This window comes from Ovis canadensis, chromosome 8, assembly GCF_042477335.2.
Source record: "Ovis canadensis isolate MfBH-ARS-UI-01 breed Bighorn chromosome 8, ARS-UI_OviCan_v2, whole genome shotgun sequence".
Lineage (NCBI taxonomy): Eukaryota > Metazoa > Chordata > Mammalia > Artiodactyla > Bovidae > Ovis > Ovis canadensis.
The window spans coordinates 27,100,025-27,172,113 of NC_091252.1; the positions used below are offsets into that span (position 1 = coordinate 27,100,025).

At 38.1% G+C, this 72,089-nt stretch overlaps 1 pseudogene; it reads left to right on the plus strand.

Annotated features, from left to right (window-relative positions):
* Positions 1-22,897: 22,897 nt before the first annotated feature.
* Positions 22,898-50,486, plus strand: LOC138445189 (craniofacial development protein 2-like; annotated as a pseudogene).
* The last annotated feature ends 21,603 nt before the right edge of the window (positions 50,487-72,089 follow it).

Consider the following 72,089-nt stretch of genomic DNA (forward strand, 5'->3'; position numbering starts at 1 on the left):
CTGAAGGCATTACAATATCTAACTACATAAAGATATCATAGGGTTTTAGATGAGATGTTCTTTTTAAAAGGTCTAACATAGAGAAAATTATCTGATCAGTAAATGGGAGGGTTGTGACCCTGATTTTTCATGTTACTAGAATATGGCTATTTGCTGAAAGATTTATGAGAGTGAACAAGATATCAAAGATTCCTTCTGAATGTTTGAGGTTTAGTAAACACCAAATTATTACTTTCCAAACAAATTTCTGTTTTAAAAAAAAGCCCTTATGATTAGAAAGTTTAATTTAATCTATGTTTGAATTATTGTCATTTGTGTCAGCAAAACATTATTTTACAAACTAATTCATGTTCTTGAAGCAATGTGAGTTGTGATATGGGGGAAGAAGAAAGAATGGGAGGAAAGTCCTAATGAAGATTTAAAATGTTTAATATTAGTGTAACAAATGAAAACCAAAAAGCAATAACTTGATACTATTCTTAATGTAATGTCTATTAAATAAATGCAAATAATGTTATTTACATTTCACACTATTTTTATTTCACAGAGTATATCACCTAGGTAGAAACTTTTAAATAAGTTCTCTTTCTTTCTGTAAATTAACATTAAAATGCTAAATATTCAGAATGATATAAAGGAATCAGTTTTTATGTGTTCCTTGATTACTGTTTAGATAAAGGCATATTGACTTGGAATAATAAATTTTAATTTTGGTAAATTTGAGATACACTGATGACTCTCACTCATCTTTATTTAGCAGATGAACAGTAATGCCTGTGTATCTAACCACTGCAGAGACATGATATTGGAATACTAACATGTAAGGTTATATTTTTATCCTGGTGCAAAATCAGGAACATCATTTTCACCATCCAGTTTTTCATAAACTTTATTGAACCTATACAAGATACTGCAATTAAAAGCATTCATGCTATTCAATGAATCAGAGCTTCATTTAAATCAGTAGTGATAATGGACAACTTCATCTACCATGCTCTGCTTTATAACTGTTCTCATTGCATACTGTAAATCTCAGACTTTGTCTAAAACCATGTTCTGAATATAATACTTTCAATTTAATACATAAATATTAGGAATTTAAAAAGTATTTAAATGTCCTAAGTTAGGATAAGTAGCATCTGGAATAAAGTATTATAGTCTGCTAATGAAATATTTATGTGTTAGGAAAACAGCATCTCATAGCAAGGAGGAAATAAGCAAATCATGGCATGATGAAGGTTTCCTCCATCTATCTATCAAGAGCTTGTTAATAATGCTGATACGTCAGTGTTAATAATAGCAGCTACCATTTGAGCATGCAGCAGGCACTATGTTATCCATATATTATTTTGTCTAATTCTGATAAAAGCATAGTGAGATATTTACTATTCCCATTTTGTAGCTGAGTAAACTTGAGAACTAAATGGGTTACATTATTTACCCAAGGCAAACACTTACTAACACTTGGATGCAAATTTGTTTAGACCAAAAGATGCTTTACCAAGACAGTTTAAGAACTCAGTTTTAGCAGCAGACTGGCTTCCTTGTTTAGGTGTTGAGTTCCTTGACCTCTCTGGGTTGTGTTCTTTTAACCAGCGGGAGTGTTGATAATGCCTACCTCACCAATTCAGTTCAGTTCAGTTCAGTCACTCAGTCATATCTGACTCTTTTTGACCTGATGAATCGCAGCACGCCAGGCCTCCCTGTCCATCACCAACTCCCGGAGTTCACTTAGACTCACGTCCATCGAGACAGTGATGCCATCCAGCCATCTCATACTCCGTCATCCCCTTTTCCTCCTGCCCTCAATCCCTCCCAGCATCAGAGTCTTTTCAAATGAGTCAAGTCTTCACATGAGGTGGCCAAAGTACTGGAGTTTCAGCTTTAGCATCATTCCTTCCAAAGAAATCCCAGGGCTGATCTCCTTCAGAATGGACTGTTTGGATCTCCTTGTAGTCCAAGGGACTCTCAAGAGTCTTCTCCAACACCACAGTTCAAAAGCATCAATACTTCGGCACTCAGCTTTCTTCACAGTCCAACTCTCACATCCATACATGACCACTGGAAAAACCATAGCCTTGACTAGACGGACCTTTGTTGGCAAAGTAATGTCTCTGCTTTTCAATATTCTATCTAGGTTGCTCATAACTTTTCTTCCAAGAAGTAAGTGTCTTTTACTTTCATGGCTGCAGTCACCATCTTCAGTGATTTTGGAGTCCCTCCCCAAAAAAGTCTGACACTGTTTCCACTGTTTCCCCATCTATTTGCCATGAAGTGATGGGACCAGATGCCATGATCTTTGTTTTCTGAATGTTGAGCTTTAAGCCAACTTTTTCACTCTCCACTTTCACTTTCACCAAGAGGCTTTTTAGTTCCTCTTCACTTTCTCCGGTAAGGGTGGTGTCATCTGCATATCTGAGGTTATTGATATTTCTCCCGGCAATCTTGATTCCAGCTTGTGCTTCTTTCAGTCCAGCGTTTCTCATGATGTACTCTGCATAGAAGTTAAATAAGCAGGGTGACAATATACAGCCTTGATGTACTCCTTTTCCTATTTGGAACCAGTCTGTTCCATGTTCAGTTCTAACTGTTGCTTCCTGACCTGCATATAGGTTTCTCAAGAGGCAGGTCAGGTGGTCTGGTATTCCCATCTCTTTCAGAATTTTTCACAGTTTATCATGATCCACACAGTCAAAGGCTTTGGCATAGTCAATAAAGCAGAAATAGATGTTTTTCTGGAACTCTCTTGCTTTTTTGATGATCCAGCGGATGTTGGCAACTTGATCTCTGGTTCCTCTGCGTTTCCTAAAACCAGCTTGAACATCTGGAAGTTCACGGTTCATGTATTGCTGAAGCCTGGCTTGGAGAATTTTGAGCATTACTTTACTAGCGTGTGAGATGAGTGCAATTGTGTGGTAGTTTGAGCATTCTTTGGCATTGCCTTTCTTTGGGATTGGAATGAAAACTGACTTTTTCCAGTCCTGTGGCCATTGCTGAGTTTTCCAAATGTGCTGGCATATTGAGTGCAGCACTTTCACAGCATCATCTTTCAGAATTTGAAATAGCTCAACTGGAATTCCATCACCTCCACTAGCTTTGTTTGTAGTGATGCTTCCTAATGCCCACTTGACTTTACATTCCAGGCTGTATGGTTCTACGTGATTGGTCACACCATTGTGATTATCTTGGTCGTGAAGATCTTTTTTGTACAGTTCTTCTGTGTATTCTTGCCACCTCTTCTTAATATCTTCTGCTTGTTAGGTCCATACCATTTCTGTCCTTTAATAAGCCCATCTTTGCATGAAATGTTCCCTTGGTATCTCTAATTTTTTTGAAGAGATCTCTAGTCTTTCCCATTCTGTTCTTTTCCTCTATTTCTTTGCGTTGATCGCTGAAGAAGGCTTTCTTATCTCTTCTTGCTATTCTCTGGAACTCTGCATTCAGATGGATATATCTTTCCTTTTCTCCTTTGCTTTTCACTTTCTTCTTTTCACAGCTATTTGTAAGGCCTCCCCAGACAGCTGCTTTTTTGCATTTCTTTTCCATGGGGATGGTCTTGATCCCTGTCTCCTGTACAATGTCACGAACCTCATTCCATAGTTCATCAGGCACTTTGTCTATCAGATCTAGTCCCTTAAATCTATTTCTCACTTCCACTGTATAATCATAAGGGATTTGATTTAGGTCATACCTGAATGGTCTAGTGGTTTTCCCTACTTTCTTCAATTTAAGTCTGAATTTGGCAATAAGGAGTTCATGATGTGAGCCACAGTCAGCTCCTGGTCTTGTTTTTGTTGACTGTAACCCTCAAATCAAGGTTGAAATTGAAAGGGAACTTTTAAACAAAAGTAACTCTTGGGGCCCATCCTTTTATTAATTGAATAAGAATAACTTGTTTAAAAATTCTTGTTTAAACTATATAATATTTGTTCTGTAACTGGCTTCTTTCACTCGATATCATTGGCAGTGCAGATGGAACTGCCTCGTTCCTTTTAACTTCTGCATAATATTTCATATGTGCATTAAACTATAGTGTATTTAATCACTGTCTTGATGAACATTTGTGCTGTTCCCATGGGTTGTAATTCTCAGGCAAAGGTAGCAATAAGGTTGGTCAAAATCTTAATGTGTTTTGCATGTAAAAACAGAAACAATGGAAAAAGTTAAAAACATCAAATTAGGTTAAACAATTTTTCTTAAAATAATATAAAGTAACTCTTCAAACAAAGTTATAGGAGTCCATTATTTTAACTGGCACGCAGCTAATAAAAACAGAACTTTTATAAGTTTCTGGGTCACAGTGGAGTGACTGATGGCACTTGAATTTACTAGTGGCTTTCAATGAAGAGCTCGTAAATGCATCCCATGTGTTGGTCTTTGTGAGGATAAGCCTTTGAGGAGAGCTGAAGATGGGTTCCCTGTTAATTAACACCATAGTAATGGGAAAAAGAATCACTAAATGACCTAGTCTTTATTTTTGCCATTAACTCAGTTTAAGTATTGTTTGAAACTGTAAAACATGTACAAGTGGAAAATAGGTAGAGACCTATAATGAAGCAGTGTTACCAGAATAAACTTCAAGAGAATTTTCCATGACACAAAGCCATACTCAAATGTTTATTTCAAAGAACCATAGATACAGCATTCTTTATTTTCTTTGTTTCAAATAGCTGTGTGTCAGGAATTTGCAGTAATTCTTTGAGTTGCATACCCAACATTTTTCTGAAATTCCTGATATTTCTAGTTATGCCTTTATTCTCCATCTCCCCCCCCCCACCTACCTTTTTCTGCTGCACGTCTTTTATTATGACAAAAAACATTAGCACTGTCAAGCCCCAAATTATAATGGGCCCATATGGTTTTGATCATCTCAGTATCCATTCTTTGGTTGTATGGCTGACCCTCTCCCATTCCATGTGGTTTGTCTAGAATGACAATCACAGGGCTGTCTTTATTCCCCACCCCTCGTCACATCTTCCAGTGGTTGGTACCCTATTAAAAGCGAGGACAATTACAGATATGTGTCCTGAGGGGAGACAAATGAGGAAAAATGTGATGGGTTCTGAGTGTCCCAATTACAGCACAATAAAGAGGTGGTCCATTCCCAAGGTCTTGATACTTGATCCAAAGGTTCAAGTTTAGATGTTTCCCAAAGTTTGTTCTCCTGTCCCTATGTTTCTGTCGTGTTCTCAGCATCATTCTAGTGATTTTCGTTCTTTACTTAATATAACCATTTCAGTTGTTTGCAAAGGACTCTTGAAGATTCATGACTTTTACATCTTATAGACCAGGCACTGAGAAAAGATTCTTGTTTATTTATTCTCTACTTCCATTTCAAGTGTTTAGCACGGGAACTCAGCTCATCTCAGAGCAGGAGGAGATGACTTATCGTTTGGCACTAAGGAGTGAAGTTACGTCGCTACCATGCTGAAAGGGAAGAATACACAGAGAAGGAGTACACAGACATATAAAGAATTATCATCCACACTAAGGCTCCTTGCTTCCACCGGGATCACCGACAACCTCCTTCCCTTTCACCATACCCTTACCACACACACATTTTCTCCAAACAAAAACTGTTTAGTTTGTACTGCATGCTCTGTTTTTTCCTTCTGATTGGCATATTCATTTCCTTGCCATCTATAAAATTCACTTCAACTTTGAGCCCTACATAGTTCTTCTTAACTTTCCAGGCCACATCCGTGTACTAACCCATCACCAGCTTCTCTAACAGAAGATTAGAGGCAAGAACAGATTTAGAAGTCAGAAAAAGAAGGGAATGCTTGGAATATGACAAAAATGAAAATTTAGTCTTTCTGAGACCTCCATTATACTGTTGTCTTAGTTACACACTGAAAGCTTTTAATTTGATTTGAGTGCCTTCCCTGGTGGCTCAGATGATAAAGAATCCGCCTGCAATGTGGGAGACCTGTGTTCAATTCCTGCACTGGAAAGATCCCTGGAGAAGGGAATGGCAACCCACTCTAGTATTCTTTCCTGGAGAATTCCATGAACAGAAGAGCCTGGTAGGCTGCAGTCCATGGGGTCTCAAAGAGTCGGACATGATTGAGTGACTAACACTTCCACTTACACATTTTCACACCGATTGCCTTAGAAAGCTCTTTTGACCCTAGTCTTTTCATTTCTTGGTTGTGGATGATGGAGGATCATTCTAATCTCTACATTCTTCTTCTTCATAGGAAAATGAAAATAAGATATTAAATGTCAGCAGCTAGCATGTCACTTGCAAGGCAGCTGCTGAAGACGTTACTGCTTGTACATGAACCCTGACTATTCTTCAGCTCCTGTCAGGACCCTCAAGTTATATCAAACAATGCTTACTCTGTCTTCACAGGAAGATGCAGATTTTCTGTCCTCTAGTGAAAGAAAGGTCTGAAGGGACCCGTAGTTGGAGCAGCTTCTTCAGCATCTGAGTTTATACCTGCATATTCCAGTTTCCCGATGGCTCCAGAAGTACAGTTCTGAGAGCGATGGTGACTCCTTCTCATGCTTTGCTAGAAGTCTCAGAATTAACAGCAGTGCCGATGGAAGTTTAGACTTTCATTTTACCAGAGATAAAGAAAGCAACAGAAAATGAGGGGAAATACTGTGTCAGACTGAACTGAATTAAAAGCTGGAGAATATTCTCTTACCAACCAATATAGTCTTCTCCCTGAAAGCAGGCGAAGGGTGAGCTGGTATATGGAAGTTGGCTTAGGTTTGTTCTTGTGCTGCTACGGTCATTGGGCACAAAGTGTTTGACTCTGCAATTCAGTGAATTAGTTTTCTTTGGGCCCTGAGGATACCTGATCCCACCCTTTCTTCTGTTCTTGATTCTCTTGGTTGGTACAAGTTGAAGATTACAACTTTGATCTTGTTTGCCTGTCTCCTTTGTGATACATAATGGCTTACACGTGTTAAAGTAGAATATTTATGATAAAACCAGCTGGTTTCTCTAAGAATACTCGAAAGACTCACTCCCTACCCCTACTCCTATTAGAGTACATAGCATGGTCTTTTTTGTTGAATTTTTATTTAGCAGTAGTTCTGCTAGCATGACAAATTTTATGAGGTACTGTGTACTAGACTAGATGTCACAATCGTCACAAATAACCATTACTAAGAATATAAAGGAAAGTATTTCTAAAAATAATTAAAAATAAAACCTCTTAAGAGAACAGAAATCCTCCAAGAAAAGAAAAATTAGTGTAAAATATTAATTTGGCAAACAGATACATCTAAAACCTCTCTCAGAAAAGTGGAAAACAGAGCAAACTTCTGGGAGTCTTTAACTGTGAAGTAAAATTACAATCATTAGTTACAGGAGACTGTTCTTGCCTCTTTTTGTAGACAAATAAGTCCACAAACAACATATAAATAGGAGGAATCTTCAGATATCAAACTAAATATCCCTTTTCAGGGTAAAAGAGTAAGTTGTGGGTAGAAATTCAGGAAGCTACTGAAAAAAAAATCTAAGTTTCTAAAATTTGAACTTTGGAATACAACTCAGAAAAGAGCTCCCACCTAACTCTGATCTCTTATCCTACAACCATACCAAGCGGTCTCTCCTGCTGTGTGAGCACAGGCGCTTCAGTGTCAGGGAGCCTTCTGCCTGGATGCTTTGTCCGAACATAGACATGGCTGCTTTCAGCTGCCACTTCTTCACCTTAATCCGAAGTATTTTTCTGCAGAACACTTATACGTTCCTGACTTAGTATTTGTTTATTGTTTGCCTTTCATTTTCTATAATGGTAGCTCCTTCAAGACAGGGACTTTTGTTTTGTTCACTGAAATTCCAGAACTTGAGAATGTGGCTAGCACATGGAAGACATGTATTAATATTTGTTGAATGAGGGAATGAAAAGTATAAAAGAAAGAAAGAAAGAAGAACACAGAATGAGTGGTGGAGGTGAAGACGCATCGCCCAGGTTCCCTCTTCAATCTTCAGCCGCTCCAGGGCCATCTCAGTTTGCAGACTCCCCCTTGTGGGTGGTCCACAGAAGCTCTATTACGCTGGCATTATCATCATCATTATACAGTTAATTCAAGATAACACCTAGATAATTCTCCCAAATCTCAGTTAGCAGGCAGAAAGGGCAGAAATTCAACCCCAAAAGTCCAATATAGATCTAACACTCTTGACTTTTTGTGTTACATGAAAACTGCTCCATACTGTGTTAGCAGATAATCATTCCTAATATGGAGTTCAGAGTATATGTTAAAAAATAACTGAATCTTATTTTGGAGAAATAAATATCTTATTTTTCTGTGCCAATATTCAGTTTTACTATTTCGCTAAATGGAAAGTAACATATTCTTCGTTAAAATAATTAGTGAGATCGTTGTGTGTTTTTACACATCGTTTCTATTAGTGATCTCAGAAACTTGAAATCATTATCAGTTATTCCTGAGGATACAATGGAAATTTTTCTAGATTTTTTCCAACACTAAAGCTTAGGAATGAAGCAAAATATTAATCAGTACTTGGTGAGATAAAGCTAAAGCACATGGCTTCATTTTTCTTAGTATATACCTAGGAATGGAATTGCTAGATTAGATGGCAACTATACATTTAGCTGTTTAAGGAATTGCCAGACTATTTTCCAAAGCATCTGTATCATTTTACTTTTCCACCAGCAATGTGTGAGGGTTCTTATTTCTCTACATTCTTGTCAATCCTTATTGTTATCTATCTTTGTGCTTTTATCCATCTTAATAGGTTTTTTGCCAGGAGATTGCTGGGAGAAATATCAATAACCTCAGATATGCAGATGGCACCACCCTTATGGCAGAAAGTGAAGAAGAACTAAAGAGGCTCTTGATAAAAGTGAAAGAAGAGAGTGAAAAAGTTGGCTTAAAGCTCAACATTCAGAAAACTAACAACTTGGCATCTGGTCCCATCACTTCATGGCAAATAGATGGGGAAGCAGTGGAACAACGACAGACTTTCTTTTCTCGGGCTCCAAAATCACTGCAGATGGTGACTGCAGCCATGAAACTCAGAGACGCTTGCTCCTTGGAAGAAAAGCTATGACCAACCTAGACAGTATGTTAAAAAGCAGACACATTACTTTGCCGACAAAGGTCCTTCTAGCCAAAGCTATGGTTTTTCCAGTAGTCATGTATGGATGTGAGAGCTGGACAATAAAGAAAGCTGAGTGCTGAAGAATTAATGCTTTCAACTGTGGTGTTGGAGAAGACTCTTGAGAGTCCCTTGGACTTCAAGGAGATCCAACCAGTCCATCCTAAAAGAGATCAGTCCTGGATATTCATTGGAAGGACTGATGCTGAAGCTGAAACTCCAATAATTTGGCCACCTGATGTGAAGAACTGACTCATTGGAAAAGACCCTGATGCTGGGAAATATTGAAGGCAGGAGGAGAAGGGGCTGACAGAGGATGAGATGGTTGGATGGCATCACCGACTCAATGGACATGAGTTTGAGCAAGCTCCAGGAGTTGGTGGCGGACAGGGAAGGCTGGCATGCTGTAGTCCATGGGGTTGCAAAGAGTTGCACATGACTGAGTGACTGAACTGAACCGAATGGGTGTGAAGCAGGATCTCATTGTGGTTCTGATTTTCATCTTTTTAAAAAACATAACTTCCTAAAAGTAGTAAAAGTACTTATTAAAAGAAGTTCAGAATGTTTACCAAGGGTATATGGCAACTAACCATTAGAAACTGAAAGGAGAAACCGCATGGTGGAAAATGCAATCATGTTTTCAAAACATACTTTTTAAAATTTAGAATGAAAAATACATAGTAGGAAATTTATATTTAAAAATATAGTAATATTACTTTGGCCACCTTATGCGAAGAGTTGACTCATTGGAAAAGACTCTGATGCTGGGAGAGATTGAGGGCAGGAGGAGAAGGGGATGACAGAGGATGAGGTGGCTGGATGGCATCACTGACTCGATGGACGTGAGTCTGAGTGAACTCCAGGAGTTGGTGATGGACAGGGAGGCTTGGCATGCTGCGATTCATGGGGTTGCAGAGTCAGACACGATTGAGTGACTGAATTGAACTGAATATATATAATTATATAATATAAAATATAACATAGGTATAATATAATATATAATAAATATATAAATATGCAACATATAATATAATATAATGTATATTGTATAATATAAAATATAAATACTCAAGCTAAAAGGAAAAAAATCTTAACAGGATAAACTGTGTGATAATGATGATGATTCTCTGAATAAACAATATTCTAGTATCCCATTGGTCTGTGTAAAGCCCTTTTCCAGAAAGAATTCAAGGGGCACTGTCAAGTGAATTGTGATAAGTAATTCCAAGCAAACTTTAGGTAATCTATTTCTAAATTCTTTGGTCAATGTTTTGAGCATCCATAATACTCTTGAAAATAACAGAATTGCTTGATTGTTCATTAGTCTTGTTATGTCTTCCTACTGTGTGTAAGACTGTATGTATCATGCACATGTGATAAATGTAAGGTAGATTAATTATAAAACTGAGAGCTGGATGTAGCAGATGATCTGTTTGCCAGGCAGCGTTTGAAATGAAAGACAGGAATCATGAAGGAGTGGGCTTTGGATAATGGGAAGGTATCCACCTTGCAGTATTCAACCCTACACAGTCTTTTCATTTCTCTCCTAAAACCCTAAAGGCTTGTAACGGGAACCCATGTATCCTGATTTTCTCTGCTCGTACAGCCCTGGATTATCTTAATTGTCCTGGTGTCATCATTAATGTCTTTCTCTTCCACTCTCCAAAGGCATCTGAAAAACTATTAAATTACATTTTCATCCTATTTATAAAAGACCACCTATTGCAGTGGGAAATATGTGAAGAAGATTCAGTGCCTGAGAAAGTGAAAATTTCAGGAATTAGGCACGTCTTCAAATGAAAACTCTGTATTACATGGATAGATTAAAGAACCAAGGAGAGATAAACTGATGCCCTAATCTGAATTGTGTCAGATTTCCCCTGAAAGGATTGCCTTTGTGTGCCTATGACTCTATCCCAGGTATACTCAGAAACACAGGTATATCCATCAGTGGAGGTGGTCCATTGGAGCGCAAGCGTCCTGATGGGACCACTGAATTCTGTGTATTAAAACTTACTTCCAAGCTTTATTTGACAGAAGTGAAGAGGTTAAAATCTATCTGGATCAAGATCTTTCTCAAAACTGTAAGGGACCTGGATATACGGATAGTTCCTTGTATTGGCCTCTAGTGAATTGGGGTGACTAGCAACTGACCTTGTTCTTTCCTCCTCAGGCCAGTTTAGAAAGTAATTAATTAGGAGGAGGTGCAGGTGGGCAGGACATGGATTTTCCTTCTTCTCAATCAGTGGAAATTTAGCACTAATCCAAGATCCTCAGGCCTGGCTTTTGATCATGGGTAATGGCACATTCTTGGTTATAATTTTCAACAACTTTCAAGATTTACTGTAAAAAATGGCAGTTGTGGGCCATGGATCAAGTAGAGAATTTACTGTTTTAGATATTTGCTGTCTGAGCTTAGATAATTAGCTGGATCCTATTATATGTCACACACTTAGTCACCTGGTATATAAGCTGGAAATAATTGTTGCACATATTTTAACTTCATTTTGAATTACTTTCATAAACTGCATTTGCTAATTTGAGGCATGCATGACCTTGGATGATTATAGAGTGTGTGTCTAGTCAAGAAGTTATTCCATAATAACAACAAAACAACTAACTTTTGTTGGTAGTGATGCTTCCTAAGGCCCAATTGACTTCACATTCCAGGATGTCTGGCTCTAGGTGAGCGATCACACCACTGTGGTTTTCTGGATCATGAAAATCTTTTTTGTACAGTTTTTCTGTGTATTCTTGCCACCTCTTCTTAATATCTTTGGCTTGTTAGGTCTATGCCATTTCTGTCCTTTATTGTGCCCATCTTTGCATGAAATGTTCCCTTGGTATCTCTAATTTTCTTGAAGAGATCTCTAGTCTTTCCCTTTCTATTGTTTTCCTCTATTTCTTTACATTGATCACTGAGGAAGGCTTTCTTATTTCTTCTTGCTATTCTTTGAAACTCTCCATTCAAATGGGTATATCTTTCCTTTTCTCCTTTGCCTTTAGCTTCTCTTCTTTTTCAGCTATTTTTAAGGCCTTTTCAGACAACCATTTTGCCTTTTTGCATTTCTTTTCCTTGGGGATGGTTTTGGTTGCTACCTCCCATACAATGTTATGAACCACCATCCATACTTCTTCAGGCACTCTATCAGATCTACTCCCTTGAATCTATTTGTTACTTACATTGTATAATCATAAGGGATTTGATTTAGGTCATAGCATAATGGTCTAGTGGTTTTCTCTATTTTCTTCAATTTCAGTCTGAATTTGGCAATAAGGAGTTCATGATCTGAGTCGCTGTCAGCTCCCACTCTTGTTTTTGCTAACTATATAGAGCTTCTCCAATCTGATTTCGGTGTTGACCATCTGGTGATGTCCATGTGTAGAGTCTTCTCTTGTTTTTGTTGGAAGAGGGTGTTTGCCATGACCAGTGCATTCTCTTGGCACAACTCTGTTAGCCTCTGAGCTACTTTGTTTTGTACCCCAAGGCCAAATTAGCCTGTTACTCCAGGTATCTCGACCCACTTGTGGAATAATAAAACAACAACAAAAAAAACAACGAAAATAGGGTAACTTCTCTGATGGTCCAGTGGTTAAGACTGTGCTTCCAGTGCAGGGGGCACGGGGAATGTAGATTCAATTCCTGATCAGGGAACTAAGATCCCATATGCTGTGCAGCATGGCCAAAAACAAACAACAAATACAAAACCGACAATGAAAATAAATGGAGCACCCTACTGCCTCAGAGTGAATATTCTGTGCTGTTACTGTTGTCTCTGTACACACACACACACACACACACACACACACACACTGCCTCCCTTAAATTTAGAATTGATCAAATCCAAAATCAGTTCCAGTTTCGGATGCCTGAGGATTGTAGTTCACTGTAATAGAGAGAAAGCAAGAAGTATGAGCGTGTTCATACTGGTTCATGCTATGTTACTCTGATTTCATCCATTGCTTGCAAATGAATATCATCCAAATGGGTCTAAAGCTTCTTTCAATACAGGGTTAAAAAGGGCAGAGAACACAAACACAGCAGATGGCAAATGGAGCATAAAACTTAATTCTGAGATAAATAGAAAAGTGAAGTAGAGTCAGATTTTCCATGTCTCCTGATCAAATAATGGAAAGAGAAGGGTTCATCAAATGAGATCCTGGAAACAGAAGATGCTGAGTGTGAACAATTTTGAAATCCTATCCAAACCCCAATATACATGTACAGAAAACAAGTATCTGTGTGTTCTGTTAAACAGTCGTGTGGTTTCAGGACTTACTCCAGTTGCTACAGTCAGCAGTTCTGGGTTCTATCCTCACCCTTGGCCAAGGACATCTTTGAGGAGACTTGCAATGTGCCGTCAGCCCGAGTCTCTGTCTTTAGTCCCCAGATCACTTTGAATGTTGTGTGTATCCTCAGGTCAGCACGCCCCTTCTGAAAGCACTTTTCTTCAGTGTTACGCTGTTACTGTTGTCATCTTAGATATGGTGAATTCTGGTTCTTTAGGAGACTTTAGTTTGACTCATGGAAAACTGTCTGGGTAAGGGTAACAGAGAAAGAAACCCACATTCTGAAACCTTACATGGTCACGTGGTTTCAAATTAAAGTGAAATTTCAGTGCTTTTAATTTTCTCTAAGTTTAAAAGATGGAAGATATCAGGATAAAAATTGACTAGTATAATTGGAGATATTTTCAAACATGATTGATTTTGTTGTTGGTTAACACTAAGTCCCTTAATTTGATGTATATTTTAAAAAATATTCTCACATGTTTTATATAAATTTGTATGAGCCTAAAAATAATAACAACAACAAAATATCTGGACCTATTGTAATTGGCCTGATAACTTATTACCTTAAGTGAGAAGGCAGACTATCCTTCCACCAGTGTCCGCTTCATAAATATTTAAGTTCTTTGCTTGAATTAGAACATTGCACTTAAAAGCTATGAAGGACAGAACTATGAGTCCATTTGAATTTAATGTTTAAAGGTGATCTAATAGAGAAATAATTTATGTCTTGGGCACAAATACAAACCAAACATGGCTTAATTCTTAATAATGAAAAATATGACAATATTCATTTGGAATGGTTCTATTTTACTCAGCCTAATTGCTGTAAATCTAAAGTTATGACTATAGTTATTTTTTAGTTCTTGCATTATAAGTGGGTATTGATGGGAAATGTCTTGAAGCAAAATGAGTTCATTTTATATATCATGTCTTTGTGAAGGCAAATCAAGTTTCCAAATCAAGTTGGAACCAAATAGTTCCAACTCTCTATTGTTAAGACAAAAGGAACAAAAAAAGCCTTAACTTAGTGTTTCCTCTTTCATTATTTTTGCTTAAGCCTACACGTGAGCATTTCCTTCTCCCAAACCTTTACATCAGCAGTTTCCCAACTTGCCTTGCTATATTGATTTCATGCTTATGTCATTAATCATATCTGTCAGATTTTTTTCCCAGTGGATAGACAACTTTGCAGATTGATTTCCATATCCAGAGTGTTAAATTTCCTTCCATTCCCAGGGTTCTGTTTATAACGGTCCTCACTGAAAAATGCTATGTCAAAATTTCAGGCAAGTTGATCGATCTTTTGAATCTCAATCTTCTCATCTGTTAAAAAAAACCCAAGAAGATCTACATTTCCCGTAGTTTTAAGTAAGTATGTATAACGTGTGACTAAAATAAATGAATATAACAAATCTCTCAGTAGGATTTACAATTCCTTGAATTTTTGCTACTTCTGGGAGGTAGTCAATAATATAATTTAGTCAGTAGATGGCACTGTTTATTATAGTATTAGGATTCAGAAAGAAGTCACAGAATTCCAATTAGCTACCTGATCAGGGTCTGAGTAGGAGAAGAGGAGGCTCTGTTCTTACAGAAGAAAAGACATATCTTTAGAGTGACCTTGAGAAGGAATCTAGTCCATCTTCCTGGCTCATTAGGCCTTTACAAGGAAAATTCTATTTCAGACATTTTTCAAAGTGGTGGATATTTTTAAGCATACTTCATTTATCCCTTTCAAATTTGAAACACTCGAGAAAACTTCTATCCTAATTGCACTTTTTTTTTTCATGTCTTCGTTTGGTCCTGAGTAAAATTAAGAACAATTCTTCCCACTCTTTTCCTGTAAGATCCTTCAAGGTATATAGGGAACACTTACCGTATGCATGTATTTTTTCTTTCTTGGGGTCTTCAGTCTGAAAAACACATCAAATTTGGGGGAATGAGTATCCATAGTCTAAAATGTGAATTTTAATATTAGAATAATATTGTCTTGAATTCTGACATACCATTATATAAGCCCACATGTACAATCCAGTATCTATACAAGCATTTAGATGTAAAATAATTAAAATATGTAAATGTTTACAGGACACAACATCAAATACATAGTATTTCCGTTAGCCATAACCATCACATCTTTTGAAGAAATTTATAGATCAAAACAAACAATATAATTCATGTTCTTTAAACTACCATCTCTTAATATTTCTCTCATTTTGCCATGAATTTAGAAGTTTCTAAATGAAAATAAATTAGTAATTAAAGTCCTATATAAGTGAACACTATTATCTAAATATTCAGAATAGTTTTATTAAAAATTCAGAGGGCTAACCATCTCGGATAATTATTACTTTTTTCTTTAAAAATGTCAAGAAAATATCAGAGCACTTCAGTTCAATTCAGTCGCTCAGTCGTGTCTGACTCTTTGCAACCCCATGAATTGCAGCACGCCAGGCCTCCCTGTCCATCACCAACTCCCAGAGTTCACCCAAACTCACATCCATCGAGTCAGTGATGCCATCCAGCCATCTCATCCTCTGTTGTCCCTTTCTCCTCCTGCCCCCAATCTGCCTCAGCATCAGAGTCTTTTCCAATGAGTCAACTCTTCGCATGAGGTAGCTAAAGTATTGGAGTTTCAGCCTCAGCATCAGTCCTTCCAATGTAGACCCAGGACTGATCTCCTTCGGAATGGGCTGGTTGGATCTCCTTGCAGTCCAGGGGACTCTCAGGAGTCTTCTCCAACACCACAGTTCAAAAGCATCAATTCTTCAGCGCTCAGCCTCCTTCATAGTCCAACTCTCACATCCATACATGACCACTGGAAAAACCATAGCCTTGACTAGACGGACCTTGGTTCGCAAAGTAATTAATGTCTCTGCCTTTCAATATGCTGTCTAGGTTGGTCATAACTTTCCTTCCAACGAGTAAGCGTCTTTTAATTTCATGGCTGCAATTACCATCTGCAGTGAGTTAGGAGCCCCAAAAAATAAAGTCTGACACATTTCTCTAAATAAAGTCTGAACTTCTTATAATTCTTTATCTCTCTATTGTATTTTAAGTCTATTAAAGTCAGGGAATGTTTCACTTATCCATGAATCCCAAGAGCCTTGAAGATACTAGCTTAATAAAGATATACAATAGTGCATAATAAATATTGGTTGAATGAATACTTTCACCAACCTAATTCAGTTATTCAAGAGAGTTAACTGTATTAAAAATATAGTTTCAATAACTATTATGTCAACATTTGATTTCCCTCTGATGTCTACGTATCATTGTGTGTTGACTTTTTAGTAACCAGCCTTCTGTTGTTAATAAAAAATAAAAACAAAGATAAAGAAAAGCACTTGAAAATTAATCAATGAAATGTAATTTTAGATTAATTAATTATATTTTATCATCTTCTGGTTATTGTAAACATATCATTGAATCATAGTATTCTGTACAAAAATGTTTTTCATAGGAAATATTATATATATCTTTTCTTTGTGTTCTCTTACAATTATAAGCTTACTTATTATTTTAAATTAAAAGAAAATTTTAAATTTGGAAAACACTGAGGGTTTAATCTTTTTGTTTCATTTTGTTTCAAGAATCTCATATTGTACATTTTACCATTTTGAAAGTAAAGTTTAACATTTCTTAAAGTTAAATTTTAAGAAAGTGTTTCTTAAAGTTCACCAATAGTCAGCAATTATAGGATGGTATATGTGCTTGAATCTTTATTCTACACAATTCCTGAGATTATGTCAAATGGACCCTATGGAGGAAAACTAATATATTTGATTAATAAATGTACTTAGTACTCGAAAAAATTACTTGGTATCCTGTGATATCATTTGGTATCCTATGAATGTTTTTAAAATAAATAGATTTAGCCTCTTTGAAGAGATATACACATGGCAACAAATGCATGAAAAGATGTTCAATATCATTAGCATGACAAAAATGCAACTTGAGACCGTGATTTGGTATCACTTTCACTTCACTTTCACCTTCAAGGTAAAAATAGTAACAATACAGAATGCAGGTCAGGATGGAGAGAAACTGGATCTCGCACATACTACTAGTGAGAATGTGAAATGGTACAGCCACTCTGGAAAGCAGTTTAGTTTCCTTAGAAAGTTACATGCACTTATCATACAACCCAGCACTTGCAGTCCTGCACATGTATTCCAATAAACAGAAATGAACTATTCCTAATGCAACAACTTGGATGAATGTCAAGGTCATCATGCTGAGTGAAAAACAAACATGTCTAAACATCACATACTGCATGATTCCATTTATATAACATTTTGAGATTACAAAATTACAGAGATGAAAAATAAGTTAGTAGTTGACAGAGATTATGGATGATGGCAGGAGAGTGTTATAAAAGGGTAGTGAGAAGGGAGAGATCTTTGTAAATGATGGCACAGTTCTGCATTTTGATTATGTTGGTCATTACCCAAACCTACACGTGTGATAAAGTGTCATAGAACTACACACACACAGTGCTCTGACACACTGATGTCAGTTTTTCTGATTTTATATTATGCTACAGTCATATAAGATACAACCATTGGAGAAGGTGAGTGAAGAAGACATGGCGCTTCTCTCTATTATCTTCCCAATGTCCTAATGAATCTGTAATTCTCAAAATACAAAACTTTAAACCATTTGCCATCTTGTTTCAATGACCAAAACAGACCACATACTCTTTTTCCTTTCTTTCCTCAGTACATTTTTAATTAGTTTATGCTTTAAAATTATTCTCTTCTGGTGATTTGTTTAGCAAGTTATCTAGCAAGATAGCTTGCTAGACTAAACTATCTCAGCAATCTCTTCTGCTTTTGAAATAGTGGGAAAGATTAAGGGTATGTGGGAGAAATTTTGCAAATTTATCTCTTCTCAATAGCAAGGCTGGCTAAATACAGAGTATGCTGAAGTTCATTGGGAAAGAAACATGCTTATGTAGGAGTGCTTATTTCTAAAATAAAGATTTAAAATGTTTTCTCCACTAGTTGAAATGGAACTGCCCCAGTAGCTCAGCAGGTAAAGAATTCACCTGCTAATGTAGGAGACACAGGAGACGTGGGATCAATCCCTGGGTTGGGAAGAACCCTGGAGGAGAAAAAGTAAGCTACTCCAGTACTCTTGCCTGAAAAATCCCATGGACAGAGGAACCTGACAGGCTATAGCCCTGCAGAGTCAGACATGACTGAGTGACTAAGCATGCTACTTAAAAGTGATGATTGTTTGTCTTTTTTTGGAAATATAGATCATTGCTTTTGGTTATTGTAATCAAGACACTATAAAACTAGAACTTCCTTCCCATCCCATGTTGTATATTTAAATGTGAACAGAGAAAGAAGCTATTAGGAATAAATCTTCCATTTTTCCCCAATCAAATGATGTACTATACAAGAAATGCTTTGCATTTTCATTTGGCACACAGATGTGTCTGGAAGGAAACTGACTTAGGAGTTCAGGATGTCTAGCCATAAATTATTCTCTGCCTCATAGCGCGATACAAAAGATAAAAAATTTAACTACTGATGCTACTGCTAAAGAACTCTCGAAAATACTATTCTGTCTGAAGAACTTTTGAAATAAAAAAATGAGATACTTATCTGCTGCTCACAGATACATACCTTAGGTCACAAAATTGGAAAATTCTATCAATTGCATGTCATTAAATCTGCAATAATTTGTGATTATTCTTTATTATCATTCCTTTATAAGTTGAAGTTATTCCTGCAGTCACTCACAAAAACTAAAATAACATCAACAGCTTCAGCCCAAATTCTAATAAAATACTTGATATATTAAATATATTTGTCCATGAACATTTGGCCTAAAAGTATTTTTATATTTCTCTATAAACATGTAAAATAACTTTATGAGCCAAAATATATTTAAAAACTGTGTCTTACAAGCCTTTTGCAAAACCTATTGATGCCTCTTTTTATATGTTAAAGCAATTCTCTATATTTTTAGTCTTCTTCACTTGTTATTGAAGTCCAGAAGTGAGTGTATATTTTACTCTTCCGGCTTCAGGTCTATTATTGACTTTACATGGGTCAAAGGTATGATATTGTACTTGTACCTGTCTAGGTTTTTTCCAGTGAGTTGGCTCTTTATATCAGGTGTCCAAAGTATTGATGCTTCAGTGACAGCAATAATCCTTCCAATGAATATTCAGGGTTGATTTCCTTTAGGATTGACTGGTTTGATCTCCTTGCAGTCCAGAGGACCCTCAAGAGTCTTCTAACAGCACTACGATTGGAAAGAATCAGTTCTTCGGTGCTCAGCCTTTTTTATGTTCCAACTCTCACATGCTTATGTGACTACTGGAAAAACCATAGTTTTGACTATATGGATTTTTGTTGGCAAAGTGATGCCTCTGCTTTTTTAATACACTGTCTAGGTTTGTCACAGCTATTCTTCCAAGGAGCAAGAGTCTTTTAATTTCGTGGCTGCAGTCACCATCCACAATGATTTTGGAGCCAAAGAAAATAAAATCTGTTACTGCTTCTACATTTTCCTCTTCTATTTGCCATGAAGTGGGACCAGATGCCATGATCTTATTTTTTCATGTTGAATTTTAAGTTAGCTTTTTCACTCTCCTCTTTCACCTTCATCAATAGGCTCTTTGGGTTCTCGTCCCTTTCTGCTATTAGAGTGGTATCATCTGCATATCTGAGGTTGGTGATGTTTCTCCCTGCAATCTTGACTCCAGCTTATAATTCATTCAGTCTGGCATTTCACGTGATGTACTCTGCATAGACATTAAATAAGCAGGGTGATAATATACAGCCTTGCCATACTCCTTTCCCAATTCTGATCCAGTCCATTGTTTCATGTCCAGTTCTAACTGTTGCTGCTTGACGTGCATGCAGGTTTCTCAGGAGACAGGTTGAGTGGTCTGGTATGCCTGTCTCTTTAAGAATTTTCCACAGTTTGTTGTGACCCACACAAAGGCTTTAACATAATTAATGAAGCAGAAGTAGATGTTTTTCTGGAATTCCTTGCCTTCTCTATGACGCAACAAATGTATTTAGTCTAGTACCCGAGAGGAGAAGCTGTGTCAAGTGCAACAATACTCTTCTAGAGACCCAAATGACCCAAGAAGCACGGCCGGGAGACCAGAGTGGCTCAGCCCTTCTCACTGTAACTGCAGTACTGTGAATACTGCAGCCATCTGTTCCACCTCCACTCACCCCTGAAGAGAGGAAAATAACCGCACTTCGCTCCATGCCCATGTAAAATGAAAAATGTGTTTCTCAGCTCTATAACCCATGTCTCCTTTCATTAGGTTGAAAAATTTCATCCTTTGGAAGTTAAGTGAAATAACCAAATGCATTAAGTATGATGACATACCCATACAAACTCTAACATCATCAAGCTTCTGAATATGATGTTTCAAAGTTGTTCACCACCACTAGTGTTGGATTCCCAAATCCACACATTAATGTTAAAGACTCTTAGCTCACAGTCTCCATAAACCAAGCTTTACTGGCATCAACGACTGAGAAAAGGTGTTGAGTTGGAGTGTTGGTTTGAAGTGATAATGCTCTGGGATTTTTCAGAATATCTGAAAATGTCGATGGTAAATACACATGTGAATATAGTTACATGGCAAATGTCCCAGGGCACCAAATAAGAGACAGATGAGTCAAGAAACTTTGGCTTGCAAGTGTGAAAATATAATAAAATCTGGTTGGTTTTTCAGTTCAGCAATCGAAAGGAAGTCTAACTAGTTCTGCAGGTCCTCAGTTTTCTCATTGTCCTCTTCTAGGCTATACCATGTAGCCCAGAGGGTTTGCCAATGACGATTTACCAAAGAATCCAATAAAATACTCCTTTAACTTGCTAGAAGGAACTTCTTCAGGGTGCTCATCTCTCCCTCCCACCCACTGGCACTCCAGAATTCCACAGCCTCTTTACCTTGATCTTTCTTGTCTTATTCTGTCTGCAATTTAGAGCTTAATTATATTTATGAATAATTTGGAAGTTCCCAGAATGACCTCCTGTGAGCTATGTCAGAAGGCATCCCATCCCTGGATCTCACCCCAGTCCTTAGGAAAGCAGCAGCTGAGGCTTTACCTCTTCTTTGACCCTGAGAAAGAGAACACAAAATCATTCTCAAGCAGTTATTCAACTGAATTTTCTGCAGAGTTTCCCTAGTCTTTTTACTTTAGCTATTAGGCTACATAAACAAAATTATAAGTTTTCAGTATCTAAAAGAAACTATATCAACCCTGGCTGAAAATAAAAAATTAGAAATTGACCCAAAGTTAGTACATTAGAAATGGACCAAATAAACTGTTACTTTTAGCACTTGTTTTGCAGGAAGAGATTGTCATATTTTCAATTGCATTATAGAAGTATTGGCACAAGAGGTTATTGAAATTCTTCACGTATGCACACATATACACACACACATATACAGGCAAACATGCAGGTGCCCTTCATATGGTACAGGATGCATTAATTAGTGTTTAAAATTCTAGTTGAAATTAGTTATAAAATTGATTAATTTACATAATTTTAACAGGGTTACTGGTGGCTAGAGATAATGATTGCATGGCAAATTACTTAGGTTAAAAAAATGATTATAAGATTTTTTAAAAAAGAAATACATGTGTCCATAAAAAGAAAGCTTGAGGAGCAGAGAAAGATAAATTATAATATATAGGCATAACATTATTTCTAAATGCTTTCTGAAGCCTCAGTAACTTTCCAATTGTAAAAATTACTCATTTTAGGATGACTTCTGAAGGGTGGAAGAAAGAAAACATTTGATGACAATTTTTGAAAAGAGATATGTAAAACAATATAGTAGTTCTTCAAAGAATTAAGAGTAGAACTGCCATATAAATCCAGCAACTCTACTTCTGGGTATTTATCCAAAGAAAATGAAAATACTAATTTGAAAAGGTGCATACATGCCCTTGGACTTCCCTGAGAGCTCAGCTAGCAAAGAATCCACCTGCAATGTAGGAGACACTGGTTCGAATCCTGACTTGGGAAGATCCCCTGGAGAAGGGATGGGCTACCCACTCCAGTGTTCTTAGGCTTCCTTTGATGCCTCAAATGGTAAAGAATCTGCCTGCATTGTGGGAGACCTGGGTTCACTCCCTGGTTTTGGAAGATTCCCTGGAGAAGGGCATGGCAACCCACTCCAATATTCTTGCCTGGAGAATCCTGTGGACAGAGGAGCCTTGCGGGCTACAGTCCATGAGATTGTAAAGAGTCGGACACAACTAAATGACTAAGCACATACATTCCCATGTTCATTGCAGCATTATTTAAAATAGGCAAGATATGGAAACAAGCTAAGTTTCCAATGATAGATAAATAGATGAAGAAATTGTGGAACACTTCTTTACAATGGAATCTTATTCAGCCACAAAACAAAAAAAAAAAGAAGAAAATCTTTCCATTTGCAGCAACATGGGTGAACTCTGAGAGCATTATGCTAAATGAAAAAATAAGTCAGAAAGAGAAAGACAAATACTATATGGTTTCTCGTATATGTCTGTGACGGAAGTAGCAGAAGCACTGCGGAGAGGAGCTACCCACATCCAAGGTCAGGGGCGGGGCCGAGAGGAGCTACCCCAGGTCCAAGGTAAAGAGCAGAGGCTACGCTTTGCTGGAGCAGCTGTGAAGAGATACCCCACATCCAAGGTAAGAGAAACCCAAGTGAGATAGTAGGCACTGAGAGAGGGCATCAGAAGGCAGACAAACGGAAACCACAATCACAGACAACTAGCCAATCTGATCACACGGACCACAGCCTTGTCTAACTTGATGAAACTAAGCCATCCCATGTGGGGCCAGCCAAGACGGGCGGGTCATGGTGGAGAGGTCTGACAGAATGTGGTCCACTGGAGAAGGGAATGCAAACCACTTCAGTATTCTTGCCTTGAGGACCCCATGAACAGTATGAAAAGGCAAAATGATAGGATAGTGAAAGAGGAACTCTTCAGGTCAGTAGGTGCCCAATATGCTACTGCATGTCAGTGGAGAAATAAATCAAGAAAGAATGAAGGGATGGAGCCAAAGAAAAAAAACACCCAGTTGTGGATGGGACTGGTGACAAAAGAAGGTTTGATGCTATAAAGAGGAATATTGCATAGGAACCTGAAATGTTAGGTCCATGAATCAAGGCAAATTGGAAGTGATCAAACAGGAGATGGCAAGAGTGAACATCAAAATTCTAGGAATCAGCGAGCTAAAATGGACTGGAATGGGTGAATTTAACTCAGATGACCATTATATCTACTACTGTGGGCAGGAATCCCTTAGAAGAAATGGAGTAGTCATCATGGTCAACAAAAGAGTCCAAAATGCAGTACTTGGATGCAATCTCAAAAACGACAGATCTCTGTTCATTTCCAAGGTAAACCATTCAATATCGAGGTAATTCAAGTCTATGCCCTGACCATTAACGCTGAAGAAATTGAAGTTGAACATTTCTATTCAGATGTACAAGACCTTCTAGAACTAACATCCAAAAAAGATGTCCTTTTCATTACAGGGGGCTGGAATGCAAAAGTAGGAAGTCAAGAAACACCTGGAGTGACAGGCAAATTTGGCCTTGGAGTACAGAATGAAGCAGGGCAAAGGCAAATAGAGTTCTGCCAAGAGACCATACTGGCCTTAGCAAACACCCTCTTCCAACAACACGAGAAGACTCTACACGTAGACATCACCAATGGTCAACAATGAAATCAGATTGATTATATTCTTTGCAGCCAAAGATGGAGAAGCTCTATACAGTCAGCAAAAACAAGACCAGGAGCTGACTGTGGCTCAGATCATGAACTTCTTATTGCCAAATTCAGAATGAAATTGAAGAAAGTGGCTAAAACCACTAGACCATTCAGGTATGACCTAAATCAAATCCCTTATGACTATACAGTGGAATTGAGAAATAGATTTAAGGGACTAGATCTGACAGACAGAGTGCCTGATGAACTATGGATGGAGATTCCTGACATTGTACAGTAGACAGGAGTCAAGACCATTCCCAAGAAAAAAAATGCAAAAAACCAAAATGGCTGTTTGAGGAGGCCTTACAAATTGCTGTGAAAAGAAGAGAAGTGAAAAGCAAAGGAGAAAAGGAAAGACATACCCGTCTGAATGAAGAGCTCCAAAGAATAGCAAGGAGAGATAAGAAAGCCTTCCTCAGTGATCAGTGCAAAGAAATAGAGGAAAACAATAGAATGGGAAAGACTAGAGAGCTCTTCAAGAAAATTAGAGATACCAAGGGAACATTTCATGCAAAGATGGGCACAATAAAGGACAGAAATGGTCTGGACCTAACAGAAGCAGAGGATATTAAGAGGTGGCAAGAACACACAGAAGAACTGCACAAAAAAGATCTTCACAACCCAGATAATCACGATGATGTGATCACTCACCTAGAGCCAGACATCCTGCAATGTGAAGTCAAGTGGGCCTTAGGAAGCATCACTATGAACAAAGCTAGTGGAGGTGATGGACTTCCAGTTGAGCTATTTCAAATCCTGAAAGATGATGCTGTGAAAGTGCTGCACTCAATATGCCAGCAAATTTGGAAAACTCAGCAGTGGCCACAGGACTGGAAAAGGTCAGTTTTCATTCCAATCCCAAAGAAAGGCAATGCCAAAGAATGCTCAAACTACTGCACAATTGCACTCATTTCACATGCTAGTAAAATAATACTCAAAATTCTTCAAGTCAGGCTTCAGCAATACGTGAACTGTGAACTTCCAGATGTTCAAGCTGGTTTTAGAAAAGGCAGAGGAACCAGAGATCAAATTGCCAACATCCACTGGGTCATCGAAAAAGCAAGAGAGTTCCAGAAAAACATCTATTTCTGCTTTCTTGACTATGCCAAAGTCTTTGTGCGGATCACAATAAACTGTGGAAAATTCTGAAAGAGATGGGAATACCAGACCACCTGACCTGCTTCTTGAGAAACCTGTATGCAGGTCAGGAATTAACAGTCAGGACTGGACATGGAACAACAAACTGGTTCCAAACAGGAAAAGGAGTATGTCAAGGCTGTACATTGCCACCCTGGTTATTTAACTTATATGCAGAGTACATCATGAGAAATGCTGGGCTGGATGAAGCACAAGCTGGAATCAAGATTGCTGGGAGAAATATCAATAACCTCAGATATACAGATAACACCACACTTATGGCAGAAAGTGAAGAACTAAAGAGCCTCTTGATGAAAGTGAAAGAGGAGAGTGAAAAAAGTTGGCTTCAAACTCAACATTCAGAAAATGAAGGTCATGGCATCTGGTCCCATCACCTCATGGCAAATAGATGGGAAACAGTGTAAACAGTGGCTGACTTAATTTTTCTGGGCTCCAAAATCTCTGCAGATGGTGACTGCAGCCATGAAATTAAAAGACACTTACTCCTTGGAAGTGAAGTGAAGTGAAGTCGCTGTCATGTCCGACTCTTTGCGACCCCACAGACTGGAGCCTACCAGGCTCCTCAGTCCATGGGATTTTCTAGGCAAGAGTACTGGAGTGGGTTGCCATTTCTTCCTCCAGGGGATCTTCCCAACCCAGGGATCGAACCCAGGTCTCCCACATTGGAGGCAGACAGTTTACCCACTGAGCCACCAGGGAAGCCCACTCCTTGGAAAGAAAGTTATGACCAACCTAGACAGCATATTGAAAGGCAGAGACATTACTCTGTCAACAAAGGTCCATCTAGTCAAGGCTATGGTTTTTCCAGTAGTCATGTATGGATGTATGTGTTGAACTATAAAGAAAGCTGAGTGCCGAAGAATTGATGCTTTGAACAGTGGTGTTGTAGAAGACTCTTGAGAGTCCCTTGAACTGCAAGGAGATCCAAGCAGTCCATCCTAAAGGAGATCAGTCCTGGATGTACATTGGAAGGAGTGCTTTTGAAGCTGCAGCTCCAATACTTTGGCCACTTGATGTGAAGAGCTGATTCCTTGTAAAAGACCCTGATACTGGGAAAGATTGAGGGCAGGAGGAGAAGGTGATGACAGAGGATGAGAAGGTTGGACGGCATCACCAACTCAATGGACGTGGGTTTGGGTGGACTCTGGGAGCTGGTGATGGACAGGGAAGCCTGGTGTGCAGCGGTTCATGGGGTTGCATGAGTCGGACCTGACTCAGTGACTGAACTGAAAAACAAAACTAAAAAATAAAAAGCCCAGGTAATAGATAAAGAGAATAAATCATTGATTGCAAGAAGCAAGGAGTGATGGGAGAAATAAATGAACTCGGCTGTTTTGTTTGTTGGCTTGGTTGGTTGGTTGTGTGTGTGTGTGTGTGTGTGTGTGTGTGTGTTTTAACTTACGTAAGTTCAATACAAATTTAAAAGGAAAAAAATCTATATAATTTTCTGAGTGTTAGTCTAACATGTTACTCTCAAGAATGTAATGAGGTTGATGTTTCCAAAAGCTCTCTAATTCTGAAATATAAGAATGGTTGTGGGTATGTGCATGCTCAGTCATGTCAGCCATGTCCCACTCTTCGTGATCCTACGGTCTGTAGCTTGACGGGTTTCTCTGGCTTTCTCCAGGCAAAAATACTGGAGTGCATTGCCATGCCCTCCTCCATGGGATCTTCCAGACTCAAGGATCAAACCCACGCATCTGCCTTCTCCTGCATTGCAGGCAGATTCTTTACCGCTGAGCCATCAGAGGAGCTCAAGAAGAAAGCTTACCAGTATTGAAACTCAAAGGCCACCTAAATACAAGTGAAGTGAGCAGACAAATATCTCTGATGACAAATCTAAAATATGCTTTGCCCAACCAGAATTAATCTGTTGGAAGATTTCACATGATCAGGCTCCTTGAAGCAAAACCTATGCCATGTTATGCTACTCTTCTTAGGAGGAAGTCATACCACATTGCAGGAAAGTGTGCTTTAATGTTACATTTATAACTACACCCCTGAAATATTTCATACAAATCATGTAAGATTCTTACCACACACACAAAAAATTCTGACTTAAGAAAGCTGGATAAGATTTGCATGTTTACCTGTGCATTTTACAACACCCCACACCTTCTAATTTTCTCTTTCCTCTAATTTAGAGCATGTACTTTCATTTCCCATTTTTGGCTTAAAATTTTATGACAATAATTTGACACATTTATTTAGAACAAGAAATTCATCTAATGACTTGTGTAAAAAATGCTTACAAAATAAAAATCAGTGTGCATTTTGTACCATCCAAGTGTTTCCAGAGTTACTTAGATGTTTCCTAACTGATACTGTAGGGTTTGAAATAAAGCAGAATGCAGAACTTCTGTGGTTTGTGGCCCTTTCCAAAATATGGCAGAATTTAGTGTCATTGCATGTGAAAAATTATTTAATTATCATTATAATTTTCTGCAACCCAAATTCTGAGTGAACCTGACTTAGACTTCTAAGACAATTTTTCTATAATATAAAAAATAAGAGTTTTTAAAGGATTAAGCTGTATGTAATTTCTAATTTTGTATCTTAGTGCTTAAGACTCTTAACTTTTAAAAGAAGGGTAGAAATGCCACTGTCTACTGTAGAAATTTTTTATTGACATGTTGGCTTTCAGGACTATCAATTTGAAGACACATTTATTTTTTAAACTAACAAAATTAGAATTTACTGTATATCTTACAAAGATAGTGTATTAGCAGTCTGTTACAGTTTAATTGGTAGTTTTTTTTTCATACTTCATAACTGACTATGTCTTAACTTTAGTGAAATATTGTAGTTATTAAGATTATTTCTAGTAAACTTCTTTCACTTTCTGCTCTGTATCTTTCTCTGGCCTCAATAAATTGTACCTCACCTCTGGGCCACAATTTTCCTGCCTATAAATTAAAGTGGATGGAATAAATGTTTCCAATGTCCCTCCATTTTGAATGTGTTCTAATTAACTTCTTTATGTCCTACCTAATATCTTTGCCTTTCCTTAAGAGGGCATCCCCAAGAGCACGATGGATCCCTCCAGTTCCTTAACTGAATACAAAGAAAAGTTACTAATGCAAATTGAAATGGAAGTATTTGGGAATAATTAAGGGACAGGCTCTCACTACCTGTCAGTTGTAAAGGAAATCAGTCCTGAATATTCATTGGAAGGATTGATGCTGAAGCTGAAGCTCCAATACTTTGGCCACCTGATGCAAAGAACTGACTCATTGGAAAAGATTCTGATGCTGGGAAAGATTGAAGGCAGGAGGAGAAAGGGATGACAGAGGATGAGATGGTTGGATGGCATCACTGACTCAATGGACATGAGTTTGGGCAAGCTCTGGGAGTTGGTGATGGACAGGGAAGCCTGGCGTGCTGCAGTCCATGTGGTCACAAAGAGTCGGACACTACTAAGTGCCTGAACTAAAATGAGGCTCTCACTTAAATAAAGCTTAGATCAGGAAACATTTGCCTAAATTTAGATCTGATACGGCTTCCATGTGGTGCTAGTGGTAAAGAACCCGCCTGTCAATGCCTAAGACATAAGAGATGCAAGTTCAATCTATGGGTTGGGAAGATGCCCTAAAGAAGGGCATGGCAACCCACTCTAGTTTTCTTGCCTGGATAATCCTATGGACAGAGGAACCTGGTGGGCTATAGTCCATAGGGTTGCAAAGAATCAGACACAACTGAAGCGACTTAGCACACAGATCTGATAGTCCTTTAGGATCATCCCTTTACATGATCTGGGAAGACCCATGGGGATTTGTGAGGAAGTAAAAACCATTTTATTCCTTTTAGGGTAGTGGAGAAAATGTTAAAGAGTTGATGATCTTCTTTTGGTTTTGTTTCAGAATAGTACCTGAGGGTCATTACCAGGCTCTGAGAATGAAGCAGGTAAGGACTAAGTGTCAATGTCATTCTACTCCACAGGCAGGTAATATGGAGCTGCTCATGGAGACTGTTGCTGATTTATGTTACTCAACAGAAATTTTTATTCTCTCTCCTTATTCATAATTCATCACATCAAATCAATAAAAAAAAAATCCCAGTGATTCTAATTAACAAACATCTCCCAAAGCTTTCTACCATTCTCCATTACCACCATCACTACCCTGATTTAGACTACATCATGTCTCATCTGGGTTATTACAACAACCTTCCAAACGGTCTCCATGTATCAGGTCTTCCTTCCTCTTGTTCCTTGTGCACACATGCTCAGTTGAGTCTGACCCTTTGTCGCCCCATATACTGAAGCCTTCCAGGCTGCTCTGTCCATGGGATTTTTGATGCAAGAATACTGGAGTGGGTTGCCATTTCCTCCTCTAGGGGATCTAATGGGCCCAGGAATCAAACCTGCTTCTCCTGCATTGGCAGGTGGATTCTTTACCACTGAGCCACCTGGGAAGCTCCTCTTGTTCATTATAGTGAGGTTATTATACCCAAAAACTTTTTAAAGTATGAAACATCTATAAAATACCTCCTGGAAGGAAACCTCAAAGTCACCTAGATACAGTGAGTTGAGCAGAACTATAGGCAAATCCCTAATGCCCTTTGGGTTTTTTATAAAGTTCAATGATTCTTTATTGCCTTTAGAAAAAAGTCCAATTGTTCTTTAAACATAGCTTCCAACATTTTTAATATTATAAAACTAACATCATAGTACTTAAGTAGCTTACAAGGATATCCTGGAGTAAGGGGATTTGAGGAATCTACACTGATAGTGGATTTTTTTTTTTAACTCATTACATTTTATTACAATAATAAAAATAAAACACAAAGTATTAGGGAAGAAACTAAATAATTTTACTTGTACAAAACTTTCAAATAAAATATTTTAAATGTTTTCTACTAACATTTTTGAATCTATAAATGTGATTACAACTTTTTAATTGAAATTTATGTTTTAATTGACTTCACCAAATTTGTAATCAAGAATTTTTAATAATGACCTCTCTACAATCTTGATAGTCATCATCTGTAAAGAACTTTAGTCTCACAAAAAGTAGTAATTGCAGATACCTTTATCACTCTTTTTATATTGTGGAAACTCCTTTCTCATCTTTAACCAGAATTTTGATAACTTGAGTTACTTAAATGGTCTTTATTACATGCAATTCTTAAATCTAACAGATCTTTCTTTTCTTTCATTGACCAGTATCATCTCAAAATTTCTGATGGTAAGGCAGAATGATTTCTAATTCAATGAGATTTTTCATTTTAAAATTTCAAAATAGTTATGAAACTTTTCTTTAAGCTGAGCTAACAGACTGTACTAGTCAGAATTCTCCAGAGATATAGAACAGAACCAACAACATATTACATATACATAGAGAAAGCAGGGGGAGATTTATTTTAAGGAACTGTCTCATGTGACTCTGGAGGTTTGTTGAGTCCAAAATCTACTGGGGGAGGAAAGCAGGCTGGAAATGCAGGAAAGAGTTGTAGTTCAAGTACAAAAGCAGTTTGCTATAAAATCAGAAAGCTAATTCATTGGAGAGTCCCTTCTTACCTTTTTATTCTAGTCAAGCTTTTTGCTAATTGAATAAGGCTCACCTACATAATGAAGGGCAATCTGCTTTACTCAAAGTCCACATTTTTTAAATGTAAATATAATCCAAATACCCTCACAGAAACACCCAGAGTAATATTTCACCAAATAGCTGGGCACTGAGGGCCAGGCAAGTTGACATATAAAACTAACTTTCACAACAGTCTTATGTAGAATTCAAATTCTGATACTGACTAAATAATGCTAATGAAAAACTTCCTCTTCCAAAAGTGATTTTTTGCTCTAATTTTGTAAAATTTAAGAGTAACATATTAATAGAATATGTATATAGTATTGCTTATGAATATCAAACATAATCCAGGATTAAACAGTACAGAATGAAGTAAAAAGCTAAGAAATTCTCTAATATGGAGGAAAATATATTAAATTTAAATTCCATCCACAAAATTTAGAATCACAACAGGAGTTATGATTTGTTGTTTAGTTGCTAAGTCGTGCCCAACTCTGCAGCATCTTGGACTGTAGCCTGCCAGGCTCCTCTGTCCATGAGCTTTCCCAGGCAAAAGTACTGGAGTGGGTTGCCATTGCCCCCTCTAGGGAATCTTCTTGACCCAGGGATCAAACCCATATTTCCTGCTTGGCAGGCTGATTCATTACCACTGAGCCACCTGGGAAGCCTGGAGTTATGATTAGACCCTGCTTCCCAATGTGACTGGGGTTCAAAAAAGCTAGTTAAAAGACAAATGTAGAGTCAGAAGGACAAACCACAGTGATGAAGAATATGGGCTTTGCAGTCACAGAGTTTGGGACCAAAACCTTTTTTGAAGCTAAAGTTTCTTCTTCTGCATGGTGCAAATAGTAATAAAATACCTACCTCACAAGCCTAAAATAAATGAGAAAAAAAATACACAGTCTTCAGCAGAGTGGCTGATGCAAAGTAAGTGCACAACAAATAGAAGCTGGTGTAATTTTTTAAAATTTGTTTTTAGGTTTGTTTATCTTTATCATTACCCTAATGAAGAAGCTGGGATTTTATTCTGGGGTTGTTTTTGCTAAAGCTTGTTTTTGGTAAACTATTTATTCCTCAAGCTGGTATTTCTGTAGAACTGATCAGGAACTAAATATCCAAGGAGAATTTAAAAAAGGAATTGAATAGAAAAAAAGAAATTAATGCTAAGAAAATAAATACTACAGCCCATATCAATCACTTCATAAAAGTTTCTTACCCCCAAGATAAGAGTGGGTGGAGATACTTCACTAAGTTACTATCAAAACATAGTAGTAGCATTTATGTTAAGTGTGTCAGAAAAGGAAAATCTATTTCCCCTTTTAATTAATCTCTTATTCATCTCTACAGCTGTGGAAAAATATTAATGAATCCATCCTTGAAGGACTGAGGTGCATGTTTAAGCCCCTCTCAGCACCAGCTGCAGTTCCGAAACACTGACTATTTTTCTCTCCTCTGACCATTTCTTTTCTTGGCCTCTGTTTAGATTTTTCTTTATCACGAGTGCTGAGCTATTATGAGTACAAGACCTATCGAATTTTGCTCAAATCTGGTGGTGGTTACAGTGGTTCTTGCTCCTGTTGCTGAAATTGCATTTCCAATAACTCAAATTAGACCTCTGGGCATGGCTCATTCTGACCGCAGATAGTTGTCAGTTCATATTTCTATCTGTGAGAGGTAGCCATCTGCTCTCTTCAAAACCGACAATCAAATAAAAATATTTCCCTTTCTTTTACATGTTTCTAGTACATTCTGGGGAATTGTGAAGAAATGAAACATGAATATAAGACAAAGTCCCTTCTCTCACAGGGCTTTATTCTGGAGCCAAAGTGATAACAAGTGCATGAGCCAAGGGTAGAAGTGTCCCCACCTTCATCAGGTTGGTAATAGCTCCTTACAAAGTGGAGGGCATTGTGGTAGAAGCTGTGAACAACAAAAAGCTGTGCTATAAATGTTTCCTCCTGTCTAAGCCTGAGAATCAAATAAGGTCACTCACTGGAGAAAATGGCACATACTCTGGCCTGGAATCACAGGATCAATGTCAATCAGTGATGAAAACTGGGGAAAAATGTCTCTCATGGAGGGAAGTACATGGTAAGAAAGAACAAGGCAGAACCAGGGAACTCTTAATAACACAGTTTTATTGTGATTCAGTATAAGAATTAAAATGATTAAAGATAAGTCTATAAACATAAATTGATAAATGCTACAAAAGATATCGAGTTTGTATTCAATATTTGGGAAACTTTTAAAGTGTTTTTTTTTAAAGAATTAGCATAATCAAAGAAATGTGTCAGACCTATTTATAGATTGACTTAGTGGCTCAGATGGTAAAGAGTCCATCTCTAATGTGGGAGACCTGGGTTCAATCCCTGGGTTGGGAAGATACCTTGGAGAAGGGAATGACAACCCACTCCAGTATTGTTGCCTGGAGAATTCCATGGACAGAGGAGCCTGGTAGGCTACAGTCCATGGGGTCGCAAGATTTGGACACGACTGAGTGACTTTCAATTTCACTTAGTATTAATGGCAACAAAATTTTGGAAGCACAGATTTGAAATGAGAAGTGTTCCATCTCTGATCAAGTGCCCAGGTCTAATGCTGATAATTTTGAACTAGTAAGTTGAGAATTTAAAAGAGGACGTGAATGTGATAGACACTAAACATAGATCCTCCAGGACCTAGTGACTTACAGGTGAAAACAAAGTGAAAGTCACCTCTGATAATTCATGATCAAAATATAGCCACTGCCATCAGTTCAGTTCAGTTGCTCATGCGTGTCCAACTCTTTGCGACCCCAGGAATCGCAGCACGCCAGACCTCCCTGTCCATCACCATCTCCCGGAGTTCACTCAGACTCACGTCCATCGAGTCAGTGATGCCATCCAACCATCTCATCCTGGGTCATCCCCTTCTCCTCCTGCCCCCAATCCCTTCCAATGAGTCAGCTCTTTGCCTGAGGTGTCCGAAGTACTGGAGCTTCAGCTTTAGCATTAGTCCTTCCAAAGAAATCTCAGGGCTGACCTCCTTCAGAATGGACTGGTTGGATCTCCTTGCAGTCCAAGGGACTCTCAAGAGTCTTCTCCAACACCACAGTTCAAATACATCAATTCTTTGGTGCTCAGCCTTCTTCATAGTCCAACTCTCACATCCATACATGACCACAGGGAAAACCATAGCCTTGACTAGATGGACCTTAGTCGGCAAAGTAATGTCTCTACTTTTGAATATACTATCTAGATCGGTCATAACTTTTCTTCCAAGGAGTAAGCGTCTTTTAATTTCATGGCTGCAGTCACCATCTGCAGTGATTCTGGAGCCCCCCAAAATAAAGTCTGACACTGTTTCCACTGTTTCCCCATCTATTTCCCATGAAGTGATGGGACTGGATGCCATGATCTTCCTTTTCTGAATGTTGAGCTTTAAGCCAACTTTTTCACTCTCCTCTTTCACTTTCATCAAGAGGCTTTTTAGTTCCTCTTCACTTTCTGCCATAAGGGTGGTGTCATCTGCATATTTGCGGTTATTGATATTTCTCCCAACAATCTTGATTCCAGCTTGTGTTTCTTCCAGTCCAGCGTTTCTCATGATGTACTCTGTGTAGAAGTTAAATAAGCGGGGTGACAAATATAGCCTTGATGTATGCCTTTTCCTATTTGGAACCAGTCTGTTGTTCCATGTCCAGTTCTAACTGTTGCTTCCTGACCTGCATACAAATTTCTCAAGAGGCAGGTCAGGTGGTCTGGTATTCCCATCTCTTTCAGGATTTTCCACAGTTTATTGTGATCCACACAGTCACAGGCTTTGGCATAGTCAATAAAGCAGAAATAGATGTTTTTCTGGAACTCTCTTGCTTTTTCCATGATCCAGCAGATGTTGGCAATTTGATCTCTGGTTCCTCTGCCTTTTCTAAAACCAGCTTGAACATCAGGGAGTTCACAGTTCACATATTGCTAAAGTCTGGCTTGGAGAATTTTGAGCATTATTTTACTAGCGTGTGAGATGAGTGCAATTGTGCGGTAGTTTGAGCATTCTTTGGCATTGCCTTTCTTTGGAATTGGCCAGTGCCATAAAATGCAAGATTTGCACAGAAGTTGTGGGGAGTGGTACCTAGACAAGAGCAAGGCAAGAAAGAATTGAGGTTGAACAGCTGGTCCAGGTAGGAACAGAGGAGTGAATCTGAGGAGAGAAGTCAGTAGAAGACAGAGATTTAAACCTCATCTATGTGGAACTGATGATTCAAGCCACAAGCACAGATGATATCACTGAGAAAAGAAGAGCATAAAAGAACAAAAGGAACTTGCTTTTTCAGATCACTTTTTATATTTTAGACCCTGGATTTGGTTATTTCATGTAAAGCATCTCATTTATCTAGTGAAAAAAACCTTGGAGAATGTCCAAGGATGGGCATGGAGGAAAGAGGAAAAGAGCATTGAAGGAGAAAGAATAGTGGGAAGAGAAGGAATAAAGGAAAATAAGATCAACATTTCTCTTGCTGTCTAAAACAAAAGGAGGGAAGACAGGCGAGAGGTTGCTCTGCATGGTCAAATTCTGAGTGCGGGGCAAGGGGAGGGGAACGTTGAAGGTGAAACCCAGAATAGACTGATTTTTAATGATCTTTAACATCCATGACCTAAATTGTGGGGACAAAAACAGTATTTGAAGGCATTAAGAATGAGTTTGTAAAATGTTCAAGGTAGCACATGAGAGCCTAGAGTCTTTTCCTGTATAGTATATTAGCGCAGCAGAGAACAGGACCATGTTGCCTATACTTTAACTCTTGCATCTTCTTCCTTGTGGTTTTTGGTGTAGTTTTCTTCTGTTCTTGTGTCTGTGAAAAAGATGGCTAGGTACACTGAAGCTTTCAGTAAAGAAATATTCATAGAACTCCATTTATAAACCTGATGCTAAAAATTGTTGTTATTGTTCAGTTGCTAAGTCATGTTTGACTCTTTGCAAACCAATGGGCTTCAGCACGCTAAGCTTCCCTATCCTTCACTATCTCCCAGAGTTTGCTCAGATTCATGTCCATTGAGTCAGTGACACTATATAACCATCTCATCTGCTGCTGCCCTCTTCTTTTGCCTTCAATCTTTTCCAGTGTCAGGGTCTTTTCCAGTGAGCCAGCTCTTTGCATCAGGTGGCCAGAGTATTGGAGCTTCAGCTTCAACAACAGTCCTTCTAATGAATATTCAAGGTTGGTTTCCTTTAGGATTGACTGATTTGATCTTGCTGCCCAAGGGACTCCCAAGAGTCTTCTCCAGCACAATTCGAAGGCATCAATTCTTTGCCCCTCAGCCTTCTTAATGGTTCAGTTCTCGCATCCACACACGACTACTGGAGAAACCATAGGTTTGACTAGATGGGCTTTTGTTGGCAAAGTGATATTGTTGATTTTTAAATACACTGTCTAGGTTGGTCATAGCTTTTGTTCTAAGGAACAAGCGATAATTTCATGGCTGTAGTCACAGTCTGCAGTGATTTTGGCACCCAGGAAAATAAAATCTGTCACTGCTTCCACTTTTTCCCCATCTGTTTGCTATGAAGTGATGGAACCAAATGTCATGATCTTAGTTTTTTAAATGTTGAGTTGTAAGCCAACTTTTTCACTCTCCTCTTCCACCCTCATCAAGAAGCTCTTTACCCACCATTAGAGTAAGCATCTGCATATGTGAGGTGGTGATACTTCTCCCAACAATCTTGATTCCAGCTTGTGAGTCATCCAGCCCAGCATTTCACATGATGTACACTGCATAGAAGTTAAATAAGCACGGTGGCAATATACAGCCTTGTTGTACTCTTACACCAGTGAATTATTTTTCTTCCTAATGGTTTTGCGCATCCTCTCTGTGTCAGTGCTGTTGTTTTGCATGTACTAATTTATTTTCAAAATGACCTTATTGCATAATTGTTACTATTACTTTCATTTGTTGGTGAGGCAACAGAAGCACAAATAAATTACTTTTCTGATACAAAAAACTCTCCATATAGAAATTGAAAGCAGTTTTGGATGCAAGGAATTATATGTCTTTTGCATTTGTGATTTAGATAATTAAGTATTCGACAGCATGATCCATGATCTTAATTGCCATGTTATGCTTTTAAAAAAAATGTGTTCATTCACTTAGTCATGTCTGACTGACTCTTTGCCACCCCATGGACTGTAGCTCTCCAGGCTCCTCTCTCCATGGAATTTTTCAGGCAAGAACACTGGAGTGGATTGCCATTTCCTTCTCCAGGGATCTTCATGATCCAACCCTAGTCTCCTGCATTGACAGGCATATTCTTTAGCACTGCACTGCCTGGGAAGCCCTGGTGGCTCAGCATGTTATGCTTAGTTCTATTTGCTTCCAACAAACTCAAACACTTTTCATGTATGCCCCACATAGAGAAGATTTGATGGCCTTCTTTATACTGAAAACGAGCATCTCCAAAAATGAATAAAAATGAAAAATGTAAATGAGCCAAATTTACAAAACTAGTAACTTAGGAAAACAAAATATGAATGATTTTAATTCAATATGAAAAACAATTTAAGTCCAAAACAATGACTAATTCTTATGTTGTGAGCTTTTTGTCAGTGTGTATTATTATAGTAATTGAGGTGTTGGACTTCACATAAAGATGCTTTTTCTAAGGTGTTATATAAAATGTATCCTTTTATGCATTTATTTAATGGGATTTGCTTTTGAAATTTTTCTTACATGAGTACCATTCACATTGATGTATTAAATATTGTTGAGGCTTTCAGAATGCTTATAATCTAGTAGGTTGTAGGTTTTTATACCTTTTCTTTATTGCTTCTATTGCAAAACTATTTTTAAAAAAACTGGCTAAATAAAAATAATGTTGTAATAAGGGTGGAGTGAATCTATTGTTTTTATAAAAATCTTTCCAAGTTGTTCTCTTCACTTTTGTTTTAATATTCAGCCGCAGAAACTAAGTAAACAAAACCTCTCTAGGGATGATAGGAATGCAAAACACACATACATGCATGGACACACACACACACACACACACAATGTTCATCTTCTTATGAGACACATTCCGAATATTAGACAGGTGAAGAAAGGTCTTAAGGAAAAATATTGATTTTTCCACTTTTATTTTGGAGAGTCAGGCAAAGACTTCTCTTGTTTGTTTTTAGGGTGCCCAAGTGTTCCATTACTTCAGTCACAAATTTAACTAATCATCCAGATGTTTCTACAATTGTCCAGATGCTTTGTCAACTTTGTGTAAAGTAACTGAATGGGCCAAACTGATTTGAATTGTTATCTTAATGCTTGACAGAGTTATACTGAAGAAAGTATTAGATGGAGCCCAAACACATGGTCTTAGAGAAGTAGAAACTGGTGCTCGCACCTTCCATTAAATCCTATGGTTATGTCTATTCACTGTAGTAAAATTGAACTCCATAAGATGTAGAGAAGTTCTATCTCTAGAATCTAAACACCTAGTTTGAAAGGATATTTTGAATATTGCTTTAGTTGTATAAAGTTCAGAAAAGAAAATTGAATTAGTAACTACATTTTATATCTGTCTTACTTTATTTAGATCAAGTTTAAAGCTGGGAATACTACTTTAGTGTCTTTAAAATAAATTGTTTTCAAGTGAAATTTATTAGGATTTCTCAGATTACCAAATGTTGCATAATGGTGCATGGAATGATAGTGAAAAAAAGGGCAAACTTTAGGAATAAACACATCTGGTTTTGAATTCAATTTTACTATTATTAGTATAAATAACTTGATGTTGAGTAAGTTACTTCATTTTCCTAATCTTCAATTTACCCATTTGCAAATTTCAGTATTATTCTAAAGATTAACCATAATGAACATATGAACTAGAACTTTATAATTCATACCTATTATGATTTTCCTAATTATAATAGGTACACATCTTTAAGATGGAGTATGTTATATCTATATGGAATTTTAACCTTATATTAGTGCCTGTAGTCTTTGTAGCCTCAATTTTCAACCTGCAACGACTTGGAGCTAGTATTCATTTATCTATTCAATAAAATCCTTTTACACTAACTATACTCCTGGTACTGTCACAGCAGTGGGGATACAGTGAGGAACAAACAGAAAATAGACAGTCTTTTTTCAATTAGAATTTGAAATTAATTTGAAAGAAAAAACAAAAAGTAAATAATCAGATTTAAAAAATATGTGGGTTCTAAACTGTATTCTACTGAAAAAGGTATAGTAAGAACAAAAATAGAAGTACTTCAAGAAAGTAGAACTGAATGTCCTGATTTAATTTAGATTATTTAAGAAGTTTCCACAACAAACTGTGGAAAATTCTTTAAGAGATGGGAATACCAGATCACTTGACCTGCCTTCTGAGAAATCTGTATGCAGGTCAAGAAGCAACAGTTAGAACTGGATATGGAACAACAGACTGGTTCCAAATAAGGAAAGGAGTATGTCGAGGCTATATATTGTCACCCTGCTTACTTAACTTCTATGCAGAGTACATCATGAGAAGCACTGGGCTGGATGAAGCGCAAGCTGGAATCAAGATTGCTGGAAGAAATATCGATAACCTCAAATATGCAGATGCCACCACCCTTATGGCAGAAAGTGAAGAGGAACTAAAGAGCCTCTTGATGTAAGTGAAAGAGGAGAGTGAAAAAGTTGGCTTCAAACTCAACATTCAGAAAACGAAGATCATGGCATCTGGTCCCATCACTTCATGGGAAATAGATGGGGAAACAGTGGAAACAGTGTCAGACTTTATTTTTGGGGGCTCCAAAATCACTGCAGATGGTGACTACAGCCATGAAATTAAAAAGCACTTGCTCCTTGGAAGAAATGTTTTGACCAACCTAGACAACATATGAAAAAGCAGAGAGACATTACTTTGCCAACAAAGGTCTGTCTCGTCAAAGCTATGTTTTTTTTCAGTAATCATGTATGGATGTGAGAGTTGGACTATAAAGAAAGCTGAGTGGTGAAGAATTGATGATTTTGAACTGTGGTGTTAGAGAAGACTCTAGAGAGTCCTTTGGACAGCAAGGAAATCAGCCTTGAAGTTCATTGGAAGGAGTGATGCTGAAGCTGAAACTCCAATCCTTTGGCTACCTGACATGAAGAACTGACTCATTTGAAAAGACCCTGATGCTGGGAAAGATTGAAGGCAGGAGGAGAAGGGGAAGATAGAGGACAAGATGGTTTGATGGCATCACTGACTCAATGGACATGAGTTTGAGTAAACTCCTGGAGTTGGTGATGGACAGAGAGGCCTGCCGTGTTGCAGTCCATGGGGTTGCAAAGAGTCAGACACGACTGTGTGACTGAACTGAACTGATTTAAGAAGGGTCTGGTAAATAATGGGGAAAATGGTGATTCCAGGCAGAAGCAGAAAAAAACTGATGTTTAAAAGTCTTGTGTTAGGAAAGAGCTTTCTGCATTGAGACACTAAAAACAGGACTCGTGGAGCTAGAAAGTTGGGACAAGAGGTATGATCAGAGAGGAGACTGGGGTCATGGAAGAGAAAGACAAAGGCATTTTGAAGTCACTCTTTTTTTAAAAAAGCTTTTTATTTTGTATTGGGGTATAGCCTATTAACAAACAATGCTGTGATCATTTCAAGTGAACAGTGAAGAAACTCATCCATACGTATACATGTATCCATTCTCCCTCAAATACCCCTCTCTTCAGGCTGCTACATAACATTGAGCAGAGTTCCATGTTCTATACAGCAGGTCCTTGTTGGTTATCCATTTAAAATAGAGCAGTAAGTACATGCTCTTCCCAAACTTCCTAACTATCACTTGCCCCTATCCTTTCCCTTTCCCTCCACCCCCATCCCACCCACCCCCCACAACTGGCAATCATAATATAAATTTTAAAGTCACTCTTAAGCTTAATCTCTTGAGAATGCAACTGAGAGCATGCTTCATTTAGCCTCTTTTTACACCTCTTCCACCAAATCCATATGGAAGTTAGAAAAGGACATTTAATAGATGGAGGATGAAAAATAAGAAAGAGAACTCTCAAGGGACTAGAACATGGAAGGAAACCCTGACAGCAGGTCAAATTGAAAAAAAAAAAAACAACAACAACAAAGAATGCAAAATGTGCGAGAGAAAATTCTCTCCCAGAAGGTGAGAGAGAGCAAGGCACCCTTATGGCATCAGTAAGGACACCAGGGGCCTCAGAGCCCTGGATATCCAACACAATGATGAGCTCGAGCAGCACAAAGGGGAACACATAAAGCAAAGTCCTGTGTCAGGAAAGAGCTTTCTGCATTGAGAAACTAAAAACAGGACTGGTGGGGCTAGAAAGTTGGTACAAGAGGTGGCATGATCAGAAAGGAGACCAGGGTCATGGAAGAGAAAGACAAAGCCATGTTGAAGTCACCCTTTTTTAAAAAAAAAAAAAACTTTTTATTTTGTATTTAGGTATAGCCTATTAACAAACAATATTGTGATCGTTTCAGGTGAACAGTGTGAAACGAAACAGTGAAACTGGTAGTCCTACAAAGGAAAATCGGCAAATTCATAGTCACAGCAAGCGGCTGAACATCTCTCCCTCAGAAATCAACCAAGAAACCACTTGGTAATGAGGAGGGATATGGAGGAGTTGTGCAATGCGCTTAGCAAGCCTGATTGAATAGCTACACAAAGAAGCCTGAACCATACACACAAAACTATATATCATTTTCAAGCACATATACTGCAGCCACAAAAATTTACCATGTGCTAGACCACAGTGGGAATGTCAGCAAATTCCATAAAGGTGAAGTTATACAGGCTTCATTTACTTATGCATCAACAATAAGTAATTCTACTACTCAAGAAATATTATCAAGAAAAATTACAATATACATGGAAATAAAACACACAAATACACACAACTGCAAATAATCATTAGGTTAAAGTGACAATTGATATGAAACATAAATTATCTGGAGCTGAATAAACGGACTAAATAGCAAAACTAGTGGAATATGACTGAAGAAAAGATATGAGAAGTAGAATGTGAGAAGAAAAGATATAAACTTAAACGTGTCTATAGGGAAAGGGAAAGTGAAAGGCACTCAGTCGTGTCTGACCCTTTGTGACTCCATGGACTACAGTCCATGGAATTCTCCAGGCCGGAATACTGGAGTGGGTAGCTGTTCCCTTTTCCAGATTGGTAACGAATATCGAAAATAAATTATCTTTGCTTTTAATACAAGAGTCTAGAAAAGCAAAGCAAAATAAACATAAAATAGAAGAAAGAGATTAATATAAATGAAAGTATAAACCATCTAACTATAAAAAATTAAAAACAGATAAGTAGAAACAAAAACCCATACTTTGAAAAGAATAGAAAGTTACTCTTGCATGTATGACCAAGATTTTTAAAAATGCAAATCATTGTTAGAAATGAAAAATGAAACAAGGACAACAGAGACTGAAACATTGTAAGAAAGCAATAAACTGCAAAGCAGTACATTTGTAAATGCAAATTGAATGATAATTGCTTCCCCCAAAATAAATTTCAAATGTGTATACTATATAATTTTTAAAGTTTATTATAGTTCAAAAATATGTTTAAAATTAATGGTAATTAAATATATATTTTCCAAGAGAATTTAAAAGAAAAAAGAGAGGAGAGGAAGAGAACCTAGCCAAAATGTTCCAGGTGAGAAACAGCTGTGTGACAAAAGAAGTATTCTCTTCAGGGCATGTTTAGACTATGGTATTCTGTGCCAGGCAAGTTTTTAGGAAGAGAAGGTGGGAAATGAGATTCCTGCCAGGGAAGAGGCAAGAGAAGTAGTTCATTTCAGTTCAGTTCAGTCACTCAGTCATGTCCAGCTCTTTGTGACCACATGGACTACAGCTCGCCAGGCCTCCCTGTGTGTCACCAACTCCCAGAGTTTACTCAAACTCATGTCCATCGAGTCGATGATGCCATCCAACCATCTCATCCTCTCTTGTCCCCTTCTCTTCCTGCTTCAAGCTGTTCCCAGAGAGAAGCTGTGCTTCCAACAGAAAAAATAAGTAATTTAATATTATATATTAGTAGTTGTCAGTACTGAAACTTCTAAGTCTTAAAAAGTCATTCTGTTTTTTTTTTTTTTTTTCTGTTCTGGCCCAAATCTCAGAATCTAGTCTATCTTGAGGGTGTTTAATTTGAAATACTTAGAAGCTCTACCAGACCTCTAAGAGTTCAAAAAAATAAAAATAACTTCTACCAACACAGCACTGTAAAGCAATTATCTTCCAATCAAAAAATTTAAAAAACACAATGTCAAAAAACATCAAGATTGATAATTATATTATTCAAACCATCTAAACTTGTATTTGTAATAAATTAACTTAACTGTTAATTGTCAAAATCTGAAAGCTGTAGATCACAGGACTCAGCTATTGTTATGATCTGGCCAAATCATTTCTATCTTTACCTTATATATTTTCATATTTATTTGTTAATTGATAAACTCAAAAATGTACATTAAAATGTGGTAATTTGTCAAGCAGAATAAAACATAAATTACAATAAAAAAGGATAATTTCTATTAGTAATATTTTCCTCCCACCTCACCAACAAGTGATGAGAATTCAAAAACAATTCTGATAATAATTTATACAATTTTAAGACTTTCTTTAAATATTTATTTTCCTGGCCCAGGCCATTCTGGCAACTGATACTAATTTTTTTTTAAAGTGCATACAGTCTCAAAAATTGTATGAATTATCATGTAGAATAAAGAGTTGGAAAAGGGTAAGAGACCATTTGATCCCTTTTCCCAACTCTCAAATAAATGCTTTCTTATGATGATTTGAACTTTGTTATTGAAACTTTTTAAAAGACAGATGTGTTTTTGTTTCCACCATTATGGCTGAGAATGCGCATTGGAAGTAGATGCGTCAGTGGCAACTCTGAGCACCCTTCTCGTGTGACTGGGTGAAGGTTACTCCGTGTGTGTGCTGGTGGCCTCGGGTAGCACCGTTGTGGGTCTACTTTCTCACCCTTGGATTTCGGCGTTTAGATGTTGTTCCCTTTTCACAAAGGATTACTTGAAAAACACAAGGCATAAAAAAATAGAGGTAACTATGATGAATAGTCATGTGGGAAAGGTGCACAATTCAGTGTGGGTGAGTTTGGCAGGGCCACCATAACAAAGTGCCATAGGCTGAGTGACTTAAACAATAGAAATATCTTTTCTCACAGTTCTGGAGGCTGGAAGCCTGAGAACAAAATGTCAGTAGGTTTGATTTCCTTCTGGGGCCTCTCCCTTTGACTTGTAGGTAGGAAGTCGCCATCGCCTGTGTCTTCACGTGGTCATCCCTCTGTACCCATCTGTGTCCGTATTTATTCTTTTTATTAATATTAAGATGCCAGTCATATCAGATTAGAAGCCATCCTATTGACCCCATCTTAACTTGATTGCCTCTTTAAAGATCCTGCCACTAATACAATCACATTCTAAGGTAGTGGGGTTTAGGGCTTCCATCTGACTATGTGAGAGGGATATGATGCAGCCGAAATGGGGATTTTCATTGACTGTGAAAATAAAAAGGGGAAAATGAAAAAATACGTCATGAAAATAGCTGGTAAGATCGTTGTGTGAGCCATGAAACAAAAATGATTTGAGAAGCATTTAAAATACTCACATGGGACTTCCCTGGTGGTACAGTTGTTAAAATTTTGAACTCCCAACTCATGGGGCATGGTTTTGATGTCTAATGGGGTAAATAAGATCCCGCTTGCTACATGACATGGCCAAAAAAAGAAAAATGCTCACAAACTTGGCCAAATACTAGTTAAGTAGTTGAAATTAATTTCTACCTCGCCCCTGCCTTAAAACCACAGTACTTTGTTGTTTCCCGTAGCTTGTTGCATTAACTGAGTTGTGTGAAAATCTTTTAGAAATTGTCTTCCACACCATAAGGACTCAGCAAGGACTCAGTAAGCTGTCTTTGTCGTCCTCATTGTTAGCTTGCATTCTAGCACTCACGACTGTCTGCCTTTAATACAGGGGGAACTCATATGTCTTGTCGCTTCAACAATCATGAATTCCTAAAAGGCAGAGACTTACTTCCACTTCTCGGTGTCAGGGTGCAATGTAGCCACATAGTGTTTGATAATTAGTTTAAGTGCTAAACTAAAGTTAAATTTCAGAGAACAAATGAAAAAAAACAAACAAGAGTTTTCCATTTCTTAATTTTTTCCCTTAAAAGCTTGGGCAACACAAATGCTCTAATATATGCTGAATGAAATACAGATCTTTGTTTAAGTATAGAAATAAAATTTATTTATTTATTTATTTGGAGAGAAAATTAAAAAAAAAAACACTTACTGAGGTATTTTAGAGGCTCACACACAGACACACAAAAATACACAGAAAAGCTAATTTTAAACTCTTAAAGAATTTCAATTTGGTAGTGTTTTTAGTGGGTAAAGAAGTAACAGAACCAGACATGGAACAATGGACTGGGAACAGTGGATTGGGAAAGGAATACGACATGGCTGTATTTGTCACCCTGCTTATTTAACTTATATGCAGAATACAGCATGCAGAATGTTGGGCTGAATAACTCAAGAGCTGGAATAAAGACTGCCAGGAGAAATATCAGCAAGATATTTCTCAGATATGAAGATTACCACTCTCGTGGCAGAAAGTGAAGAACTACAGAGCCTCTTGATGATGGTGAAAGTGGAGAGTGAAAAAGCTGACTTGAAACTCAACACTCAAAAAACTAAGGTCATGGCATCCAGTCCCATCACATCATGGCAAACAGAAGCAGGAAAAGCGGGAGCAGTGACAGATTTTCTTTTCTTGGGCTCCGAAATCACTGCAGATGGTGAGGTGGCAGCCATGAAATTCAAAGATGCTTGCTCCTTGGAAGAAAAGATATGACAAACCTAGACAGCATATTAAAAAACTGAGACATCACTTTGCCAACAAATGTCCATATAGTCAAAGCTGTGACTTTTCCAATAGTTATGTTCAGTAGTAAGAGTTGGACCATAAGGAAGGCTGAGGCTAAAGAATTGATGTCTTCAAATTATAGTGCTGGAGAAGACTCTTGAAAATCCCTTGGACTGCAAAAAGATCTAACCAGTCAATCCTAAAGGAAATCAACCCTGAATATTCATTGGAAGGACTGATGCTGAAGCCGAAGCTCTACTACTTTGATCACCTGATGCACAGAACCAACTCATTAGAAGGGACCCTGATGCTGGGAAAGATTGAGGGCAGGAGAATGGAGTGACAGAGGATGAGACATTATATAGCAACACCAACTCAATGGACATGAATTTGAACAAATTCTGGGAGATATTGGAGGACAGAGGAGCCTGGTATGCTGTAATCCACAGGTTCTCAAACAGTCAAACACAATTTAGCAACTGGACAAAAACAACAAAGTGTAAAATGCTTTGAAGATGCAGAGTGATACATGTGCTTTTTTTGAACTTGGTGAAAAGGAAAAGGCCACTAAATACTTAAGACCAGGTGGAGTATGAAAAACAGAAGGAAAAAAAAAAAAACTAAGTCAGCAAAACTACAGATTTCAAAAAATTGGTACTTTTGCTGTCATCTGGAATGAGCAAACCTTCAACTTTAATTAGAGAAAATATAATTTTTAAAACACGAATATCCAACATGTAAATGTATTTGTATTTGAAGAAATTTAATTAGAGATATGGGGAATTTTATCATTCTCAGTTCAGTTCAGTTGCTCGGTCATGTCCGACTCTTTGCAACCCCATGAATTGCAGCACGCCAGGCCTCCCTGTCCATCACCAACTCCCGGAGTTCACTCAAACTCCCATCCATTGAGTTGGTGATGCCATCCAACCATCTCATCCTCTGTCATCCCCTTCTTCTCCTGCCCCCAATCCCTCCCAGCATGAGTCTTTTCCAATGAGTCAACTCTTTGCATGAGGTGGCCAAAGTACTGGAGTTTCAGCTTTAGCATCATTCTTTCCAAAGAACACTCAGGGCTGATCTCCTTTACAATGGACTGGTTGGATCTCTTTGCAGTTCAAGGGACTCTCAAGGGTCTTCTCCAACACCACAGTTCAAAAGCATCAATTCTTTGGCACTCAGCTTTCTTCACAGTCCAACTCTCACATCCATACATGACTACTGGAAAAACCATAGCCTTGACTAGACAGACAGTCCTTTGTTGGCAAAGTAATGTCTTTGCTTTTGAATATGCCATCTAGGTTGGTCATAACTTTCCTTCCAAGGAGTAAGCGTCTTTTAATTTCATGGCTGCAATCACCATCTGCAGTGATTTTGGAGCCCCCCAAAATAAAGTCTGACATTGTTTCCACTGTTTCCCCATCTATTTGCCATGAAGTGATGGGACCAGATGCCATGATCTTTGTTTTCTGAATGTTGAGCTTTAAGCCAACTTTTTCACTTTCCTCTTTCACTTTCATCAAGAGGCTTTTTAGTTCCTCTTCACTTTCTGCCATAAGGGAGGTGTCATCTGCATATCTGAGGTGCTTAATATTTCTCCTAGCAATCTTGATTTCAGCTTGTGCTTCTTCCAACCCAGCATTTCTCATGATGTACTCTGCACAGAAGTTAAATAAGCAGGGGGACAATATATAGCCTTGATGTACTCCTTATCCTATTTAGAATCAGTCTGTTGTTCCATGTCCAGTTCTAACTGTTGCTTCCTGACCTGCATATAGGTTTCTTAAGAGGCAGATCAGGTGGTCTGTTATTCCTATCTCTTTCAGAATTTTCCACACTTTATTGTGATCCACACAGTCAAAGGCTTTGGCATCGTCAATAAAGCAGAAATAGATGTTTTTCTTGGAGCTCGCTTTTTTGATGATCCAGCGGATGTTGGCAATTGATCTCTGGTTCCTCTGCATTTTCTAAAACCAGCTTGAACATCTGGAAGTTCATGGTTCACGTATTGCTGAAGCCTGGCTTGGAGAATGTTGAGCTTTAGTTTACTAGCATGTGAGATGAGTGCAATTGTGCGGTAGTTGCATTCTTTGGCATTGCCTTTCTTTGGGATTGGAATGAAAACTGACCTTTTCTAGTCCTGTGGCCACTGCTGAATTTTCCAAATGTGCTGGCATATTGAGTGCAGCACTTTCACAGCATCATCTTTCTGGGGCGTCTGTACATATGGGCTAAATGGAAAAGTTCTCCTTGGCCTGAACACCTCACACTTTTGAATGTGAGACTCGTATTTTGGTGTGGGCTGTGGGCACTGTATTTATCTTCCTTGTTTTACACGGTTTCCATTGGCGGTGGTGTATTCTGCTTTCCTAGTTTATAGAACTCTATTATAAAAACTCTGGGTGCAATTTAATAGTAATTTTTGAATTGCTGTTCCAATACTTTATTGTCATATTTAAATTTTTGAAGTAATTGAAAAGTGTTAGAAGAACGCTGAATTAGGTTTGAAGAACTCTGAATTAGGACCTGGCTGGCATTAATGATCTACTCAGCTATGCATCATATATAAACAATGGACAAGTCATTTAATTTCTCTAGTGCTCTATTTTCTTATTTGAAAGAGGAGGAAAATACTGTTCATTCTTACTATCTAATATAGTTGTAATAAAGATCACATGAGAAAATGTATGTAAAACTGCTGCTTAAATGAAATGGTCTTACCTTATTCATGATTGACTTTTGTCAAATTGACAGTTCCCATACTTCAGATAATATCAGCAAGTGATGCCTGTTTGCTACATATATGGCTCAGAGAACTTGTAGCAAGCAGCTTCTATGACAGAAGTTGGCATATGATAAGACATATGCCAAAATGTACAGTTAGAATAATACTCAAAGATACCTACTTAAGTTTCCACGTGAATATGTAAATAAGAAGACTGAAGCCAGAAATGGTTAATAACCTTCTTAAGATCAGTGTGTTCTGATCGTTTATTTAGTACTTACTATGGTTCATGGTGCTACTGGAAATAATAACTGGATTAGGTAGGGCTTTGCCTCAATCTTTTAGATCAGGGGTCAGCAAACTAACCCTTGGGTTGTGGGTCAAATTTGGGCCAGCAAATAAAGTTTTATTGGAACTCAGCCATACATGTTTATTCATGTACTGTCTGTGGCTGCTTTTGGGTCTCCCTGGTGGCTCAAGTGGTAAAGAATCCTCCTGCCAATGCAGGAGATGTGGGTTTGATCTTTGGGTTGGTAAGATCCCCCAGATAAGGGAATGGCAACCCACTCCAGTATCCTTGCCTGGAAAATCCCATGGACAGAGGAGCCGGCTACAGACCACGGGGTCACAAAACAGTCTGACATGACTTAGCAACTAACCAACAACAACAGTAGCTACTTTCACGCTGCAGAAGCAAACTTGAGTTAGTTCCAACAGAGAACTAAAATATTTACTATCTGGCCTTTTACAGAAAATGTGTTGACCCTCTTTTTAGGAAATTATGATTATTTTTTATAAAAGTTCTTTTAGAATATCATAAAGTAACACACACTTTTGGGGAGAAAGTTCAAATAGTTCAAAAATGTATGAAGTGAAATGTGAAAGAGAAAAATTTTCATTCATCTTAGATTAAACTTTCTCTGTCACCTTTGGAGCCTAGCACAATTGCCTGGCACAGAGTAAGTGATCATCAGTAAATGACTGTCAAGGAAAGGAAGAAAGGAAGGAGGTTAAAAGGGAGAAACAGGAGCAGGAAGGCTAGGTAACAGGCAGAAAGGTCAGATTGGTTAAATATAAGGTCTTCAAATCCTGAAAAAAAATCACTATTTTTTTTTTCCAGACCTTCACTTTGTTCTAAAACTCAATATGCATTTCTTCACATTCTCTAAGTATTCTAAGCAGGGTAATAGATTTTATCCTCAAATTCCACTTTTTTTCTTTCACACTAATATTGGAGACATGCTGCAAAAGAAGAGGATTTGGGGAGATGTGTGCTTCTGGACTATCTGTGTATAAGAAAGCAAATTCCATACAAGTTAACTTCCTTGACAAAAGTAAAATATTTTACTTCCCTCCTTGTAAAGTAAAAAGATATGAACCTCATGGTTTGCACATAGAATGAGCCTTCTGAGACAGAGGACAGCTATCCAGTAAGGAACAGGTTTTCTCACAATAAACACGAGCAAGCAATGGGTACTTCTGGAATACTCTCCATCCTTGTTTCCTACAGGAGTATAGGCCAGGGATTGCTTTAACAAGGAAGTGACCACACTGTCTTATTGAAAGATTGTTCTCAGTTCACAATCCATGAATTAATTGCACAAACTTCTATCATGTTACCTTTAAAGCAGGCTATTGTAAGGCAGTGTTAGCCTATGACTTCTCAAAAGAAGTGTGTCATGAGAAAGTAAGCATACGAAGTTTACCTATTTCTTCGTTATATTCCTGTTTCTTCCCTTGCCTTTTGCCTGGTGAGGTAACACAACACAGAACCTTCGGTTTATTGTTTTAAGCAGAGTTCATCTAGTTCACTTTGGGATCCTGGGCGGTGGAATGCTTTGAAGACCTCCCATGGATAGAAAACCTTTGCCTTATAATCTTATTACACAAGAGGGAAGGTTAGCAGAAGTTCTTTTTTCCCCCCCTCCTCTTATTTTAGTTTGTCTCCACCACATAACATTGTGACACAGAATGAAGCGGGTGCAAGTCTCCGCGTGATATTGACTTGGAACTGCCTTTTGGCTGTCATCGTTGACATGTCACCGCTTTGTCACCTTGCCTCCTAGGTTCTGTCAACTGTAGCTGGGTGTCTGAGATCACTGTCAGCCCTGTGGAATGTGCCTGTGGCGTTTGCACGAAGGTTAGTCCACTTAGACAAGGCGATCACTGCCTGGGGAGTTGCTGTGCTTGCATTCCCTGGATTTGTGAGATTAACAGAAAGCCCTCCAATGTGGGATGAGGAGGACTTCAAGAATGCCAAGGGAGGAAACAGCCCCTCCATCTGTTTGTTTGCAAGACTGATTTTACGAAATGATATGTGTAGTGACCCCTTTATCCACAGCTCTTTATTTCATCCAATATCGTAGCAAGGCTTTCTTCATCTCAGTTTTTGTTTCATTTAAAAAGAAAACAACGTTTTGTCAAACCCGGAACTCAGTCGCCCAGCATCTGTTTACAGTTCATAGAATGACTGAGTATGTGTGAGAAGACAATGGCAGAAACTGGGAGGATTTCTGCCGCCCTCAGGAGCCGCCCCCTTCCTAAACTCTTCTGAGGCTATCTGGTTTCTTCCCGCCTTCATTCCTCTCCTCTTCAGTGCCTCCTTCCCCACAAACAACTTTATTCTTTGTGTGCAGAAGTTTGCCGTGTGGTCTCAAGGTTAGTTGTAATACCTAAATGTTTTCAGCTGCTGGTTCTTCAATAGCCTCCACGACTCTGTCTGCACTTTTGGTGACTGTCTAACAGGCAGGGCGTAAATGATAGGATTAGTTTTCATCTACACTTGCAGCCGCAGAGTTTTTTATTTGCTTTAGAGCAGTAGCTCTCAAAATGGAAACTTTTAAAATATTTTAACTTATTTGGTTAAAACCATTGGGTCGTATCACAAAACAGAACTGAAGGAAAAACCATGGAGAGGACTTGTAGGGAAAGGAAGGACCAGAGTTCTGATGGAGGACCAATAAAGGGAATAAAAAATATCATTTAAATATCTTATCCATTTCCCTTTCTTATTTAAAAGAAAATCTCAATAAGCAGGCCAGGCTGTAACATCATTCTTCCAGGCTTCTCTGTTCCTGTTTAACAACATTAAAACTTGTCTGTAAGCCCCCCACTGGGAGAGGGAAAACATTCTCTTTGCTGGCAGGTGGTCTTTTTGCAAGCACTTTCCAATTGAAAACATATGTTCCTGGGTGTGAGGAGGCTTCTGGTAAGTAGGGGGGAAGCTCATGCTAGGAGTGATTGAATTATATAGGCACATTCAAGATAAACGTGCTTAGAGTTCCTTCCAAAATAAAGGTAGAAATTTTGGTATCACATAGAAGCTCTCCTACTCACCTTCAACTGCAAATTGAAGGTTTTCCTACACTGTGTCGTCCAACATAGTTCAGCATTTACATCTTCTTTCATGTTATTGTTATTGGAAAAGACCCTGATGCTGGGAAAGATTGAAGACAGGAGGAGATGAGATAACAGAGGATGAGATTTTTGGATGGCATCACTGACTCGATTGACAAGAGTTTGAGCAAGCTCTGGGAGTTGGTGATGGACAGGGAAGCCTGGCATGCTGCAGTCCATGGGGTCACAAAGAGTCAGAATTGACTGAGTGGATGAACTGAAGACCCCCCTGTTTCTCTTACTTTTTCTGGGTCTGCCACCAAGACCATTTAAGCTACCAATAACATGGGATTGATCTTCTTAAGAATAAGATCCCTTCCTCAGACCTCAGATTTCTTCACATTGAATGGGAGAGAGGAGTTGCAATGAAGAACCAAGAATCTCCTTTTTCTGTTCAAAAGAGGGGGGATGTTTTTTAGCAAAGATCTTTTTAAAATGAGAAGTTTGATGCAGGAAAATATGCATCTGATGCAAATGATCATTTGAAAGGAAGTCAATGAGAAAAGTTTACAAAAATATCATAATGAAATAAACTTAACAATATATCTTTTACTAAATGTCAGATATCTATCATGTGCCTTTCTTTGTCTGAATACATTCTGGTCAACTCAATGTGGTTAATTCTGTTGCATTGCCTGGAATGAAGAAAAAGTAAGTTTGCTTCATAAAAATTAGAATTTAATCGAATTTTGTGAAGTATGAAACCCATAAAGCCATTTTCCGCAATATTCTAAACTTTAAAACTAATTGAGAATTGTACAGAGGCAATGGAAAACTGCATAATATGGGAAAATGTTCTTTACTCCAACCCAACAGCATTTTATAAATGAATACAATATCTCCCAGGGGAAAAGAGGAGGTCAGATTGATAGTTTTAAGCAATTGGTTATTAGGTTAAGGTTTGCTGGGTGTTCTGACCCCATGGACTGCAGCCTACCAGGCTCCTTCATCCCTGGGGTTTTCCAGGCAAGAGTGCTGGAGTGAGGTGCCTTCGCCTTCTCCGTCTCAGGTGGCTTAGTGGTAAAGAATTTGCTTGCCAAGCTGGAGACAAGGGCTCTATTGCTGGGTTGGGAATATTGCTGGAGAAGTAAATGGCAACCCATTCCAGTATTCTTGCCTGGGAAATCCCATGGACAGAGGAGCCTGGTGGGCTACAGTCCATAGGGTGGCAAAGAGTCGGATACGACTGAAATCAGGAATCAGGGGCTAAGCGTGCAAGCATGCGTGTATGCATCTGGATCAGCTTCCAAGTGCTCCCTCAAATGTCAGTGCTCCACAAGGAACATTCTGTTGCTTGAAAGCTCAAAGTTTTCTTTACTGGCTCAGAAAAAGTGGGATCACATTTTTGACTTTCCTCAATAACTGATTTTTGTGCATTTATTATAGAAAGTGAATCCAATGGTATTAAAGTGGATAGGTTACCAGCTTGGAAAATATTGAAAATGAAACAAATTCCTCTGTTTACTTTTTAATAGAAATATCCTACACTGTACTTGCAAACCATTGGTTTATGAGTGAACTAGAAATATGAAATATTCATAGAATATTATATTAGCACTCCTAAGAATTGCTTGAGTAACCCAGATAAAAGAGTCAAGAAAATACTATACTGTCCTTCAGTTATTACAGACTGGTTAGAAACTGGAAAACAAGCTAATTCTGATTTAGAGGGAAAAAAAAACCATAATGATACTTTGTTTTTATATAGTGCTTTTCAGACATGACTTCATTATTTATCAAAACATTCTTCTGAGTGTAGGTAGGAAGGGCTTTCTTCAGTTTATAGAGGCATAAACTTGGGCATAAAAAGATTAATTGATTTCTGCTGGGCAGAGAAAATCTCTGCCAAAGGGAAAGAGAGACTGACTTTCTACAAAGTCCTCAAGAGTCTGCTCTTTCTCCAGTAAATAGAAATCACATCATCATTAACTTTGTAACAACTTCTTAAGAGTCTTTGCCACAACATCAGTGTTAACCATCTCCATGGTACTGATTTAAGATTTGGAGGTTTTGCTTATTTATCGCTTTATGCTAACATACTGCATTCACAAAGAACAGTTATTGGCTGAACAGCATTACTTACATGGTAATAGAGAAAAGATGACAATCAGTAATGACATTCTAATCCTGACTCAAGAGTGCACAGAGGGTACAGTAAGAGTTGTCATTACTTGTTCCCTGCAAGTACTACTTAAGGCCAGAAAATCACATAATTAGAGGACCTTTCAAAGCCCCTGATTTCAAGAAAACTTCCAAGCATAATTATAATGTCCTTATAATATATTAAAAAAATTGAGATTCCCTGGTGGCTCAGATGGTAAAAAGTCTGCCTGCAAAGCAGGAAGCCAGGGTTCGATCCCTGGGTCAGGAATATCCCCTGGAGAAGGAAATGGCAACCCACTCCAATATTCTTTCCTGGAAAATCCCATGGATGGAAGAGCCTGGAGGACTAGAGTCCATAGGGTCATAAAGAGTCTGACACAACTGAGTGACTTCACTTTTATAAAAAGTATATCTTGGAAATTGCTTTGCTTATGTAGTTTTTCTGGTCTGAATGAAGTAGAATAGGGACACAATCAATTCATATTTTTGTAAGTTCACTTTGGCTATAACATGGAGAACATAGAGGTCAATGAATTAGAAGACAGGGTGATCAGTTAGGAGGTTTTGGTGAGAATCCAGATTAAAAAAATAATGGTGGCGTTAATTAGAGTAGTGTTAGTGGTGATGGGTTTCCCTGGTGGCTTAGATGGTAAATGCGAAAGACCTCCGCTCAATCCCTGGGTTGGGAAAATCCCCTGGAGAAGGAAAGGGCAACCTACTTCAGTACTCTTGCCTGAGCCATGGGGTTGCAGAGTCAGACATGACTGAGAGATTTAACTTTCTTTCTAGTGGTAATGGACAGAGTAGGGGGACATACAAACACTTACTGGATTAAACTGATTTTTTTTTTTTTTTTTTTGGTTTCTGGAGCTGAAAGAAAGGAGTTAAAAATGTCTTCCAGGTTTTGTTATGTTTGCTTTCAATTAAGTGGGTACTGAAGCCATTCAGTGAGACAAGGATTAGCAGAGAGTGACAGATTTAGTCTGGGGAAATGACATGATGAGGCTGAAGTACCTGGGAGATATCTAGGTAAAACCATGGGCAGCTGAATATATGGCTGAGTTCAGCCTCATTGGGTATCCTCTATATAATCTTCCATAGTCACTTTAAGGGAAAGTCATGTCTAAATTCGGAATGCCTTTTCACAGCTAAGATTTGAGGAGTTATCTTGATTTATCTCACGGTGTCTCAATGTATAGTTTAACAAAAATATTACCTAATTTCTTCAGTTACATGTAATCTAAAAACTCAGATTTTTAAAGTAGATTTAAAAGTAATGATTTTTTTTTTCTGAATTCATAGGATTTTGAGTTTTATCCTTTAGTTCTACTTCAGGCAGATATTATACTCATATGCACAGACCCAGTCTGTAAGAGGAGATGGTAACCCACTCCAGTATTCTTGCCTGGGAAATCCCATGGACAGAGGAGCCTTGTGAGCTTCAGTCCACAGGGCCATAAAGAGCTGCACACAACTGAGAGACTGACCATGTGTGTGTGCACAGACCCAGCATTCTTCCTGCAATTCAGTATTCTCTTCGTATATGAAATAAGACTTCTGTTTCTGTAAACAGCAGTCTTTTGACTGGGGAGATGATTCTTATGCTTTTAAGACCTTTTTATCCAGACCTTGATGCATGATGTACTTTTCAGATATAAACTTATAACCTGTCATTCATTCATTCCACAGGCACTATCCTAGGTGCTTTTATTTGCCTGTTTGATAATTCTTCCTTTGGAGACATTATTATCAATGGAGACAACAGTAAAGATATATAGAAAAGGTATAGAATAACATATGTAAGTATGTTAGTCGCTCAGTTATGTCCGACTTTTTGTGACCCCATGGACTGTAGCCCATCAGGCTCTTCTGTCCATGGGATTCTCCAGGCAAGAATACTGGAGTAGATTGCCATTTCCTTCCCCAAGTATAATATATAGTATAGTATTGATAAATGTTTCTGAGTTATCTGGAGAAAAATTAAATCTGTGAAGGTGAAAAGGAAACACTTGAGGAGGACGGTTTTCAGTTTTCAGTGACTCAGTCAGAGGAAGTTTGGTAGGAAGATGAAGTTTGAGACTAGACCTGAAGGAGATGGAGGAGGAAGTCAAGTCACTTTAAGGGGGAGGAATGTGCTTGCTGGAGAGGGGATAGAAAATGCAAGCACTCTGCATAGTCATGACCTCCCTAGTAAAGACACCAAAGTGATTAGAGTGAAGTAAACAATAGGGAAAGTTGTAGTGGATGAAGCTGGAAAGGAAAGGAAGTTGGGGTTCCAGACTGTCTGTGCCTTTTAGACCATGATAGGAAAGAATTCATGGAGAGTTTTAGGCCGATGGGTGACATGCTCTGACATATTCTTAAAGGACCATTGGTTGTTGTGCTGAAAAAAAAAAAAAGGAAAGTCAAGTGTCAAGATAGAAGTAAGGAAAATTAGAATGATTCAGGAGAAAATTAATGGGGGTTGTGCTGTGGATGGTTAGTTCCAGCAGTCCTGGAATTGGCCTCAACTGTTTGGCTGAAGAGATGTATCTGTGTAAGTGCTGCTCACTGATTGTGCCACTGTTAAAAAAAAAAAAAAAAGTGTTTCTAGATGGTTAAAAAAAAAAAGGTTGTATCTAGATGGCACTAACCTTTAATCAAACAACATGGGAGTAAATAACAGTGTAGCACTCAATTCTATTATAGGGCTTATAAACTATGCCATTCTATCTCTAGGATACTTTTGTTCCAAAATGATATTTCACTTAAATAAATGTGTAATAATATCATAAGTTGAAAAACAGGGAAAATGTAGAATATTGACTCAATTTAAGCCAAATACCATGCCCTGTGATTCTGAACCCAATACTAATCCTGGAATTATGTGGATTTAATATGAGCTTAAGAAAAGAATATCATTTCTAAGCTAAAATGAATTAAAGTTGCCATTAGTTTGCTATCAGCCTTTAATATTCTGCTCTGTGTTTTTACATTTCTTTTGCAGAAAATCTGGGAGGACTTTAGCTTAGTTACAAAGTGAGAAACATTGGAAAGTGTCTAACCTCTATGTAGTAGGTGCTGAATAAATGTTAAATAGATGAATGTATACATGAGTGAATGAAGAATCACATGAATGGTTTATGAATAAATATATGAATTTGTAGTAGTATGTATAATGTACAAAACACGTTATGGAAAGAGAGAAGCAGTCAGGAATCCTTTGTAATTCCTTTTGTGAATAGGAACAACATTGAGACATCCTTGCAGAGTCAGGGCAGTGGGAAAAAGCATCTTTCCTAGAGCAGACTGGGGGATAGAATGCAAGGGTAGATGAAGGGCAAGGTTCACAGCTAACTCAGGTGATTTCAATGAATAATGGGTCTGTGTCTAGGTGCATCCTAGGCTCCAACAGTGGGGGCCGAGGTTTGAGTTAGAGCAAAAAAAAAGTTGCTCAAGACAGAGTGTATCCCTCCTGGGTAGAACTGTCTCATCAGAGAAAAGGGTGGAAGTTATTTCTTTCCTTTTCTGAGTCATGAACTCGATCTCTCTCACTCCCCACATACCCCTCAAGGCATCAGTGAATTGAAAGATTTATATGAACTCTCACAAAGAATGTGACTGTTCTCATAGGTGTTTTCAGGCAAGCGGTTTCTCCACCCACTCTTCTCCCAAGGTGGTTCCTCAAGCAGGTAGCAAACTGAGGCATGGGATAGAGACACATGCTGAAAAGTCATTTTAGAGAAGCGAACCTCAGAGTGATTTAGGAAATGAAAAGAAAATAATCCCAAATTCCTGTATCCTAATATATACACCTAGATAGATAGGTAGATATTTAGATAGATGGATGGATAGACAGACAGACTAAACAAACTATATAGAAAAGGCTTCCAACACTGGTTCTTTTTTCCTTTTAGACTATTTAAAAAATTCTTTCTACTTCCTTTTTTCTCATCTTAGTAAATACATGCCAATTCTCACTGAATTTTGCTTGAAAAAAGAAGTGTATATATTAGCATAATTTGGGGGCAGGAGGAGAAGGGGACGACAGAGGATGAGATGGCTGGATGGCGTCACTGACTCGATGGATGTGAGTCTGAGTGAACTCCGGGAATTGGTGATGGACAGGGAGGCCTGGCGTGCTGCGATTCATGGGGTGGCAAAGAGTCGGACACGACTGAGTGACTGAACTGAACTGAACTGAACTGAATCAAAGAAACCATCAGTTTTAAAACCAAGCAGCCCCACCACCCACTAGCCCACTAAGCAATGTGAACAAGTGGGAATTTCTGTTCAAACAGTAGTTGCAAAATATTCTTTGATATTCCAGACTATTGATGGTAGGGCTTGTCTCTTCAGTCAAATAGAATATTTCTGTCATTCCAATGGAAAGAAAAGTAAATTCACTTTGAAAAGACCACAGTTTGCTGTTTGTCTTTAGATGATAGACACTAAACACCCAAGAGTGATGAAATAAATGCAAAGAGAAAAGATGTAGATCAGAAGTTCCTACAGATCTCCAGTCCAACCAGATGCTCTGAGGAAAGTGTATTCTGTGGCAGAACACATTCCACAGGCTGCAGGGTTCCATATGTTGTCTTCTCTAGGGGATGCACAAGACTCATTACGATAGGAAAGATCCCAAATCCTGCAATAAAGAAATCGATTTAGCTTCCCTTAATGCGATTCTTCTAAAATGTATGAGTCCATACAGGCTTCTTGAGTGTAATACCCCTCAAGATCCTGCAGAGCTAGCATGATGATAGCAGACAATGCAAACATACTCAGGTATGCACAGAGCTGGGCCCAAGGGAAACGGAATCACTCAGAGGTAATCAAAGCCTGTGTAGCAAAACATGACCTTTTGAGGCTTAGAGTATGGAAAAAGAAATGATCTAAGCTGGGAACTATGCATCATTCCAGGATAGTTGGGATTAGAAAGAATTAAAAAGAAACCAAGAAAGAAGAAACAAAAGCCTAATAATTAAATTCACTAAATTGCATTTTTAATTAATCCTTCTGGTAGTTGTGGACCAAACTTTTCTCAGATGAGGAATATTAAGAGCACAATATTTTTCACTAAACCAGTGCCTTTGAAACTCTGAGATCCACTTGCCTTTGGAAAACCCCACTTCATTGGGCTTCTAATGGGTCTTGGAAAAGGAGAGTAGAGGTTTTCAAACGCTCATAAAAAGACTACAAGGCTTCTTGAACATCAAATTCCTCTAACAAAACAATAATTTGTTGAGTTAAGTGCCAGTGTAACAGATGGATTGTATTTCCCTCATGATGTGCACAAATTAAAAAATTAAAGAGAAAGGCACTTGGTAAAACCAGCTTTGTATTTTGCTGGACCTGATACATTTAGAAAAATGGTTTGAGATGTTTGGCTAAAGCCCAGTGCCACCAGGCCTCCCTGGCTCTAGACACCAGCCCCATTGACTGAAATATTCTATTAAACAAACAGATGGGTGGTGGTTTGTTACTGACTTTTCCACAAAAGTGAACTATGAAATGTAATGTTTCTAGGAGGATAAAGTACCTGTGCTTCATACTTTTACAAAGGTGGATTGACCATTTTAAGGAAACCTCAGAAATAATATAAGCTGAAGAATTTTTTTTAAAGGCTAATTGTATCAGTATGAGATAATTGAGAATGGGAAAAAGAATTACCTAAAGAAAACAAGTAACCTGAAAAAATGAGACTATTTAAGTTTTGTGAATAGCTTAAATTTCTGCCACTATGAATATAATTATTGGGAGGCTTTTTTCTATATATATAGTAATGAAATCATTGGAAAAGACTCTGATGCTGGTAGGGATTGGGGGCAAGAGGAGAAGGGGATGACAGAGGATGAGATGGCTGGATGGCATCACTGACTCGATGGACGTAGTTTGAGTGAACTCCAGGAGTTGGTGATGGACAGGGAGGTCTGGCATGCTGCAATTCATGGGATGGCAGAGTCGGACACGACTGACTGAACTGAACTGAACTGAATCTATGACAAACCTAGACAGTGTGTTAAAAAGCAGAGATATCACTTTGTTGACAAAGGTCTGTATAGTCAAATCTATGTTTTTCCCAGTAGTCATGTACAGATGTGAGTGTTGGACCATAAAGAAGGCTGAGTGCCAAAGAATTGATGCCTTTGAAATGTGGTGCTGGAGAGGATTCAAGGATTCCTTGACAGTGAGATCAAACCAGCCAATCCTAAAGGAAATCAATCCTGAGTATTCATTGGAAAGACTGATGCTGAAGCTGAAGCGACAATACTTTGACTACCTGATGTGAAGAGCCGAATCACTGGAAAAGACCCTGATGCTGGGAAAGATTGAAGGCAGGAGAAGGCATTGACAAAAGATGAGAGGGTTGGATAACATCACTGACTCGATGGACATGAGTCTGAATAAACTCTGGGAGATAATGGACAGGGAAGCCTGGCGTGCTGCAGTGCATGGGGTCACAAAGAGTTGGACAAGACTGACCAACGGAACAACTACAAATTTCTTATTTATTTGTATGCTTTTCTTATTAGCAAACTTCAATTATTAGGTCAGTTTTAGATTCACAGCAAAACTGAGTGAAAGTACAGAGAGTTCCCATACATCCTCTGTTCTCTTCACATACACACACACAAACACGTCCCATACCATCAACATCCCATAACAGAGTGGTACACTTGTTATAATCAATGAACCTACATTGACATATCAATTCAGTTCAGTTCAGTTGCTCAGTCGTGTCCAACTCTTTGCGACCCCAGGAATTGCAGCACGCCAGGCCTCCCTGTTCATCACCATCTCCTGGAGTTCACTCAGACTGACGTCCATTGAGTCCGTGATGCCATCCAGCCATCTCATCCTGGGTTGTCCACTTCTCCTCCTGCCCCCAATCCCTCCCAGCATCAGAGTCTTTTCCAATGAGTCAACTCTTCGCATGAGGTGGCCAAAATACTGGAGTTTCAGCTTTAGCATCATTCCTTCCAAAGAAATCCCAGGGTTGATCTCTTTCAGAATAGACTGGTTGGATCTCCTTGCAGTCCAAGGGACTCTCAAGAGTCTTCTCCAACACCACAGTTCAAAAGCATCAATTCTTCGGTGCTCAGCCTTCTTCACAGTCCAACTCTCATCCATACATGACCACAAGAAAAACCATAGCCTTGACTAGTCGGAACTTAGTCAGCAAAGTAATGTCTCTGCTTTTGAATATACTATCTACGTTGATCATAACTTTTCTTCCAAGGAGTAAGCGTCTTTTAATTTCATGGCTGCAATCACCATCTGCAGTGATTTTGGAGGCCCCCAAAATAAAGTCTGACACTGTTTCCACTGTTTCCCCATCTATTTCCCATGAAGTGATGGGACCAGATGCCATGATCTTCCTTTTCTGAATGTTGAGCTTTAAGCCAACATTTTCACTCTCCACTTCCACTTTCATCAAGAGGCTTTTTAGTTCCTCTTCACTTTCTGCCATAAGGGTGTTGTCATCTGCATATCTGAGGTGATTGATATTTCTCCCAGCAATCTTGATTCCAGCTTGTGTTTCTTCCAGTTCAGCGTTTCTCATGATGTACTCTGCATATAAGTTAAATAAGCAGGGGGACAATATACAGCCTTGACATACTCCTTTTCCTATTTGGAACCAGTCTGTTGTTCCATGTCCAGTTCTAACTGTTGCTTCTTGATCTGCATACAGATTTCTCAAGAGGCAGATTAGGTGGTCTGGTATTCCCATCTCTTTCAGAATTTTCCACAGTTTATTGAGATCCACACAGTCAAAGGCTTTGGCATAGTCAATAAAGCAGAAATAGATGTTTTTCTGGAACTCTCTTGCTTTTTCCATGATCCAGCAGATGTTGGCAATTTGATCTCTGGTTCCTCTGCCTTTTCTAAAACCAGCTTGAACATCAGGGAGTTCACGGTTCATGTATTGCTGAAGCCTGGCTTGGAGAATTTTGAGCATTACTTTACTAGCATGTGAGATGAGTGCAGTTGTGCAGTAGTTTGAGCATTCTTTGGCATTGCCTTTCTTTGGGATTGGAATGAAAACTGACCTTTTCCAGTCCTGTGGCCACTGCTGAGTTTTCCAAATGTGCTGGCATATTGAGTGCAGCACTTTCCCAGCATCATCTTTCAGGATTTGAAACAGCTCAACTGCAATTCCATCACCTCCATTAGCTTTGTTCGTAGTGATGCTTTCTAAGGCCCACTTGACTTCACTTTCCAAGATGTCTGGCTCTAGATTAGTGATCACATCATCATGATTATCTGGGTCGTGAAGATCTTTTTTGTACAGTTCTTCCGTGTATTCTTGCCACCTCTTCTTAATATCTTCTGCTTCTGTTAGGTCCAGACCATTTCTGTCCTTTATTGAGCCCATCTTTACATGAAATGTTCCCTTGGTATCTCTAATTTTCTTGAAGAGATCTCTAGTCTTTCCCATTCTGTTGTTTGCCTCTATCTCTTTGCATTGATGGCTGAAGAAGGCTTTCTTATCTCTTCTTGCTATTCTTTGGAACTCTGCATTCAGATGCTTATATCTTTCCTTTTCTCTGTTGCTTTTCGCCTCTCTTCTTTTCACAGCTATTTGTAAGGCCTCCCCAGACCGCCATTTTGCTTTTTTTGCATTTCTTTTCCATGGGGATGGTCTTGATCCCTGTCTCCTGTACAATGTCACGAACCTCATTCCATAGTTCATCAGGCACTCTATCTATCAGATCTAGTCCCTTAAATCTATTTCTCACTTCCACTGTATAATCAGAAGGGATTTGATTTAGGTCATACCTCAATGGTCTAGTGGTTTTCCCTACTTTTTTCAATTTAAGTCTGAATTTGGCAATAAGAAGTTCATGATCTGAGCTACAGTCAGCTCCTGGTCTTGTTTTTGCTGACTGTATAGAGCTTCTCCATCTTTGGCTGCATAGAATATAATCAATCTGATTTTGGTGTTGACCATCTGGTGATGTCCATGTGTAGAGTCTTCTCTTGTGTTGTTGGAAGAGGGTGTTTGCTATGATCAGTGCATTTTCTTGGCAAAACTCTATTAGTCTTTGCCCTGCTTCATTCCTCATTCCAAGGCCAAATTTGCCTGTTACTCCAGGTGTTTCTTGACTTCCTACTTTTGCATTCCAGTCCCCTATAATGAAAAGGACATCTTTTTTGGGTGTTAGTTCTAAAAGGTCTTGTAGGTCTTCATAAAACCGTTCAACTTAAGCTTCTTCAGCATTACTGGTTTGGGCATAGACTTGGATAACTGTGATATTGAATGGTTTGCCTTGGAGATGAACAGAGATCATTCTGTTGTTTTTGAGATTGCATCCAAGTACTGCATTTCGGACTCTTTTGTTGACCATGATGGCTACTCCATTTCTTCTGAGGGATTTCTGGCTGTAGTAGTAGATCACTCACACCCAAAGTCCGTAGTTTACATTAGAGCTCAGTCTCTGTAGGCTTTTAGCAAGAAGATATCTTGATATCATGGATTATTTACTTGTTAAACAACCAACAATGCTACTTAAAATATATTATCAGTGCATATTTGAGGATTAGGGATACTCAAGGCTTTGACTTGTTCTGAAAGAAACAATTTATAATCACACATTAATTCATTTGATTTCAAAAAGAAATAAAATATAAGAGAATGTAAGTTTTACCTATTCAACTTATCACAAGAAGCAGATAAGCCTCATAAATTATCAAATGCTATTTATATTTTGCAATGCAGCAATGATATGTTTTACTTGGTATAATCTATTCTTTCTTAAGACTGCCACCTTTGGAAAGACAAACAACAGAAAATCAGCTTTATGACAATGCTTTACATAGGAAATTATTGTAATAGCAAAACTAAACCCATATTCATTTCTAATAAACCTATTTCTAGTGTTTCCTTTTCAATATCACTTTGTAATCTTGCATGCATCAACTATGTGCCTCTTTTCCTTTTACAGGGACTGAGTGATATATTCTGCCTCCAAAGATGGAGTTTCTGTTTCCTAACCTAAACTGTACCCCATAATCCATTCACTGAGCAGATTAAAATTCCCAAAGAAGAGATTAGAAACATCAAGATCAACTTAGACTCTCAGAGTGTTCTTGGCTAAGGCCTGATGTACACATTTCTGGTATTAACTATGGTCCAGATATATTCCTGAAGAAGGTGACTAGTGCATGAACTTGCCTGGTACCCAAAGAATCACTTTTGTACTCAGCAATGCCCAGAACCCCTAGATGTACATGGCTTTTAATGAATTAATTGAGCTAGGAATGCATTCATATGGAGCATCTTATCTGGAGTCCAAGCCTTCCATATAAAATAGCATTCATGCACATGTGGTTAGTGGCTTCAGTAGTGGTCGACTCTTTGCCACCCTGTGGACTGTAGCCCATCGGGCTCCTCTGTCTATGGGATTTCCCAGGCAAGGATACTGGATTGGGTTGCCATGCCTTCCTCCAGGGGATCTTCCTGAGCCAGGGTGAATTCATGTCTCCTGCAGCTCCTACATTGAGGGCAGATCTTTTACCGCATATAATAGCACTTTGAGGACTACTGTTTGCTTAGTAGCTCAGTCATGTCTAACTCTTTGTGACCCGGTGGACTGTAGGCTGTCAGGCTCCTCTGTTCATGGAATCTCCAGGCAAGAATATTGGGAGCCATTCCCTTCTCCAGGGGATTTTCCCATCCCAGGGATGGAACTCAGAGCTCCTGCATGGAAGGCAGATTCTTTACAGTCTGAGTCAGCAGAGGATTACTACATTAATTTTATATTTCCTTTGTACTTCACAGTAAGAATAACTGCTAATAGCATAGTTTTCACATCAGAGAACATAAATCTACAAAAAGAAAAAAATGAAATTCAGATGCAATCTCTGATTCAATAGAAACTGACCTTCTGTTTTCTTATTTTTCTTTCTTTCTTTAATTTGTGCATTGCCAAATTCATTTTCCCTTATCCTTAAAGCAACCTTCATTCTCCAACTTTGACTCAGATATTCACATTCCTTTATCTTTGGCCTGGGGTTCCAAGTTTAGAGCACTTGGTCCAGACTTAGATAATCAAACACCTTAAGGTCTCCCTTCACCTGTCCATCCCCCCTCATAACCATCCATTCATAGTGATAATTTGGGACATGTGACCAAAACTTGTTTAAACCGGATTTTCTGTTGTGCAAACCAATATACATTCCTTCCTGGTTAAGTTGAATTGAATTGGCTTTCTTTTCATTTGAAACAAACCAAAATAGCCTTGACATACCCTTTCAGATATTTTACTGAGGCTACTCATACACAGATTTTTATAATGGAGCTATTTCTATGACTTTAAGTTGCCCAACAACTAAGTCTGAGAACTTTAGTGATTATAATTCAAAGATTCAAAATGAACTTTAATTAGCACTGTAATAGGAACTCAAGATTAACTTAAAAACTTTCTTAGTTTAATTGATTTTTCCAGAGTACCTGTAATTTTGTGGTGCTTTCAATAGGTTTGCTGCTTTGATGTACAACATTGCAATGCAAAGAACATTTTTTGTGTTTTTATTTAATACTGTTTTTATGTTCCTCTGTCCTCTTAATTGTTTCTAACATTTGACTAGCATTTATTTAGGATATAACTCACCAATATTAGACTCAATTTCTCATTAAAATAATCGTGGTTTAATTGGCAGGACAAACGCTCATGAATTGCAGAAAAACAGATGACCTGTTTTAAAAGGTTTTGGACTATAAATTCACAATTTTTCCTTGATTCTGTATGAGAAGCATAGTTTCCTATTTTCTGCTTCATCTAGAGGGGTGAACAAGAATTTCTAATCAAGCTGTTGTAGGTGTGAAATATGATAATACTCAGACAGTAGCTTTCTAGAGATTAAGGTTTAAGTAAGCATGAACTTGAAGGATTTCTAAACTCTCCCTTTACTCCTCTCCTTTTACACACCTCACCCATGACTAGAAAATAAATCCTCACTAAAGGGGAGGGACAGAAAATCCCGTGGACGGAGGAGCCTGGTGGGCTGCAGTCCATGGGGTCGCTGAGGGTCGGACATGACTGAACGACTTCACTTTCACTTTTCACTTTCATGCACTGGAGAAGGAAATGGCAACCTACTCCAGTATTCTTGCCTGGAGAATCCCAGGGACGGGGGTGCCTGGTGGGCTGTGCCGTCTATGGGGTCGCACAGAGTCGGACAGGACTGAAGCGGCTTAGCAGCAGCAGCAGCAGCAGCAAAGGGGAGGGACATGCCTCAAATGCATGGTCAGTCTCTCTTATAAGCCTTTTCCCAGAGTTTGAAACTCACTTGCAGTGGAAGCTTAAATATTGCTGTTATTGATTTTGTATCTACATAATGAAAGTTTTTCCAATATCAGATAAAAACAAAATTTCAACCCAAACCACTAAAATGTATTCCTACTTGTCGTTGAAGAGTTCCTTGATTTTCTTCCTTTCTTTGCCTCAACACTGTTGGCTGACATGCCATGATTAAGTATACATGAATCCAGTTTTCCTTAATATTTTTAGAGTTTATAGTGAAATAGACTAAATTCTGAGAGAATATAAGAGCTGTAATATCTTTACCGTGTGTTGGTCAACTGAAGTGTGTATTAGTCACTCAGTCGTGTCTGACTCTTTGGCACCCATGTACTGTAGCCCTCTAGGCTCTTCTGTCTATAGAATTCTCCAGGCAAGAATACTGGAGTGGGTAGTCATTCTCTTCTGCAGAGTATCTTCCCTACCCAGAGATCAGATCTGAGTATCCTGCATGGCAGGCAGATTCTTTACCATCTGAGCCACCAGGAAGCTCCAGATCATCTGAAGGCAAAGTATTAAATCCACAGTAAGCAAGGTAATAAGTTTGTTAATTTTGTAGTTTATACATTTACATGTACTTCTTTATATTTATCATATATCAATTTCAAACTGCCTGACTCAAATAACATAGCCAGACATTATTAACCTGAATAATTGAATCAGTCATTCACACATTTGCATTTTTTCTATTTAAGTGTGTGACCCCTAATTTTTTTTTCTACTTAATGCCAGATGGCCAAAAGAGTTTATTGGGTCTTTAAAGTAAATTATTGTTGTAATTAAATAATTGCAGATTATAAGAAAGGGGGTTCCCAGGTGGTTCAGTGGTAAAGAATATGCCTGCAATGTAGGAGACCTGGATTCCATCCCTGGGTTGGGAAAATCCCCTGGAGAAGGAAAGGGCAACCACTCCAGTATTCTTGCCTGGGAAATCCCATGGACAGAGAAGCCTGATGGATTACAGTCTATGTGGTCTCAAAGAGATGGACATGACTTAGCAACTAAACAACAACAAGAAAAATTCCTATTAACAATTTAGTCACTATTATGAATGAAATCTTTTTTTTTTAATTTTTTTATTTTTTTTAATTTTTTAGTTTTTTATTTTTTAAATTTTAAAATCTTTAATTCTTACATGCATTCCCAAACATGAACCCCCCTCCCACCTCCCTCCCCATAACATCTTTCTGGGTCATCCCCATGCACCAGCCCCAAGCATGCTGCATCCTGCGTCAGACATATACTGGCGATTCAATTCACATGATAGTATACATGTTAGAATGCCATTCTCCCAAATCATCCCACCCTCTCCCTCTCCCTCTGAGTCCAAAAGTCCGTTATACACATCTGTGACTCTTTCCCTGTCTTGCATACAGGGTCGTCATTGCCATCTTCCTAAATTCCATATATATGTGTTAGTATACTGTATTGGTGTTTTTCTTTCTGGCTTACTTCACTCTGTATAATCGGCTCCAGTTTCATCCATCTCATCAGAACTGATTCAAATGAATTCTTTTTAACGGCTGAGTAATACTCCATTGTGTATATGTACCACAGCTTTCTTATCCATTCATCTGCTGATGGACATCTAGGTTGTTTCCATGTCCTGGCTATTATAAACAGTGCTGCGATGAACATTGGGGTACATGTGTCTCTTTAAATTCTGGTTTCCTCGGTGTGTATGCCCAGCAGTGGGATTGCTGGGTCATAAGGTAGTTCTATTTGCAATTTTTTAAGGAATCTCCACACTGTTCTCCATAGTGGCTGTACTAGTTTGCATTCCCACCAACAGTGTATGAGGGTTCCCTTTTCTCCACACCCTCTCCAGCATTTATTGCTTGCAGATTTTTGGATCGCAGCCATTCTGACTGGTGTGAAGTGGTACCTCATTGTGGTTTTGATTTGCATTTCTCTAATAATGAGTGATGTTGAGCATCTTTTCATGTGTTTGTTAGCCATCCGTATGTCTTCTTTGGAGAAATGTCTATTTAGTTCTTTGGCCCATTTTTTGATAGGGTCGTTTATTTTTCTGGAGTTGAGCTGCAGAAGTTGCTTGTATATTTTTGAGATTAGTTGTTTGTCAGTTGCTTCATTTGCTATGATTTTCTCCCATTCAGAAGGCTGTCTTTTCACCTTGCTTATATTTTCCTTTGTTGTGCAGAAGCTTTTAATTTTAATTAGATCCCATTTGTTTATTTTTGCTTTTATTTCCAGCATTCTGGGAGGTGGATCATAGAGGATCCTGCTGTGATTTATGTCTGAGAGTGTTTTGCCTATGTTCTCCTCTAGGAGTTTTATAGTTTCTGATCTTACATTTAGATCTTTAATCCATTTTGAGTTTATTTTTGTGTGCGGTGTTAGAAAGTGATCTAGTTTCATTCTTTTACAAGTGGTTGACCAGTTTTCCCAGCACCACTTGTTAAAGAGATTGTCTTTACTCCATTGTATATTCTTGCCTCCTTTGTCAAAGATAAGGTGTCCATATGTGTGTGGATTTATCTCTGGGGTTTCTATTTTGTTCCATTGATCTATATGTCTGTCTTTGTGCCAGTACCATACTGTCTTGATGACTGTGGCTTTGTAGTAGAGCCTGAAGTCAGGCAAGTTGATTCCTCCAGTTCCATTCTTCTTTCTCAAGATTGCTTTGGCTATTCGAGGTTTTTTGTATTTCCATACAAATCTTGAAATTATTTGTTCTAGTTCTGTGAAAAATGTGGCTGGTAGCTTGATAGGGATTGCATTGAATTTGTAAATTGCTTTGGGTAGTATACTCATTTTCACTATATTGATTCTTCCAATCCATGAACATGGTATATTTCTCCATCTATTAGTGTCCTCTTTGATTTCTTTCATCAGTGTTTTATAGTTTTCTATATATAGGTCTTTAGTTTCTTTAGGTAGATATATTCCTAAGTATTTTATTCTTTTTGTTGCAATGGTGAATGGAATTGTTTCCTTAATTTCTTTTTCTACTTTCTCATTATTCGTGTATAGGAATGCAAGGGATTTCTGTGTGTTGATTTTATATCCTGCAACTTTACTATATTCATTGATGAGCTCTAGTAATTTTCTGGTGGAGTCTTTAGGGTTTTCCACTTAGAGGATCATGTCATCTGCAAACAGTGAGAGTTTTACTTCTTCTTTTCCAATTTGGATTCCTTTTATTTCTTTTTCTGCTCTGATTGCTGTGGCCAAAACTTCCAGAACTATGTTGAATAGTAGCGGTGAAAGTGGACACCCTTGTCTTGTTCCTGACTTTAGGGGAAATGCTTTCAATTTTTCACCATTGAGGATAATGTTTGCTGTGGGTTTGTCATAGATAGCTTTTATTATGTTGAGGTATGTTCCTTCTATTCCTGCTTTCTGGAGAGTTTTTATCATAAATGGATGTTGAATTTTGTCAAAGGCCTTCTCTGCATCTATTGAGATAATCATATGGTTTTTATTTTTCAATTTGTTAATGTGGTGAATTACATTGATTGATTTGCGGATATTGAAGAATCCTTGCATCCCTGGGATAAAGCCCACTTGGTCATGGTGTATGATCTTTTTAATGTGTTGTTGGAGTCTGATTGCTAGAATTTTGTTGAGGATTTTTGCATCTATGTTCATCAGAGATATTGGCCTGTAGTTTTCTTTTTTTGTGACATCTTTGTCAGGTTTTGGTATTAGGGTGATGGTGGCCTCATAGAATGAGTTTGGAAGTTTACCTTCCTCTGCAATTTTCTGGAAGTGTTTGAGTAGGATAGGTGTTAGCTCTTCTCGAAATTTTTGGTAGAATTCAGCTGTGAAGCCATCTGGACCTGGGCTTTTGTTTGCTGGAAGATTTCTGATTACAGTATCAATTTCCGTGCTTGTGATGGGTCTGTTAAGATTTTCTATTTCTTCCTGGTTCAGTTTTGGAAAATTGTACTTTTCTAAGAATTTGTCCATTTCTTCCATGTTGTCCAATTTTATTGGCATACAACTGCTGATAGTAGTCTCTTATGATCCTTTGTATTTCTGTGTTGTCTGTTGTGATCTCTCCATTTTCATTTCTAATTTTATTGATTTGATTTTTCTCTCTTTGCTTCTTGATGAGTCTGGCTAATGGTTTGTCAATTTTATTTATCCTTTCAAAGAACCAGCTTTTGGCTTTGTTGATTTTTGCTATGGTCTCTTTTGTTTCTTTTGCATTTATTTCTGCCCTAATTTTTAAGATTTCTTTCCTTCTACTAACTCTGGGGTTCTCCAACTCTTCCTTTTCTAGTTGCTTTAGTTGTAGAGTTAGGTTGTTTATTTGACTTTTTTCTTGCTTCTTGAGGTATGCCTGTATTGCTATGAACTTTCCTCTTAGCACTGCTTTTATAGTGTCCCACAGGTTTTGGGTTGTTGTGTTTTCATTTTCATTAGTTTCTATGCATATTTTGATTTCTTTTTTGATTTCTTCTGTGATTTGTTGGTTATTCAGAAGTGTGTTGTTCAACCTCCATATGTTGGAATTTTTAATAGTTTTTCTCCTGTAATTGAGATCTAATCTTAATGCATTATGGTCAGAAAAGATGCTTGGAATGATTTCGATTTTTTTGAATTTATCAAGTTTAGATTTATGGCCCAGGATGTGGTCTATCCTGGAGAAGGTTCCATGAGCACTTGAAAAAAAGGTGAAATTCGTTGTTTTGGGGTGAAATGTCCTATAGATATCAATTAGGTCTAACTGATCTAATGTATCATTTAAAGTTTGCGTTTCTTTGTTAATTTTCTGTTTAGTTGATCTGTCCATAGGTGTGAGTGGGGTATTAAAGTCTCCCACTATTATTGTGTTATTGTTGATTTCCCCTTTCATACTTGTTAGCATTTGTCTTACATATTGTGGTGCTCCTATATTGGGTGCATATATATTTATAATTGTTATATCTTCTTCTTGGATTGTTCCTTTGATCATTATGTAGTGGCCTTCTTTGTCTCTTTTCACAGCCTTTGTTTTAAAGTCTATTTTATCGGATATGAGTATTGCCACTCCTGCTTTCTTTTGGTCTCTATTCGCGTGGTATATCTTTTTCCAGCCCTTCACTTTCAGTCTGTATGTGTCCCTTGTTTTGAGGTGGGTCTCTTGTAAGCAGCATATAGAGGGGTCTTGTTTTTGTATCCATTCGGCCAGTCTTTGTCTTTTGGTTGGGGCGTTCAACCCATTTACGTTTAAGGTAATTATTGATAAGTATGATCCCGTTGCCATTTACTTTATTGTTTTGGGTTCGGGTTTATACACCCTTTTCGTGTTTCCTGTCTAGAGGATATCCTTTAGAATTTGTTGGAGAGCTGGTTTGGTGGTGCTGAATTCTCTCAGCTTTTGCTTGTCTGTAAAGCTTTTGATTTCGCCTTCGTATTTGAATGAGATCCTTGCTGGGTACAGTAATCTGGGCTGTAGGTTATTGTCTTTCATCACTTTAAGTATGTCTTGCCATTCCCTCCTGGCCTGAAGAGTTTCTATTGACAGATCAGCTGTTATCCTTATGGGAATCCCCTTGTGTGTTATTTGTTGTTTTTCCCTTGCTGCTTTTAATATTTGTTCTTTGTGTTTGATCTTTGTTAATTTGATTAATATGTGTCTTGGGGTGTTTCGCCTTGGGTTTATCCTATTTGGGACTCTCTGTGTTTCTTGGACTTGGGTGATTATTTCCTTCCCCATTTTAGGGAAGTTTTCAACTATTATCTCCTCAAGGATTTTCTCATGATCTTTCTTTCTGTCTTCTTCTTCTGGGACTCCTATAATTCGAATGTTGGAGCGTTTCATATTGTCCTGGAGGTCTCTGAGATTGTCCTCGTTTCTTTTAATTCGTTTTTCTTGTTTCCTCTCTGATTCATTTATTTCTACCATTCTATCTTCTATTTCACTAATCCTAT